General features: G+C 37.9%; 1 protein-coding gene and 1 long non-coding RNA gene across 6 annotated transcripts; one reads left to right on the forward strand and one right to left on the reverse strand.

The window, feature by feature from the left end:
* Window positions 1-1,401: 1,401 nt before the first annotated feature.
* LOC115336298 lies at window positions 1,402-20,392 on the reverse strand. The gene is made up of 3 exons (XR_003921687.1): window positions 20,248-20,392; window positions 17,350-17,417; window positions 1,402-2,842 (listed from the first exon to the last, which is right to left on the reverse strand). It is a non-coding gene; the product is annotated as an uncharacterized LOC115336298 (long non-coding RNA).
* A 197-nt stretch (window positions 20,393-20,589) lies between these two features.
* On the forward strand, window positions 20,590-59,256 carry SLC6A15 (solute carrier family 6 member 15). Of its 5 annotated transcripts, none has more exons than XM_030003037.2 (12): window positions 20,590-20,712; window positions 31,434-31,908; window positions 40,769-40,926; window positions 41,446-41,572; window positions 43,452-43,633; window positions 44,927-45,037; window positions 48,572-48,813; window positions 48,923-49,115; window positions 50,297-50,489; window positions 53,285-53,444; window positions 56,102-56,264; window positions 57,719-59,256. In XM_030003037.2, the coding sequence occupies exons 2-12, from the start codon at window positions 31,620-31,622 to the stop codon at window positions 58,088-58,090; spliced, it is 2,190 nt and encodes a 729-aa protein (XP_029858897.1). In that variant the 5' UTR covers window positions 20,590-20,712; window positions 31,434-31,619; the 3' UTR covers window positions 58,091-59,256. The 5 variants fall into 5 exon arrangements, with proteins under 5 accessions (XP_029858897.1, XP_029858898.1, XP_029858900.1 ...); XM_030003038.2 differs by having other exon boundaries at window positions 20,592-20,707; XM_030003040.2 differs by lacking the exon at window positions 20,590-20,712 and adding an exon at window positions 20,907-21,032.
* The last annotated feature ends 12,833 nt before the right edge of the window (window positions 59,257-72,089 follow it).

The following is a 72,089-nucleotide window of genomic DNA, read 5'->3' on the forward strand; positions in this document are numbered from 1 at the left end:
ATCCTTCTACCTCCAATGAAGACCTTTACAATTCATGACATTCTGCTAAGTAACAGCAATAATAACACCAAGGAGGAGGACAGCATATTCATAATTTGCTTTTGATTGCTCTTCAGTACTTGAAATAGTTTGAAGTAGATGTCTGAAGAATACATTTCTTGATCCTGAAATTCTGTTACTAATGGAAAAGTTTGTAGTACCCTATACCGATGTGTATGTAGTAACTGCATAGCTGGTTAGTATCTTTAGTATCTTAGTATGTTTCTCAAAAGGAAAAGTTAAAAAGCAGAATTGCTGTACTGTTAAACCAGTGTCAAAACTTCAGGATGACATGGTATTTTTTTTCTACACCTCAGATCTCTCCCTCTCTTTAACCCCCTTAAACCTACAAATTCAATTCTAGAAACATTTTGGGCATCGTTTCTCAACACACATTCAGTATCTTGCAGTTAGCAGTAAATGCTGTAAGTAACCATTTTTATTTGAACTTTTACTAAATTTCACAGACCAAGTTAGAGAAGAAGTTGAACATCAGGATAGGTCTTTGAAAAACAGATTGTGTAATTGGCAGAGAAAAGAGAATGAAAGAGAGGAGGATGATATAGGAGGAATAAGCATCCATCTGGTTTTCTGCTGGTGCTAATGGAGCTGTATCAGAAACCAGTTTACTCTTGCTACCAAAATGCACAGCATCAGCCAAACATAAACAAACCTTCAGTTATGGAAAGGAGGAGCAAATGGCTAAAGTGAATTAATCAGTTGGGAGGGAAAAAAAATGTAAAGACAAAAAGCTCTTTCAGCCAGGCTAAGACATGCAGAGCAACATGTGATGTTGCCCTGAACTTTGAACATAATGAAATATTCCTAACAAGATGTTAAAGCAGAAAAAGAAAATAATCCAAAGCTAAATGAAGGATTAATTTAGATGCACGCTGAGATTTTTCATGAAAGTTTAAAATTGCTGGACTTGATGTGAAGTATTTCACTAAATTATAGCTTTAATGAAATACATGTTTTAGCTGACAAATTTCAGTGAATAAGTATTGAGTCCACATTACTGCTTTTACCTTTTGCTGATGGTTCTTCTCCTCCCTCTTTAGAAGACACTTTCTCTCCATGCTCATTAATACCTGAAAATGTCTTGTATTTTGCCACCTCCATTATAGCAGTGATCGTTTGGTAATGGATTCAATTATCTCCACTTCTCATTGTTGTTATCTGCATGCACAGCCATGACATAGGGGCTTTTCTCTGCCTCTGCATGTGATTGACTATCAGTGGGGTTTGGAGGGAAAGAATATACATACTCCGACTTAGATTATGACTACCTTTTGGCCAACAAACACTTTCTGATTAATGTTCTTTATTCTGTTTTCAGGCTTAATTAGGCCTGATACAAACCAATTTGTAATTGCTAATGAAGTGTAAGCTTCCTTGATCCTACAACACACTTTGAAAGTGATGGATTTCACTTTTCTGCTTGTGGATTGATATTATTTAAAGAAAAATTGTTTTGTGAAAACTTCTGAGTAGCTAGAATTTTCAAACCAATTTTTTAGTGCATATCTTTTGCCTGCAGGTGTCCTTGTCATGAGGAAATACAGCTGTATGTTTGAAATCACCTAAGCCAAGAATCAGTTCCTTTCTGGAGTGCGCAGGAGAGAAATTCTTTTTCACAGTAATTTTCAAGGTTTCAAACTTTGTTTTTGTTCTGTATTAGCACAACCCAAATTTTCTCAACTTTTAGTATGAAAAAAGTTCCAGCATTCAAATTTATTTCCCATGTGTTACAATGCAAGAGCGTAAATCTAAAGCTAGGTTATATTAAAGCTAGGTTATATCTTGAAAGTCATTGTGTCACGTTTACATGCATTGGGAGCAGAAGTATAGAAGGTCCGCTATGTTCCACATTGCATAAGCAAATAGGTGCCCTTGTCCCAAATTATTTGCAGTCTAAAAAATTGAGTGAGGGATGAGTGATTGAGTTTTAGGCTCAATACTTGAATATATTACAATATTCACACATATATATTGGCTTTACAGCAATAAAAAGAATTGCAAAACTCAAATGTTTGCTAAATGGAAAGTTGATTTTCGCTGAAGACTAATTTTGTAATTTTTTTTTTTAGATAACATTTTACTTCTTTTTCTTTTGAGTGGGCTTATAACCATATCCAACCCAGAAGTACCAGACTATTTTTGGAAAAAGGAGGCAAAAGAAAGGAAGATCCTGAATAGCCGTCAGTCTGGTAATGACTTTGGGGTGCCAAAGATGTGAACTTTACAGAAACACAGGAACTGCTTAGTTAGCTAGGCTATGACCAAAGCACTTGTGAATTTGCCCACCCTACACTGATCACCGAACAACTGTTATGAGCCAGTGGTGAGCGGACTTCGGTGAGCAAGGTGACAACTACCTTCCTTGGACCTTGTACTTGTTGTCGTGGCACTGCAGAATGGGTGTACCCTGACAGAGCCCTTGTCCAGAACCTTGAACCCGGCAGCTGAAAATGAAATTCTGGACATCCCTTCTGGTTATCTTATGTCTGAAGAATGATGTATCCAATTTGTTGGTGCTTTTCTACTCCTCCAATATTGTCACTCAAAAAAGAGAATGACTGGGCTCTGAGTAGTATCTGGTTCATTGGAGAGTAAATGTGGAATCATCAGGGAGACAACCTCCTTTGCCCAGTGTCCATGCTTCCAAGGTCTGCCCATCCTGTTGTGGATTGTCTTGCTCCATCCCAGAGAGTTGTAGCCCTGAGACAGTCCCTCATGGTCCATTTTTTCAGCATAGACAGTAGTGGCAAGAGGGTTTTCCACTTCATAACTCAATGGTCAACTTACAAATAAGAGAGAAGAAAAAGATGACTGAATTACATATTAGGAAAATATAGTATATTCAAGTTGACATATAAATGTGTCCTACTCCCCACACCTTGAATGCTGAGTTTTTCATTGACATTAATCTTCATAATAAAAGCAAGTTCAGAAATTTCTGTGGTCAGAAACCTGTGCCTGTTTTAAATAATATATGCATCTGCTTTTCACTTATTGGACAATTCAGTCATTTAAACAAGCGGTTGAGTAATATTTCCATTTTACTGTCATCACTGTTTTATCTGAGATGTCACAAAAAGTATATTTTCCCCTATGGGATAAGAGTGGGAGTACTCTCTATGCTATCGTCCTCAAATGATATATCAGCCAAAAAATTTGTTTCTCAGATAATAAAGCAAGGAATGTGTAGTATCAAAAAAAGGGTATATTTTCTCATATGTAGAAATGGTTCAAAGATAAAAAGTAATCTGTGTTCATATATTAAAGAATCTGAGCGTACTACTAAAGTGAAAGGAAGGCAATTTTAAAGTATCTCCATAATTCAGAGGCATGGCTCCATTTCAAACTGATAAAAATCATGCTTTGAAGTAACTTATATGCTTTTGAAAATCATAGCCAGAAGCAAGTATGTATGGTCAGGAGAATAGGATTATATCCTAAGGGAAATGATTATAATCTATATACCAAAACATGCCAGAGGAATGTACAACTTCGCTGCTTGTTTTGGACTATTTTACTTCAGGTTTCATTTGGCACTGATCCTCATCCCCAACAGCTTTCAGGAAGACTTTCTTCTACTCCACAGGAAAAGAAATAAGTGAATAATAAAACAATAAATGGTGCAGTTTATACTTCGTCTATCAAGATGCAGAAAGTAAATAATTTCTGCATATTTGCAAGTTATGACAACGTTTTAAATTTGAGTTTTGTGTAGCCAGAGGACAACATTTATGGCTCATAACTGGGAAGCTGGCAGGATATCATTTTTCTGATTATATACAACAGACATAATGTCATCCAATATATGCCCGAGAAACTGGCATTAGCTGCTCAATTAAGCCAGGCAAATAAAAGAAGCAAATATATCAATTAAGTAGATTTTCCTCATGCTAATGTTTTACCATCACTCTACTTTGACCTGTTTTTAAGTTGTATGAGAATGCACTCACACAGACAGTGAAAGCGTATAGCATTTCTACCATGCAGAATGAGTGAGGCACGACTTTACTCTGATGCCCTTTTTAGGAGGCACAGTCTCTCCAGGATCCCTGTAGTTATGGCTAGAAAGACGCTGGTCCAGAAGAAGACACAGAGTTCCAAATTCGATGCCACCCTTGGACTACCTTTCTCCATTGACCACGCTATTAGCCCTGACCGATCTCCTGACCATCAAACGTCACCACGCGACTCCTACGGCAAATCCGTATTGAGCTTAGCGACAGCACCTTATCAGTCCTCGTCTTCACAGACAAGCAGTTCAAAGACCCGTGAGTGTTGGGGGATCTGACAAATGGATGCACATCTGTGGTGTGGTTTAACCCCAGGCAGCAACTAAGCACCACGCAGCCACTCCCCCTGCACCTCTGTAATATACGATTTATCTATAGGTGAGCGTACATACGTATGCACACACACATAGATATCCATGTGTATATATATACAAGTGTACATATACATGAACAGTTTATGTATGTATTTTTATATAGAGAGCATATGCGTCAGCTCCAGTAAAAATACACATAATTTTACAAGTAGTATCTGATAAGAACACGTGCCAGCCAACAAGAGTTAACTTTTGAAGCTGTTTTCAAGTTAGTCCATTGTTTGTAGGATGATTGATCTGATCACTGCCAGACTTGCAATTAACAATAAGAAGCAAGTGGTATGATGATGAGTAATATAATCACTATCCATGTAAGTAACCCAAATGTACAGTCATACTCATTCTTTTACCCATCATAAAACAAAGTCCGTTTGCTAAATTAAAACACTACATGCTAGATTGCTAACTCATTTGTTTTCAGTGAACTTGAATTTGAGCCACAGGTGTTTTAGTTTATACAGAAGCATTTCATAACAATACTTATTTATTCAAAGACTTAATTTCATCCCATACAGTTCATAAATTTCAGAGATACTACATTTCTAAATGCATTTGTAGAATTATAACCTTTCTTTTGTAGGTACTCTCAGAACTTTTTTACCAGCCTCTCGTTATGAATTCAGATCTATTAAGTTTCCTTTCATTTTTCCCTTTACCTGCTAATCTGCATAAAAACTATAGCTAAATCTTTCACATCAGGCATTCTGCACATAGTAACTATCACCCTTTGGCGGGTATGAGGGAGTAAGAGCTCCCTCTTTTTTCTTCTTGCAACACAAGCTGTTTGAGTCCAGGTTTCACAGTGGTGCATCCAAATTCATTTACACAAGTTTTCCAAGGGACTTAATAGATTCTGTTTGCAGGAATTCTGTGATTTATAATACTTCTATTTCTCACGTCAAAGGAGATGACATAGAAAAGATTACAGTGTTTTAGATCAGATGTAAGAGAGAAAATTCTGAAGAAGAAACCAAACATAAAATCTGCTAAACCACTGTAAAGAGAAAATAAGAACATGTGGCTTTGGGGTTTTTTTAATAAACTTTCTAAATAAACAAAGCTAAAATGGCTGAAATCACCCTTCCCTCCTCTAACTCCATTTTAGTTTTTAACTGAAAAGGCCAAGCCCTCAAGTATGTACTGTACTGTAACTCTAGCCAAATTCAAACTGCATGAACTAAGGAGCTGGCCTAGTGAATTTATACAACAGATAATTTGCTCTGTCAAATAGAAGGTTAAATTCTCAAAGACATAAATATTCTACTGGTGCAGAAAGTAATTAGGTTAAAATAATGAGAGAGATTCAAATTACCTAAGATTTTTAAAGCTTTGTCTTTAAATCTTTGTTTTCAACAATTGTCTTTTTTTATGTAGTAAATGTCTGTAATCTTGTTACTTAAAGCAGTGTTATCATTATCAAAGTAGCTTGAGATAAGGAAAATAATTAGAGAAATTCCAGTGACTGGAACATTCTCTCAGTTTGTGAAAATCCCCAAATAAGCACATAATTTCTGTCGATGAATAAAAACTGAAACACGGCACATTACACTTACACAAGAGTGTGAATATGTGTACATGTATATTCGGAGAACTAGACTTGCTAAACTAAATCACATTCTTCAGCGTAGTCCATTCTTGGCTCTCCCACTAAATGCTGAACTGAGCCCTGGGTGCTGCTGGGTATCTCCATACCCATCATTTGTGCTGATCCTCCAGTGCTATACTCGTTATACATGTATGAATCTGGCTGCCATAATGACACAACACTCAAGTTGCCATCATGAAGTATGTAGCAAACCTCATCCTCCCACCCTCTGGCATATTAATGAGCTTATTTGTTTAGCAAGAAGCTCTGTGCTCTATTCACTTCTTTCCAGCTTTTGAAAAATTTATGAAAAGCTTTTGGAAATACAAAATCCTCTGTAAAACAGCTGGAAAACCACTCAGTTAAATTTAGTAGCATTTATCAGTTCTATTGGATAAACATGGCTCTAACTCTCTACTCCCAATCTGAATAAGCATTTCCCCATAATTAAAGACTAAAGTTTGATTGTGTGTAATCTGTTTACTTTTACAGGTAAAAGAGAATAATATTGTTTGCATGCTTTTTCACTGGGATCCCTTAGGAAATCAATAATGTATTTTCATTTTTTATAACAAAATCCATCCCTTTCATTGATTAAACAATGGTATCAGCACTGCAAAGTAGACAAGGCTTGTTTTGCAGGGTCTTGTGGTCCCCATTTGTCATGTCCACATAAGACCATTGCATTTTAAAGATAAGAGACCTGGAAAATCAGCTTTCTAACTGGTGCTTTCATGTGAATCCAGCATTAATTGTCTCTTTGTACATATTCACAATAGATTCATTACTTTGGACATACTATTTTTGTGAGCAAAATGTGTATTTGTAAAGAAGCTTTCTGTCTTGTTTAATCATATACTTCACCTGAACAAAGATATCAAGCTTGCCAAACTTTCTCAACCTGTAACTGCAGCTTGAAATGTTGGTTCTGTGTACTGACTTCCTTAAGAGATTTTAGCTTAAAGCAAGTCTGATGCACAAAGCAGCAGCACTCACAGGTACCATGACTGTCTGCCCCGAGGCACACATCCACATCGCTGCGGTGCACATTCCTGCCTACTTCTCTTACTCTGGGGAGTTATTTCTTGCTAGTTCATACCTGCAGCAAAGTAAAGCTTTTGTTCACATGTACTTACATATTGTCAAGGACAGGGAGACTATAATTGTTACTTACCATGGAAATTTTTACCATTGACTTCACTAAGCACAGGATCAAGCCCTGCTGTCATAGCCCTGAACCGTGCAAGACAGGCAATATCATAAGAAAAGCACATTTACAGAGAATTAAACTCACAGTCTACTCATTAGTTAGTGATTTCAGTTCCACAGTATAACACCCCATAGTGCCCTCAGGTATACGGTAGCGTTCAGGCTAAATCAACAGCTCTAGGAAAAAAACCAGCCCCCCCCCCAACTCCAAACCCTGATCTTGCACACCAGCACCTACAAATTGCACTAGCATCTCTGGAAATTGCTTGCTTTTCAGTCACAAGCCCTGTAGAGCCGACTGTCTCTCATTTTGAAACTTTAAACTGCATTGTTAGCATGACTCTTCAAAGTCTAGGTATAATGTCATAGAAAAGTCTCACCAAAATAATACAAATTCCTTGATATATCATTTGTCTAGCAGTAAAGGGGAACCAAATTAGAGTGCTCTATAAAGAAATCATCCTACAAGAATATTAGCGTAAATGTTGCATATTTTGATTTCTGTATACTGAAAATAGTGTTTATTGTACTTTCAAGCAAATACTAGTTAATGATTTCTAGCATTTGTAAACATATATTCAGAAAAATATAATTTGAGGAATTTTTATGACCAGATTGAATCATAGTAGTCTTTATATAATATTCATATTAATATAATACATAGAATGCAAAATAATATGCAGAATCCAAAGTAGTCTACACAGCCAATTTTTCTAAAGCTTGTTATTTTTAAACTAGCATTTTTACATACTGTAGCAGTAAATGGTATTATTCTAACCTCACCATTTTTTTAATCCTTGCTCTTCATAAATTGTCATAAAACAGATTTAGTCAAAGTGTACAACTAGTTAGTTTGAACCTCAAGCTTATGTCAAAATATTTTTGTCATATTGAGACTAATTTAAGGACTTGGGATCTCAAAGCTGTACCTATGTAAGGTGCGTGGGTGAGGGATGGAATTTTTTCAGCTGCCTCAAAGTTAGGTGTCTGGATTAAGCTAAGCTTTTGTCTTCTTTTCAGCTGCTGGACAGAACAGGTATCCACAGGGCAATTTATCCCATCCCACCAGAGGAATGTAAGTAACAATAATGTTGGGATGGCTGTGTTAGATAAATTCTGCCTTTGAAGCAATTGTGATACACCCATATATGATGCATTTCCTGTAAAAACAAACAAACAAAAAAACCAAACAAAAACAAACCTGAAGAAAGCTTCTGATTTTCAAGCATAAGCTAGTGTTTGACAATTGAAAGAAGTATTGATTTTTCTAGTCCAAATTAGATCTTAAAGGCACCACTGCAAACTAGAATTTGGTTTAAAATTCACAAATTATAATGAACACTAAGCAAGAGACAGAATTAAAAAAAAAATACTGGCTATGATTCATTGTAATCACAAAACTGAAAAAATAACTACTAAAATCAGCATTTTTAAAAATATAACCTATTTTTCAATGTTATAACTTGTACTCACATGTTAGTAGTTAAAACAAATGCATCTATTTACTATGAAAAATAATTTTCCAATATGTTACCAATTCTGTTTTCCCTTCTGATGGCATGATGTTAACCTTTTCATTAAAGAAATAAAGTACAATCCCATAAAGGAATAAAGTACTAAAGCATAAAATAGGCCTTTAAAACTACATGCAAGCAGCCTTAGCTTGTGTGTAGCTGTAGCAACTACCTTTCTTTGTAGAAAAATGAGTGATTGGGTAGTTTTGTGGTTTTCCCCACTAAAAACTACTTCTAAATTAATCAGTGTTACCACTTAACAGTCTTTAGAGAGTAACTTCTTCCTAATCAAATAGTTAAAACAAATAGATAAAATGCAAAGTCCAGATCCTTTATGTGTGTATTTAACTCTAGTTGAAGTTTTCCAGTAGTTTAAAGAAAAATAGTGTTGTCTGAATCAAAGCTTTATTTTCAGTATTGTTCTTGTAGGGCAATGGAAATAATGAAATAAAAGTAAAATGATCAAAACCAACTTCTGGGTAAATAAACTGGTTTTGACATTATTTACCCCCAAACCTTTGATTAATCAGTATAATGTAAATTAGTACTTTATTAGTTGTGGTTTTACAACAGTCAGTGTGATCAACAGTATGTGAAACACAGGGAAACTGAAAAAGTTAAAATACTTGTTGAAAAGATACACAGAAAAGTGATTAAGCCAATAATAATACAGAAGGGGTGAAAGATTTATTTTTTTTCACATAGCACCATTCAGGAAGTTAGAAGGACTGGGAATTTGCTGGAAACTACAAAGTAGCTTTGCAGAGCAGTAGCAGTAATGTATCCTTATTTCTACCAAAATAAGAGAGGGTGGCATAGACCAGAGGAGGAAAGCTCGCCTCAGTAGTAAAATTTAAGGAAGAGGAGAGACAATCAGGAACCAGATGAAAAGCAAAGACAGGATGATACACAGGAAACATGAGAATGTCTACAAGGCAGAATGATCCTTAGACAGGAATAGAACAGATGGGAGAGAGTCCGATATTCACTACAACATCAAAAGAGTCGGGTATTTGTGGTTAGAAATTAAGAATAAAGAGGCCAGTCCATTGAGCAGATTCAGACACAATAAAGATTTAAGATACTGACTGTGCACTGAAAAGGATTCAAACACAGAAAAACCATTGACTGCTCTTCACGTCCAGCCAAACAACTTCCTGATTTCCACTGAAAACCATGAATAAATAGCAGACATGGGCAAAACTCATAAAAATGGGAAGTCACTGAACACAAGAGTGCTGCTAGTCCAGCAGTTCTCATAGCAGGAATCTGACCACAAATGGAGTTTTAGGACTTTTGAGTGAGACAGCAAAGACTTGCTTTGATTATTTAAATTGGTATTTGGGGTTATAAACGCACTTCAGAAGTGGAGCCTGCAGGCAGCAGTTTTTTGGAAATCCAGATCTAGATAACAAGGCTGAACAGAAGATTTAAGGGAGATGTCCAACTTCTGGGAGGTATTTGCAGGAAAAGGACTCTTCTCAACAGATGGAGTCGATTCTGAGCATGCAAGTAAGCCCAGGTATCTAAGATCAAAGCTGGTCCCGCAGCTTTTTTTTTTTTTTTAGATCTGAGAGTCTCAGATAATCAGTCTACTTAAATTTAGAAAATAAGAAGAGAAAAATTGATAAGTGGAGTGGTAAAGGATACAGAAAATGAAGAATAGTATTCTAGGAGAAAGAAAATACGAACAGGGATGAAAGTGACAAGAGCAGAAGTCAGGGATATAAGACAGAGGAAGATTGCCTAATTCAGCTAGGAAATTGGATGAACTCAAGAGAAAATAACTAATATATCTTTACATTAATGCAAAGACCTCTGAAAGTAAAATGAAAGACTTAGAACTGCTGGTGTAAGATATGGAAAAGTGACAAAGCTAATGGTGATGTGTAGTATTCTGGAAGCTGCTGCTGAAAGCTTTAATTAAATCAGATTTAAGCATTAATTAAATACATTTTAGTTAAATAATATTTTGGGGTGGTGGCGGAAGGTGGTTTTTTTTTTTGTAATAATGGCATAGGTCTACTATAAACCCTCAGAAAAGGACACTAATGTGAAGAAAATAATGTTACTGGCAAGATAAATACTACTGAAGCCTGTGTCATGCAAACAGAAACTACAGACACTTTGGAGAGGAAATATTGCTATCAACAGCAACTATTCCTGAGCAGGAAATATGATAGATTTCTTTTTTTTTTTACAAATAATTAATGAAGCAAAAATAGGTTAACATTAACTTGTTTTGGGGAACAGTGAAGTCATAAGGGAAAAAAAAACCCAATTAAAGGAAGAGTTGAGTGATCAGAAGCTAGTTCAACTGCATAAACGGAATGGTTAAATAATTCTGTGATTAACATTTTTGGTTTTAGAGGAGCCAATAGTAAGAAGTCAGGAAACTTACTAGGGCAGTTTGCGGACTTACACAATGAGGAAGTACAGAATCTCTTGAAGTAAAATATACCAAAATTAAGAGAGCTTGCTTGAGTCTTCAGGAAAATTGGTGGTGTAACTCTTGGTGGCAAAGGGAGCTTTTTTAATGAGAACGATTAAAATGGAGCAAACCTCAACAATAAAACTTCCATTTCTGTGTAGCTGGAGACAGTTGAGGGAGGAAAAAGCCACATTATTTCCATCCCAGAACACCAAAAGTACTATGCATGATATGTTTTAATACATGTTTTTAAGAATTTTCTTAGCAATTTTTTTAAATTAATAAATTAAAGTCAACGATTGCAAATATGTCTGGAAATAAATATATTTAAGGATAAACACTGAGACTACTCATTTGAATTCAATCATATACAGTTTTCTCAATCAAATTTGAAAGAAAAGGTAGTCAAAGAAAGAAATAAAAATCAGTAAGCTCTATATGGGTTTACTAAGGATAATTCATGCATATATGGGTTTACTAAGGATAATTCATGCATATTAGCTTCATGGTTTACTTTGATAAACCCGTACTTTCCTTTAACTATAGGAAATTGTCTGAAATTTATTAAGCATTTGATATAAAATGGGAAATCATACTTGCACTGTTCTTAATGCTCTTCTGTAAACATCTACCATTTACCGTTGCTGGAGACAGATACTGTTCAGGTGGACCTTTGTTCTGGTCCTATATATAACTGGAAACAACATGTGCTACATGGGCATTGTATTGTGCATGAGCTACTTAGTCTTTCACAGAGATGTAATAAATTACCTCAGGGATAACACTTCACTATTACAATATTGCAGTAAACCATCACATGCCTGCTCCTTCTAAGACTCAAGCTAGTATCTCTTCATGATGTGCATGACTAATATGCATGAGGATAGTTTTATATTATCTTTCATTGCTCTAAAAGACCTCAGTTTTATACACTTTTCTAAAACAGGAGAAAGGGACAGTGTTACTCTCCATAAATACATGGTGATACATAAAATACAAAGACAGAAAACAGTCTAAGAACTTTTTGGCACAAGAACAAATGATGATGAATAGGCTGTGACTGGATGCTTGAAGGTCTCTAACCATCACAGGAGAGAAGTTCTGGAGAAACTTTTCAACTAGATGCAGTGGTGAAATCTAAGTAGTTTTAAGACTGAACATGATAAATTTAGGAATGAGTTTATACAGGTACGTTGACTAGGATATCACAGAGCTGGATTTTCTAATACGAGTTGCCCCCTCCAGTCTCTTACTCCTGTGAATGAAACACACGTCTTGGTCCTCACTCCCTGACCTTAACTGATGGCCGACAACTAAATTCTCATTCTATGAACATCCTATAGGCTTACATTTCCTCAGATTTTCTTTATGATTTTAATGTATTAAAATGAAATTATTTCAAATGAATTGCTTGTGTCTTTTGACAGGAGGATCAAGTGGTGGTTCATTCATAGAATGTATTCAGCTTGTGGCATATGGAATATACCAGTCCGTTATACCACAGATTTTTAAGAAAATTCCATGCAGGAATAAAAAAGTAATTTCCACCCTTGCTCATCAATAACTAAGTATGAAACAGCATGTGTAAGAGATGGGCAAAATCTAACATGGATTTCATATTATTATGAAATAACCCAGTTATTACGCTGTAAGTAAGTAGAGAATGATAGCTTCTGTGGGCAGCGATACCGATAGGATTAGAGACACGAGTGGAGCCTTACGTTTGCCCTTGCCAGTCCCGAGATTAAGAAATGTGGATTTTCTCAGCCCAGAAGGCTGCAATCTGAGGTCGTATGTTAAAATATACTGTCAAACTGGTTTGCTTTGAAATCTCACTGAGACAACCAACACAGCCACAGACATTTTGCAACTTTTCTTTAAACCACAGTTTTTTTCATGCAATGTACAGATTAACATAGACTTAGCCCATATTATCCTAGATCCATGAATTTTAGAATACATTTTGGTGAGGCTAGGATTTCATTCTAAGACGATAAAAACCACCAAAGCATAGCAGAAGTATATATTTAAAATAGTTTACCTAGCTCAAACGTAAGGGGTGTGTGTGTGGCCTAAAAGATAATAATAATGGTTTATATTCAATTTAAAACTGCTATGACAAGGTGAAAGCATTGCACTTTTATTTAAACATTTAATTTTTTGAATGCTGTGTTGCAACACCAATCTACACAGACTTCTGGTGTAAAGAAAACAACTCAATAAACTGCTGGCATCTTCATTTTCAAAGTAATTATTGTCTTAGCCCAGCCCTAGCAATGACACCTGTAACTGTGACATCTTTCTTCTTCTGTTTTCTGGAGCAGAGGATTTGTTCTTTTCCCCATGTCCTGGATGGCCATGTAGAACACTCTGTACAAACGTGCATTTACTTGCCTAAATGCATTTAAAAATCTCTCATGGATGGCTTGCAATTGAACATCCTATGCTATTTATTCCTTGCTGTCTCAAAAATTAAATTATCATTGATTCAATCTGTAAAAGAGTCTTTTGGGGATTTCTGAAAATAAACCCTCTTCTTTCGTCTGAATATTAAATTCAGTTATTTACATGGTATTCTGAACTGCAGTAATTGAAATAATAGTCCCTACCTGTTGCATTCTATCATAGAAGTATTAATTTATTTAAAAAATACATCCCCAACAATTTTCTGGAAAATGTGTCATCTCAGATACAACAAACACATCATGAGAGGAAACTATTTTTAACACATGAACAGTTTCGAGCTGCTACAGTCTTTTTCTTCTAGTCTCAGTGAGTTTTGGGAATCACAAAGTACTTCCCCTGGGTATGATTTTATTGGTATGATTTTATGATTTTATGGTAAGTATATTGGTCTTCTGGACTTAAATGAAGAATATAATTTCTGAGATTCTCATAATGTCCTATATAGACGAACATAGCACATGGAATTATTCCTTAGTAAGCAGTACGTTCTGTATTATTTTCAAAAACAATATTTGTATGTTTATGGCTACACTTCCGCTTTTTGTGATACTTTGTATCTGAACAATATTTTCAATGTTATTTCTTTCTTTGAATAAAATAAGGTACTTAGTTAATTTATTCTGCTGAAGAAATGATGGTCAATGTACTGTTCCATTAATTACACCTAAACCTTCAATTTTCTGAAAATTACATTTAAAATACACATTTCAAAACCCAACTAGCCAAACCTTCAACTCACAGTGTTCCTGGAGCTGAGTATTTTAACCTCTGTATGCGCCCAAGTCTTGCAATGCACTTCGATTTGCCCTGGACTGGGGAGAATAAGATGCCTTCCTAAATGTCTCCAGAACACAAAAAAAGGTATGTAGTCAGCAAATCCATGCTCACTCTGTCCAAAGGGATAATTCATGTCCCAAGGGATAGAAAAAATCTCCTTCAGAATCCTTACCAGATGTCTTCTCCTAGAGAACTAAGAGAAGCTGGCACGATGCTGCAATAAGAAGTCATGGTGACTTGTCAGTAGTTCTGTGCCATTCAGCTGAAGTTTCTCAAGATGTTCATTATCACAAAATCAGTGAAAATAGGCAACTTACATAAAACGCTTTTACTCTTTTTTTTTTTTTTTAATTCTTCTGCCACTGTTGGAGACAAAGTATATTTTTAATTCCATGAATAAAGTTGTTAACCAAACCAGCTACATTTAAAATAAAAATTTTAAGTTGAAAATAGTCATAAGTGATTTAGAATTACCGGATCATGAGGCTTTTTGAAAAATATGGAAAAAACCAGGAATGATAGCTGCTTGAAAACTGTAGTTAAGACTCCAATGTATAATACGTTAAAGAGTTCACATTTTAGCTTTGTCCAGGATCTCTTTCAGTGTTTTGCAGTTGTGGCTAATGTTTACATAGCCTATTTTATTTTTCTAGTTGCTGTGCATTTGCTGGGGGACTTCTTAGCTCCTTAGCCTTAGCGTCATTCTCAACCCCCTCAACCATATTATTTTTAAAAGTTTGGTGTCTTGAAATTTGATTCGTATAGACATAAATTCTTGTAATTATTATATCTGTTGGTTTATATTAAAGGAAAGAAGATGTAGCTGGGTGGCGGCTAGCTTTCTTCATTGCTGTCATCAACCTTATTTTGGTGATTTCTAAATTGTTGAAGATACAGAGGATGGCTCCATTATCAGAACTATATCTTCATTTTCCACATTTTCACAAGTAGCACAATCATCTATGTTAAGATACTAACTGCTAAAATATGACTTTATATATGAGTCTTCTGCTTGGTTTGGATGCTAACTTAATGTATGTTTTACCTGAAGTGAACCATGTGATGCTCTGAGCATCTGTGATTTGCATACCCTTCCAATGTTCCGTTTTATCTGTTTATGATGTTTATTTATTTACAAATAAATTCATATTTATTAACAATGCAATGCCATTGTTTCACATTTGGAAGTATTTATGATCGTTTTTTTCTTCAATAGGTGACAGAAGGGCACATTTATTCTGGCCAGATTTCTACAATAGCTCACAACTTCCAGGACTTAATTTCTCATGTTATTCCCTACTAGGATGAGGTACGCTGCAACTTCCTACATTAGCTGCCAGAGTTGCCTAAATATATGTATTTAAAAGACAAAGCCTGAAGGCAAGATTTAACTTTTAGGACGTTCCTCTCTCAGCAGGATACACCCAGCAATGATGGCAGGAATCACATCAGCCACTGTCTCTCTCTCTTCTACTCATGTGGCAAGGCCACACAAGACCACAGCTGAGAGATTATTAACATACTGTAATTCTAAGCAACAGACAACTGCTATGACCACTTCTTCCTGCAGTGCCCTTGTAGAGTTATAGAAACCCCATGCACTGAAATCTTCACCTTCCATCCAAAACCAGTGAAAGTGAGGGTGAGAATATGAGTTTAGTAGCTAATCCTAGACACCCCCTTGCCCTGCCACTATGATTGAATGTGCCACTGGTATGCTCAGAGGATTTTTCAACCAATTTTTCATCTTATGTCACCTAGCTGTTAGTAATTTCTGTGTGCAATTGTAAAAATGTTTTGGTCACCTTCTCAACAGACTCTTAAATATTGCAATGAAGTTATACACAGAGTAACAGACAATCCACGTTTTTGACGACATGGAAACAGATGTGTCCTTTGAGAAAGCCAGCAAAAAGTAGCAAATCTCTTATATATGTTAAAATTTTAGAAAATATTTAGAGATGAAAATGTAAAAAGCTGAAGTAGAGACAGACTTTAAGGACTCTATCATTACTGCAACATGTAGGAGCAACTACTGTGGCTTGCAACTGCTCACAGTAGTTGGCAATATCTCAACAGATCACTTGCTATATAACCACTGCCTGGTATTTCTTAAGTCACAGTGGCGTCTCACCTGATCCAAGATATGCTGACATGTTGTTTGTATCTCATCATTCATGAAAGAACCACACCGAAGTCTACAGTATTTTTTGTAGATTTGGTAAGAACACTCAGGAATACAACTACTACACTTGTTTGCTTGTCCAAGGAAGTCTGCTTGTGTCATCAGGTTGTTCTACAGTGAGAAGCCTTGTAGGGTCAGACTTAAATGTCATCCTGCCTGAAATTTTCTCATTTTTGAAGAGTAAGTTAAGTTATATAAAAATCCAAGATTGTTCTCTCTCTTCTACGCTGCAGTTCCCATTAATGCACTCAGAAATGTGATCGCAATGATTTGGATGTATTTTAATAAGCTGAAAAGCTATTCAATTGTCCAGAACTGGAGTTTCAAAACTACTTGAAAGTTTCTGTTTGATGATAATTGCAAACCTGAAGCGCACATACACAGATAAAATTGTGAGCAGGTTTGAAAAGTGAGTGGAGGGGTGCTAAAAACTTAGGTTAGGAGTTAATTTGCACTAAGTTAAATGCTGACCCGAAAACCGTAAATGGCAACCCAAGGTGGAAAATCTAAAAATTTTCTATTTTGACAGCACACTATCAAGTGATGCTGTCTAAAACTGAGGTTGGCATTGACAATAGGCATTGACAAATTATGTTAACAAAGTCAAGCATATTTTCTTGTTCAACTTCTAACGGAGTTTGAAACTAACACAAGATCAAAATTCAGGCTGAACATGATCCTTAGAACAATCATCTTGCTGCGTAAGCACAAACTCTGGACTTGCTATTGACAACATACCTGACTTCTTGAGGGGTTTTGCGCGTAGCATCTGCATGCTTACTGTGCCTCAAATCATAGTTTAAAATCTGTAAAAATAAAGTATTTGTGTAAAGCATTCTTCCAGAGACTTAGGTCCTCATGGTACAGCTATAGCAGAATGGTCAAATAGCTAGTATAGTTGATAATTACTGATGTAGCTCAGCTTACGCTCCACAATATTCTGAATTGCAATAGCTTAAGCTAAAATTCAGTGCTGAGCTAATACCAAGACAAATAGAGAACATTAACAATAGCGAAAGACTCAAAAGGTGCAAGATGCAGTATTATCTAATTATTTCACATTTAGCCCACATATGAAAAAGTGACATTTACATGCACTGAGAATATTAATGATACTTGTATACAAAAGACCCATTTAACAAGAAACTGTCATTTTTTATTGAAGCACTATGCAACAGACTTTACAGAGAAGTCTGAAACACTCAATGGTTCTGTCCTGGAAGTTCAAGCCCTGGACTATGAAGCTGAGGTATGATTTTTAAACAGTATCAATGACAATCAGTTACCACTGTTTCCATTCAAATTTATTGCTGTATACTGACTCATATTTATTCCTATTTTGGTATGTGCTTGACTACTTCATTCTAGTTAAAGAATGTTATTCCTAACTTTCACCTATTACTGAATGGTACACCATTGATCTAAGGAATACAAATCGTTCAGTGCAGAAGAGATTTTTTGAAGAACTCAATATATTCTTCCTTAAGATAGTAGTTACTCAGTAGTCAGAAGAGGTGTAAAATTATTTTTTTATTAAGTGGCTTATTTCATACATGTTTACTTCCAACAAACCTATAAAATAATGTGTTATATTTAAAATCTCCATGCAAGTGACAAGTTAGTAATACCTAGCAGAAAAATAAAATTGGCGTAACTGCTACCTAAAACATTTTCTTCCAAACAGCGTACACTCATTTTCTCTGCTTGTGCATTTTTTTAGCTAAAGTTTGGACAAGGTAGAGGTTTTGTATCAGCAACTCAGCTTTGCTTTAGGATAATGTTTTTTCTCATGCTGGCACTTCTTGCTTTCCACTTAGATTGCTTCTCTCTGTCCTCAAACCTCCTGAGTCACAAGCACAGATGCACTGAGAGTCTGACCAGCAAATGAGGCTTTCTCTCTGTGTGTAGGCCCATTACTCAGAGAATGATAAGCTCCCCTCCACTGTAGCTCAATCTTACACCAGCTAGATTGCAAACCTTGTGTCCACCAGTGTTTTCTTGTGTGTAAAAAAAATGGCAAAAATTAGTAAGCTATTTTTGTATCATATTTTTGTCATTTGCACCCAAAAGCAAAAGTGGAAATCCTTCTACACTGGAAGTGGAATTGCTTCTACAGTTTTGAAGCTGGAAATACCTGCACTTTGAAGATTAAACCAATGTGGAATTTAAAGATGGTTAAGTTCCAATAAACCTAATAAAAAAGATTACAAAGGTGATTAACAGCACAGGAATAAAAAATACCCCGTTTACAAGAGCTGCAGTAAAAATACCCTAATCTGTCTATTCCAAATGTAGATTGCTAGCTTGCAGAAAGTCTGAAGAAGAGGAAAAGATTGCTACCGAATGGTTACCAGTGTGGTATTTTACATGGTATTTGAGGAACTGCAAATTCCTCAAGGAAGTGGAAAAGCTGCAAATATCTGATGATGCATCTGGTGGACATTAAAAGTTGAATGATACCTTTCCTATGGTAAAATTAAAGGCATCAAATAATTGGGAACATGATTACAGATCTAAGCTCATCATTAACTGTACCACAGAATTCAAAGGGATCCAGGAATGACCTCTTCCTGTGTCAATTAACTATGCAGTCATGTGATAACATTGTTAGTTAATTTAATAAATAAAAGCATCACTCATGATCTGGCAATAGAAAGCATAAATTCTTCCTCTTTTTAGTACCCAGTTTAGTTGGCACTTGGACACTTACTCAAGGTAAGTTAATTCTTACCGAGTTCCAAATAATATTCTAACACTAGGTGCAAAATCTGTTGTTTTCGATAGGACCGTTTTTACACATAACTGAAACAGTGTGGAAATTATTAGTGAAGTGTACTAGCAACAATAATGAGAAATGCACAATACTATGACTAATTGCTTTTGATAATGAAGTAGAAATATGAAAATAAGTGTGCAGCACAGCGTTCTTAGTAGAATATGAAGGAAATGCAAATCAGCTAGGCAGACCAACTTCACAACTCTGAAGAAAAATCTCTCCTTGATTCATCCGGTGTGAGAACGCTACGTATTTTTATCCAGCATGTGTTAAGACTGAAGCTGTTGCAATAATTACTCAGAGTGAACATTAAAACAGTTCACTCTCCACTCCATCGCGCCTATCTTCACCAAAGTCAACCCTCCTTTCCCGTCCCACTGCCGCACCGTGGATCAGCTTACTTTCTCGTCTCTACTGCAAGCCTTCCTTTCCAGCCAGAATCGATCTGGGTTTGGGGGTTTTTTTTGGTTGGTTTGTTTGTTTGTTTTTTTAAGAAAAACGTAAGCAAAGAAAAAGACTGACAGAAGGGCAGTGGGCAGACTTCGTGACAGAAAGTTTAGGGGGGGGGGGGGTGTTGAAGCCAAACACCATCTCCACGCCGCCGCGGCAGCAAGCCCCAGCCTGGGCTACAAGACCCGCGCACCACCATCGCCGCGGGCACCGGCCGGCGCCTTCCATCCTCCTCACGCCCTCCCTCCGTCCCTTCAGCCCCCAGGCTCGCCCCTGCCAGGTCCACCATCCCTCGTCCCCCCCCCCCCCCCCCCATTCTCGCCTCAGCTGCCTCCCGGCCCCCAGCGCGCAGGTGTACCCGCTGCGGCCGCCCGCCTGCTCCTCACCCCCCCACACACACTCCCACTCACCCCCTTCTTCTGGAAAACCTCGTTCTCCAGAGGAAGCTCGCACCCGTGCGCCTCCTTCCCGCCTCCAGGCCGCCCCGGCGGGCCTTCCCCCCCCCCCCCCCCCGGTCCTCGTCCTCCCGCTGCCGCCTCAGCCTCCTCCCCGCCCGCCTCCAGCGACGGCGATGCCGCTGCAGGCGTGGGGGGGGGGGGGGGGGGGGGCGGCGGCCGCTCCTCCCTGCGTCAGGAGGTGCGGCTCCCCCGGCCCGGCGCTGCCCTCCCCCTTCCTCTCCCCCCGCCGCTTTTATGTCTGTCTTTAAACACCGTCGCAGCGAGGGCTGGCCACATGTGCCTGCCGCCGCCGCCGCCGCCTGTCCGCCGCTGAGCCCCGCGCCCGCACGGCCCCGCTCGCCACCCCGCGCCCGCAGGGGCACCCGGCTCCCTCCATCCCGCAGCTGGCACCCGGCGAGCCCCGCCGGCTGAGGTGAGGTAAGGCGAGGCGAGGCGAGGCCAGGCGCCGCGACCCGCGCTTTCCCAGCCCTGCCGTGCGGCTGGGGCCGCGGGGGGAGCATGGCCGGCTCCGCCGCCTGCGCTTGTGTCGCCGGGCGGGAAGGAGCAGGATGCGTGTGGGGCCGGGGGGGGGTCCCTTTTCCTCCCGGTGTCCGCTTTCCTGAGTGAGGGGGGGGGGTCCCCCAGCCCCGTCCCCGGGGGGGCTGCCTTCGCCCCGGCGCCTGGCGGGGGGAGAGCCGGCCCCTCGGGAGACAATAGCGAGCGCCCGCTGGAAGCCGCCCGTGTGTTTGAACTCGGCGGTAGGTTGGAAGGATGTGCGGGGCTTGGTTTTATTATTGTGACTACTGTTATTGTTGGGGGGGGGGGGGGGAGGGCGGGGAATTTACATCCCTTTCCTGCCATGAGCGATGATAGAAATTTCATTCATCTCCTGCGTGTTGCGTAAAACACCTTAGATGTATGTGTAGCGCGTGTTGCCGTGGGGGGGTGTGTGTGTGGGAGAGGGGGCGAGGGCCGTCTCCATGGCGGGCGGTGCGGATGGCCGCGGGCCGGCGGGTGTCCGTCCCCGCCTTGTGCCGGCGGCAGCGGGGCGAGGGGCTGCGGCGGCCGGGTGGTGAGGGCTGGGCTGGGCTGGGCCGGGCTGAGGAGAGAGGGAGGAAGGTGAGGAAGACCGGCGGCCGCCCGGGCGCTGCATTGTTGCGGCGGAGCCTGGGCGTCGCCCGGCGGGGACCGGCGAGGCTTCCCCTTCCCGCCTCCGCTGCCGCCCCCCGCATCCCTCGCCCCGCGCAGGCTGGAGCGGCCCCGGCGGGCTGGTGCACCCCGGTGTCAGCCATGTTTGGGTGGGTATGGTAATGAGGACCTTTTTCTCAACCTTTGTGCGTCTCGGGTTGGTTTTCTCTTCAGGGTTTTGGGGGGGGGGGGTTGCGGTGCTCTGCGTACGACGGCGTATCCGCTGGCAAGCTTCATACCTAACAGTTTTCTCCCAGTGCTTTTCTTACTAATTCTTCCTGTTTCCCATGCCCATATTGGCTGGTTTTGTTCCGATTTTGCTAGTATCGGAGCGAACTGGAATTTCTTCTTAAGGCTTTGCTTTTGTAGTGGAAGTAAATGGGATGATTGAAATGGGTCTGCACAGTCACACTGACCTGCCACAGGAGAGGGTGCGGTGGGACTCGTTCCATTTAAGTAAATGGCACTTTGTTTTATTTGTAAGAGATGTAGTCGAGACCTCGTCCTCATCAGCCATTTTATTTTCTGTCTGGTATTGCTACATAAGCAGCTCACTGCTGTCGTATTGATTTCTAAGAGAAGCCTAATTATTTTTTAATAGTATGTCGCCATCGATATGTCACTGTGGCATACTCTAGGACAGGGATCCAAATCTCTGTTTCCCCCTCCGAAGAAAAGTATAAATGGAGTAAAGATTCTGTTACCCAATGTCATGTACATGTGCGCTGGGTGTCTTATGCAGGCAGCTTACTCCCTTTGATTAAAAAATGATGACAACATCCTCAGTTTTCTTCTATTTAGCGGTGTGTTTCCCGTTATCAACATCTCATTAAAAAGGAAACTTTAAAAAATACTTAGGAAAGATTGCTTAATTTTGTCCTGGCTAATATACAAGATTTTAGTTTACACATAGACCATATTAAGATAACGGTAGAATTACAGCCTGCATTCGGTGCATGTCAAACACTCCCTCTGGGCTCAGCTCTGTACTTCAGATTCAAGAACAAAAAATCCCATTGGTTTTGATCTGTGAGTGAAAAACCAAACCATTTCATAGGTGGTCAGATGTGCCACCAATAGTGAAACTGAGTGAGTGAAACTGCTAAGGCGTCTTGAAACTAGTTTTGCAGCATAAGCTGATTCCTGTTGACCTTTAGTGTCTTGTCATTCTTACCATTTTCTTTTTTCTTACAGGCAAGCAAGCGAAAAAGTAGTGCAGATGGGAACCATGTAGATTGAACAACTCTGTCAACTCTCTTTTCTCTGCTGTATATTGCAAAAGTCTGTATGCACAAAACTTTTAAAGTGTTGAATTTATCAGAAACGAAGAAAAATCACAGGTTATTCAGAAACATCATCTAATAATTACAGCTATTCCTTTTGGTATAAATTGCATTGCTAAGATATATTGGAGTAGTTGCTGCTCAAGTGGTATGGAATTACATCACTTGGGAAGTATTTGTGGTAGGAATCTTTTTGGGAAGACAGATTTTTTTTTTTTTTTTTTTTTTTTCCCTGAAATTCTCTAGTGTACAACCAGAAGTGTCCACAACATAAAGGACGCATTCACCTGTGTCCCCAGCTACTTTCCATTGCGCTGATTGTTTCACCAATACCAAGGAATAATGTTCTTGCTCAAAAGACAAAATATCCGTTGATTTTGGAAGGACGGTTTTGGGTCCTTTGCTCATAAAGTTTATGGATCGGAATGGCAATGGATTGTCAAAAATGGTAATACCAGTAGCAGCTTTTCCATGTGACTTTAAAGATCTCTGAACTCTCAGTTGGTTGCAGAATAACTTGGACAGATCAGCAGGTGGCATCTCAAAACTTAAGCAGCTCCCTTCTTCCTTGAAATTTGATTTAAAGTAGCCTTGCCATTACTCAGGAAATGTTCTTAAATAATTTAGGAAAAAAGTGTCATTGACAAACTGAACACTATTCTACTGAAGAGCTGGATGCACAAAACCTGACAAGCCCATACAAAGTAGTGTGAAAGAGCAATGGTAACTGCCAGAACAGTTGCTCTGGGCAATGGCAATGACTGGGCTGAGCTTCCCAGAAGCCTACCCTGAAATAGAGCTCTTCATTCTTATCCTTTGCTTTTAAGACTAGGGCTTCCTTAATTTCTGTATGGGAGAAAGAAAGGAAAAAGGTTGTGTAATGGTGTGTACGGCAATGCCTTGAATCTAACTCACAGTGCCAGTAGTTTTTTGCTGCTGGCAAATGATATTATTTTTGCATTTCAAGTGTCAGAAATGTGTACTGCAGTGCTAATGATTCAGCATGCTCTTCTTAAGCCAAAATGGGGAAGGGATGCAAAACCGGAACAGGACATTTACAGTGTTGCATTTTCTATACTGGAATTAGTATTAATCATTTTCTTTTTAAAGACATAGGGATTTACTGTAATGTAACTTGAAAGCCTGATTTATATTGTGAAATTAAATAATCAGATTTGAGGAGAAGCAAGATTTCTGCTAACCTTTTTATGAATAGTTCAGCTTCTTTGCTTATGTATAAAAAACAGACAAAGAAGTAATCACATAAATTCTTCCCGAGGACAACTTGATTTACTTATTGATCCATTCCAAAGCACAGAGGGCAGAGAAGTAAGGTCTCAGGCCGGTTATGTATCTGGTAATGTCTAACTTTCAGTACTTGATTTTGCAACTTAGATAACTTCAGTACTTTAATGAAATACTTAATATACTTTTATATACTCTCACTTCTCAGAAGTGTGATAAGATTTTGTAATAAAGTTGTGGTCCTTTTGTAGCTTATATGGTGAACTTGGAAAAATGGAGATTTTGTTTCAAGTTGCCAGCAGTAATGCCTTCTGAGCTTGACCAGTCAAGGGTGGAGTATTGTCAGAATTGGTGAGATTACTTCACTCAGCTTCAGCTGGAGGGGTGGTAACTACTGAATTTGTTCCTTCAATATAAGAAAGGACTGCAGAATAAGTGATGCATTTTCTTAATCTGAATAGGAAATTACAGTTAACGCATCATGTAAGTCTGTGAAGTATTTCAGTGAAGTTGATTTGTGAGAAGAAAATACTGAGAAATCTGTGAAAGCAGGTGAGAAACTACAGTAAGGCCAATAAAGTCTTTAGAGGTTAAATGCAATGAAAAGAAAAAATTGACACTCAAGAGCTCTAGGTTGTAACGTTCTCTCTCTCTTAGACCTTTCTGTTGGGCCAGTGATTTGGAAGAAGTCATACAAGCTGTTAAGATCCAATCTATTGACAGTGAACAAGTCCAAGAAAGAAATCTTGGTGTTTTTGTCAAATCATTGTGTTAGTCTTATAATAGTAGAAAGTATTCTCCTGTAACTAAAATTTTAAGGAGACTAATCTGGGAGAGAAATTGTCTGCATTTGAGACTCTGCAGGGTCTTGATGTAAGCTAAAGCCAGGAAGAACATTTGGTAGGAACTGAGAATGCATCTTTTTCGTATTGCTGGGAAGTTCAGTGTCACTGAAGACTGTGTAATTACCTGTATTTGCAGCAGGTGTGAATTTAGTCTTGTGTCTTTAAATAGTTTTGCTATAGTCTAAATGGTTTGATTGTATAGAGACACCAGAATAAAAACCATTCACTTTTTCTAATGCTTTCAAGTCTCCCGTAGCCCAAAGAGCTCTTATTTTTTTTACAGTGTAATGTAGTATGTGTAACATGCATTAGCATGTGTCACATAACATCACTGAAGAATGCAGAGAAATGTAAGTGTCATTGTATGTAATATAATTATCTTTTATTATGATGAGTTAAGTACCTAATGAATCTGTATCTGTTACTGACAGTCTGTATTAAACTAGCTAGGGCAAAATGCTAGATCATGTAGTTCACGCTGAAGAGCAGCATAATGGCTGCTTCCGTAGATAGATAAAAATGGGCTTGACTAGGCAAAAAGGCTATGGTGCATATTCTTATTACCACCAAAGAACACAATGCTGCATTGCAGCAGTAATTCAGTCTGTGCAATGAGTGCTGTAACATAGTCTAACTCTTCGTGAAATAATTATCTGTACACAGATTCCCCCAGCGATAGCCATTCTTCACAATCGCAGTACTCCCACAAAACGTGGTTTGCTCCTGCAGTCTTCTTTCTTTCTTTCTCACTCAGATATGATGGTCATTAGCTATTCCCCCCATCCTGTCTGCACCAGTGGCCTGATTGCTTTTTGCAGACTCACAGCAGTCCTTTGCTCCTAAAACTTTGGTTTTCCTTTTTCTGTATTGGTTGTTCCCATCATGCTTTCTTCTGCCTAGCTCATAGACTTGTATTTCAGATGCATTTTATAGGTTTCCTTCAAGGTGCAAAAGCTCCTCTTGTTCACTTTTGCATATAACTCTTGTCCAGTGATTTCATACAGACTGAAACCTTTGGCATGAGTATCAGTCAAGATCTTTTGTGAACATCTGCCAAGGTGAGAATCCTGACTTTTAGTTCTGTGTCCTCTGCTGAATCATACTGGTTTCTTCACTGGGAGTCAAGGTGGAGATTTTGTGAACAGGAGCATAAGACGTAAGTTTGTGGGACTGGACTGGTATGCTGTGCTATCACAGTCTACCTTCAAAGCAGAGACTGTAGTAATGTGAACTGGCTGCAGCTTTATATTGCGTTTTGCTACCCCCACAGCAGCATGTTGGTATGTTAACTGCTTCATTGGAGAAGAACGCAAAGCTCTGAAGAACAGAATGTTAATCTTTTTCTCCCTTTAATGGCAAACATTGAACTTAAAAAGGTATCCATTCTTTCCTTTTTCTATTTTTTTATGATGTTACAGTAGCCTTCTGGAAAGTTATTTTCTGTCTGGACTTTCTTGATAGTCTTCTGTGAAGTACAAACACATTATTTTAATTTTTTTTCCCCTTCTTTCCTTTCCTTCCCACTCACATTGAAGATTGAAACCATTTTTAATCAAAGAAGATTTGAGTTTTATTTGTAATGCATTAAAATTTGAATGTGGATAGTTTTGCTGAATTGCTGTGTTTTCATCAGATGTAAAAATAAGATAACAGAAGTAATAAAGTACACTGTGTTAGAAAAGAATGGAGGTTTTATTGGGCTTTCCCTTGCAGAGAGGAATGCTGGTTTTAAAAAGGAGCGCAATGTAAAAATAATCGTGTTTTAATTTATGTCAGAAAAGCATTGCTAAAAGTTCTTTAGTTATATCAGTTGTTGCAGTAGTATTGTGGGATGTTTTAAACATGAAATTGCTTTACAAATGGCTTTTTATAGAGACTTGTGCTGTAATTGCAAGAACATGGGGCAGTTGTACTCATTATACTTTCAAATTTGTAAGCAAGTGGGATTTTTTTGTGCCTATTTTTCTGTACACGTTGTGAAAATCTCCAGCCTCATAACTTTTAATTGTTTATTGGTACTACACAGTTGAGAGAACTAGATGTTCGTCTAGTAAGTGTCTGTATATCGGCAGGCAGATCTCTCTAATAGAGATGCGTCGAAAGGGAGCCCGACGTAAGATTCATTACCAGTGTAAGGGTGAAGAGGAGCAGGCAGTGTTGGACAGAACTAGTACAACTGCCTTACTAGGCACTATGTGTGAGAGAGATTGGGAGAAAAGGGCATGCAGCAAAATTTTTCAATGTGTCTTTTGGTGCTTTGACTAATGAAGTTCCTTTGAGTCTTACTGCAAACGCTTGCAGTTTGGTCAGCGGAGGCTTTACAGGTCTTATCTCCCTGCGCCAGCGTTTCTGAATGCGGGCCTGAAGCTGAAGTAAAAGTTCTATAGGGAGCCCAGATCTCCCAGGGAGCTAATTTGGGTCTGAATTCCCTGTCACAAGGGATTATTATTGCTTAATCTGCTAATAATGTGGCAGTCTAATCAGGTTACTTTACTTCTGCATGCTGATGCATTAAGGCTTGATTCTTCTTCTGCAGAAGAAAATAACAAAATTCCCACTGTGTTCTGAGAAAGTAAGTTTGCGACTGCAGTTTGCTTGATGTGTCAAAAAAGATTCAATGTTTTACTTTTCAGTATGAGAAAAAAACGGAGATTTGAACATGCCAAGGACAGTGCTAATAAGACATCATAAAAATCTAGCTGATTTGTTTGATTTAGTAAGTCATTTCCAAAAGTTTGTTTATGCTAACTCAGATTAGTGATTACTGTTAATTCAGTAATAATTTTCTAAATGTTCTTCTAACTGAACCATGTACTGTTCAGCAATTTCCATGCTGTTAAATTCCCTCAAACAATACAGACACTTGTCAGGTCAGTTTAAGATGAATTTTAGATTTTTTTTTTTTTTTTTTTAAAGGGGATTTTACATAAGAAAAGGGATACCATCTTTATTTGTTCATTTCAGTTGTGGAAAAGTCCAGAGAAGTATCATATTCTCCAGTAAATGTGATAATAAAAATTTCCCTTCAGTGTTTTCATCTGACACATGACATCATTTAAGCTAGGAAAAGGATGAGTGAAACTGCCTGGAAACCAGAATTAAATCAATTGATCAAATTCCATGATCTAGATCTTAAGAGGAAAAAAACCCCCAACAAACCAGCCCCCAAACAAACAGCTTTAATAAGGCTAAGTTATATTTTAGACATTTTACTTTTAATCCAAGGTGCTCATAATAGTATAGTATAGTAGTGTTTTAAAATACATGACAAGATTTAGGACTTGGAGTTTAAAATGATCCCAGTAGTGTCTGAGTCTACGATACTGAATTCTGTAGTTCATTAGTAAATATGATGGTTTCTTACGTAGGGTTTTTTTAATGATACTTAGGAGAAATGGTCCTATCACATAATGCTGTATTACTGCACAAGGCTGTGTAGAAGGTAGCTAGTAGTGGAACTAACTGAGAGAGCAGTTTAACGGAATTTGGCATACTTCCTAATTATTATTTGATGCTAATGAAGAAGTTCAATATTGGACTAGATCCAAGTGATGTGGGAACCTAAAATAGCATTTTACAGGTGAAAGTGCTGAAATTCAATACCTTGACATTAAAAAAAAAAAAAAAAAGAGCTTGTTCAGTGGTTCGTGTTTAGCCGAACTGTGCTGGTGAGTGACTCTGCTAGGTATCTCCTTATTCAGTCTTCGCTTAGGAGCATTCGTACCTAGACCTAGCTTGGGCTGAGTAGTTCAGTATCGGCCTTCCATGCGGGTTTGATTTGGATTCAAAGGGAGAGGCTTCTGTGCATGTCTCAGAGTGTGTTCTTGGAGCGGCGAGCACAGAACGGCAGACTCCTTGCGCAGAGCAGCTGGGACCACGCTCTGAACATTTGTACCTGGTGGTAGAGTCTGCTGAGGTAGGACTCCTCCGTTGGTTTGGTACTGCCTCCTTTAGCACAGAGAACAAGTTGTTAAATCTGACAGTCGGAGACCATCTGTGGATTTGTGATGTACCCTGATGGGCTATCCTGCGTCCTTGATGCAGTCTGGCCAATGATACATACTCAGTTAGAAAACCAGTACTGTTACAACCAAGCACCAGCCTGCTGAGCATGCCTCCCACATTTTCTCAAGCCCTGCAAGTATTGCAGGTCTGTGCAGTGATAGTGCTATGGATAACGTCCTGCTTAATGGAAGGTGAATGAAAGGGAAATTAATATGATACTGTGCTAGGAATAAAAGTATCAAGCCCGGTTTATTGTGAAGTGTAGTAATGCAATGTTTAATGCATGACAGGACAGAATGATGCAATTTCTGTTGGAATTGACTCATCTGTGAGAGCTCCAGATAATCATATTGCTGCCCTGCAAGTTACTATATCTAAAATAATTAATACAGGTATGACCTTTAAAAACATTTTAATAAACACTAATGGATGGCTTGTGCCTTTTCGACTGAAAATATCTTTTGCTAATTACAGTTAGAGAAGGATTTCAGTCCTACAGACAAATACTGATGTAGTTTCACTTGTGCAGCTGCTACATTAAATACAGAGACAAAATTGTTTCATTTTAATGTACTCCCTGAACTTACTACTAATTACTGGAACTGAGAAGCTGCTCTAATTTACATCAGGGGAACAAAAGGAAAAGAAAAGTTTGAAACATGACTAAAAGTAGCGGTTGGAGTACCAGATGCTGAGGCTTATAGTCCCAAAGCTCCATTAGGACTGCTTAAATGCTTCAACTTAATGTATTATTGGTGTTTGCATTCTGGTTCTACCTAGATATCTCCGTCAGAGCTAAGAACTACTGAACCATACATAGACTAGAAGAGGGTGTAGTCCTTTGAAGAGTTTACAACTGAAAAGACAAAACAGATAAAAAGAGGCCTGAACAGACATTCGTTTAGCCCAGATATACAGGATAGACTATTAGGATTTCTCTATTGCCTTAACAATTCTCTTTCCCTGTTATACTGTTCTGTGTATAGCTCATACACTTAATTTTTTTTAAGAACTGGTATCGGTCAAAACAAGGCCTGATACTAGTTCCACCGCATGTCAGAAGGAAGGTTTATAGGACCTGAACCCTTCCAGCGACAGTGGTGAGCGTGAAGCAGATCACAAGCTGGTAGGCTCTACTGTGCTTAAAAAATGTGGGCTGACTGCCAGAGCTGGAGTTGCTGAGAGGAGGCAGTAACAGGAGGGGAAGTGAGAAGGCAGTGACGGGAGTCTAGGGAATGAATGAAAAGAGGTTACGGTGGAGTTTAGTAGGCAACTGGAGTGAAGTTCAACTTCCAAATCCTTGGAAACTACTGAAAAAGAAAATTGTCCTGTCTTGTCGGCCACGAGGCTGGCGATGGCACTTGTGGTGACAGAGGTTTTAGTTCTGCTGGTGTGAAGTCTCATCTTGATAAGCTGTGGGCAGGGTTCCAGTGGCTTAACGTCTTTCCTTCTGGTCTGTCACTGAAGCAGCCGTGAGGTGCTTGATCTCTCAGTTATTGTGCTAACAGTCCAGTAACACCTTGCAGTTCTCAGCTATGGGCAAGTTCATCACCAGATGTTGCAGCAAGTCCATAGGCAAAAGCTGAAAGGTCTCATATTCCGGAGTAATTTCTGATTCTCATCAGCAGTTCTTGATTAGACTCCTTGTGTATTCCCTCTTTAGGGTTTTCATGAAGCTTAACACATAATCTAAATCCCTTTTAAGACTCTTAATTGTGCAGATGGCTTTGCACATACTAGTTTTATCCCATGTGATTAGTGAAGAATTTCTCAAAAAACATTCCTCCCCAAAATCTTACGCTTACCTTCAGTATGGCAGCTGCAAGCAAGTGTGTCTGTCTTTTTAAGTGATTCATTGTGTTAAAGAAAAACATATTCAAACGCAGGCATTTTCATGTCTGTACATACACGTTTGAAACAGCAGACTTTTTAAATGGATTTGGTGCTGGCTTTTCAGATGTTTCAGATATGTTTAATTATTTCCTATTTACAAGAAACTATCTAAAGCATCAAAGCTTATAGGAGATGAGCATCTCTCCTTTGAAAATATGATTGTGATTATATATTCCTTGATGAAGAATACAGGAAAATAAGTCACCCTTGCTTTTGAAACACTAGGTGTGTCCTGTATATCAAAGTTTTAATTGCTGCATGACTCTCTGAAATGGTCTGAAAAACTTACTCTACTTTGAATTTATTAAAAATATATTTTAAACAAGTACAGCTATTAAGTTGGGAAGTAATGGAATTGGGCTCCTAAATTTTATGTGAAGTGCATACCCCATTGTGCCTGATAAGAAGAATCTTGTTATGCTGTCAAAATATGAGCAATTAACCTATCAGTCTTTAGGAAATAAAAAAAAACAAAACAAAAAAACCCCCTCAGCAAGTGAATGAAATATATTCTACATAAATATTTAAGATCAAACAGTGGACTTAATACCTACAATTTGGAACTGGTTTAACATCCCTTTCTTTTTCTTCTCTTGTCAAATCATTGAGAAAAGCAGAAATGGATAAACGAAAGCATATGATTTCTCATTTAAGTTTCTTCTGCATAATAGTGCAATATCCTTTTTTATTTTTTTCACAGATACTTTCAGTAGAACAAACATTCAGAAACAGAAGTCCTTGCTCTTGATTCCCTGGTATCAAGGACTCATCAGGCACCATCTTCAGTCTATCTCTTCAATATTTTTGACCAAGGAGAGCTTTCTTCAGTGCTTGTGCATCTGTCTCAGCTGAACTCTACTTCTTTACCGTTTTTCTTGTATTACAAATGCCTAAGAACAGCAAGGTAGTGAAAAGAGAACTGGATGATGAAGTCATTGAGTCAGTTAAGGACCTTCTCTCTAATGAAGACTCGTCAGATGATGCCTTTAAGAAGAGTGAACTTATGGTCGATGACCAGGAAGAAAAAGATGCAGATGTTGAAGAAGGCTCAGATGTAGAAGATGAAAGACCTGCTTGGAACAGCAAACTCCAGTATATTCTGGCACAAGTTGGATTTTCTGTGGGATTGGGGAATGTGTGGCGATTCCCGTATCTGTGTCAGAAAAATGGTGGAGGTAAGTCTTGTGATAGCTAGTCATAGCTAAATGATGAAGCTAACCTTTCAGATTTCAGGGTTAGCAGAGATGTCCACAGTAAAATCTGCTCCAGCATGTCATGTTTTTCTTTTAATTTCTGCCAGAGCCTATGAGGAAAAACTCATATTCTTTTTGTGTAGAGAGACACATCTGTTAAAGTAAGCAGCAGATTCTGCTTCTAAGAGTCCCATTTCCTCTTTTTAGGGAAGAAAGTTCTTGATATGACCTTAACTAGTGGTTGAACTAGCGGCTAAGCAAAACACATATTTATGGAGAGGTTGCATTATTTAGGACCTGGCTATTGTTGTGCTAAAGTGTTCTTTATAGTACTTGGACAATAAATCAAGGCATTAAATCTGCATCCACTTTAAAGACCAAAGCTGTGTTTGGAATAAACCCGCTAAGCTTCACACCTTTACTTCTTAATTGCTTTTAGCTTCTAGGCCATTTACTTTCTGCAAGAACAACAAAATACTGTAGGAGTAAAAAGGATTTTTTTAGTGATAATGGATAACTTAAATCATTACATTAAGGGAATACATCTGTTTTGTGCTGTTATGTAGTTAACTATTTTCCTAAAGAACAAGTTACCTTTCACTTAGAACAATAACATCAAGCTGTTTATTTGTTAGCTGTCCATCTATGGTCTTGAATGTAGTATGAAGTATGAGGCTGGAGACCTTCCTTCCTCTAAGAATGCAGGATCAGTGTTTTATCCTATGCTATACTGTACCCTACTATACTACATTAATGTACATCCTATTGTAGCTAATTACTTAGCTGAATTCAAAACAAACCTGTCAACTTTTTATGATACAAAAAGTGAATCTGTACTACAGAATAGAAGATAAAGAATCACATTTTCTTCATGCTGGATTTTAAAAGTTGAGTGACAAAACTGATGTAATTGAGGAGTATAGAAATGAGCCTAGAATATAGTCAGAGTATAATTCTGTACTTTTATTTGTTTTCTCTTAGTCAGTTGAAGCAGTAAAAATGGAGTTTATACTTTCAAATATTCCTTCTCCAGGATAAAGTCTAAATTCTTTTATATCTAGTTATTGTAAGATTTTTTTTTTCACTATCATTTAACTCTTTTTTTTTTTTTTCTCCTTTATTCTGGAGAGAAAGTCATTAAATGGTTGCTGTAATGATTTGTGTGGAATCTAAAATTTTCTACATCTGTAACTGTAATATTAACTGAAAAAACCACATTGAATGTAGTTTCTGAAAAAAACATAGCTTTTCAGTGGATGGCAGACTTACCTAGTCTACGAGAGACAGTATAGAATTGATCATGTACCACTGCTAGTTGAAAAAATTAATACATTTTTTAATTAACAATTTTTGAAACAGATTCATAGTTAAAGGTGTAGCTATTTAAATGTTTATATTCTGTATCATTTCATTCTAAGTATGGTGTCAAGATGTCTCAAGGATAGTGCATTACAGCAGTTTGTTTTGTGTAGTTGTGTCCCTTTTGAAAGTCTGTGTTTAATGTAGTTAGTTACTAATTTTGCAAGCCCATTGGATTCTCCTTTGAACCAACAGAAAAGATCTGTTCGTATGCTCCTTAGGCTGTTGGTTTCATACCGTCAGGCGCTTTTAAAGTTAGCCTGCCAGTGAGTATAAATTTAATTCAGATTAAATATAAAGGTATTAAATTAATTAATAATTTCTCATTTTAGAAAAAAACCCCAACAAACAAAAAACAACCTTCAGGTATTATGGCACTTCATTAATCAAACTCGAAAAAATAAACATGTAGTCATTTCAGGTTGAAATTCAATGTTTTCCCCTGCGCTGTGATTGCAGGAACTTGGATATATAACATAGTCTATGAAGACATGTTTTCTGCACGTGGCTGAGACAAGTTTGTATTTGGCTTTTAACAATAATTTTGCACCATTTTAGCGAATTGCAACTTTCAGAACAACAGAGAAAAGCAAGTGTTCATGACAGCTAAAGCTTTCTTGGTTTTCAAGTTAACCAAAATGCAAGATGGAGAAGGTGACACAAAACATTGAAATGTGTAAAGCACATTGGTGCCTGTATATGTGTGTGCAGATGGACAGATAATTCTCACAAATGTGTAAAAGAATAGTGGGGGGGAGGGAGGGAAAAGTTCAAACACATGACAAGAAAACCCACACGCATTTTATATGATGTTGCAGTTTTCTGCTATACATATTATTTCATACATGTTTCATTCTCGGTAAAATTAGAGTGGTTTTATGCAACCCATTCTAAATATCAGTGTCAGAACTGTTCTGTAGTCTTATGATGAGAAAGCTTTACTATAAATACCTGTTGAAGTCTCTGAGTATAAGGTTAATGGCCTTTCTGTGGATTTTCATTAGAATTGTTTCAATGAAGCATATGGCTACGTCTCCACCTTCAGTTTTGTCCAAACATTTTTCATTTTCTTCCCCATGTTTAAGGAACTTATATCTGGCAAATACCATCAGGTGAGGGGAGTATATTAAAAAGTGGTAAACCAATAAATATACTTCAAATTTAAACCAAAAATAAGTAAAAACCCCATAGTTACTCATTAGTGTCCTTCACAGGTTTCTTCCAAGATTAAGTGTTCCAAGGCAACCAGTAAAAGAGAGGGCAAGTCATAACCATGTAGTAATCTTCAATTTTGTTTTTTTTTTTCAAATATCTGTGACAAGAACAACAAAACTGATGAAATAAAAATAGAAAAGGCACAGACAAGTTAGCCCAAATAGATGAATATTATTAGAGGATTTTGTAGAGAAGAAATTGGGTGTTTACTGCCCTGTTTTCTAGAGAGATTGGGTTTGTTTATGGCTACGGCCTGTGGTACGCCAACACTTCAGAGCTCTGTACTGCTTCAGTGAGGTATCTGTGATACCATCTTTAAAGGTAACTCGTGTATCGGTACACTGCACTGATACTTGGATGTCCATAGGTAGCCTTCCAATCTCTGTTTCTGGGTCTGGTCTGTACCACCAGAACAACTTTCTTCGCTTTATTTCTCGTGATCCTTTAACAGTTTTTCCTGTTGCTTTAATTCATATAAACTCATAAGTATTTAGAGTAATATCTGGTATTTTTTTATGCTCAACTAAGTTACAGCTAGGCTGGGTAGCTCTTTGCTGGCTTTCACACTTGGCTCTTTCCCAGAAAAAAGTTTGTCATGAGAGAAGAGGCTGGTGTGCAGGTGGGACGAACTTCGATCCCCATTGGGGATAAAGCTGCAATGCAGGAAGTATCAAGAGAAAAAAAGAGGTTGGGAGGAGACTGAGAGCACTCCAGGGTGCTCATTTTCATGACTTGGGATGAGAGGTTGGGCCCAAAGGAGTTTTAGGCTCTGTGAATGAGGGGCTGAATGTGTTCAGTAAAGTTTTGAGGAACTGGCTATAGATCTCTGCCTCCTTCACCTCTGTGCTCGCCACAGGTCTTCCTTACCCTGGTAGTCAATGCACAGTCCCCACCTGGCACTTAAGGCACCTCTTCCACTCTTTGCAGCCTAACAGATAAAAAAACTTTCTTCCTTGATGCCTGACAAAGGTGATTTGCACTGGAGCTGTGTATGCTCTAACTTAGTTTTAAATGTTTTTTATATTTATCATTTTTACACTATACAGTTTATTTATTACTCCTTTACTATATCAAGACAAATCTGTGTGTTTGTTCAGGTAGGCACAGTTCCTATATAACAATTTCATAACCTATGTTAGCGTGCAGTAGGTTCAGAGCTGCCTCGGCTTCCTATGAATGATAGTGAGCCTTAAAGATAAACCACTCAGGTCTAGCCAGTCTTGCCATGAGGCTAATAAACAGTGACAAATTAGACTATTTTTTCCTGCTGCTTGTTGCTATCATCTGGTGAATAGCTTGCACACCTTTCACTTTTTTCAAACAAAGGAAATATTTAAAGTTTATTCTGTTTGGTTGTTGGTTTCCTTTAGGATTAGCAGAAATAAAATGGTACTTTCACATATTAGAAGTAACAAAAGCAAACTAAATTAGCTGTTCTGCTAGAATAAGTGATACTTGAGTGAGTGTTATTATGAAGACAAGTGAACATAGTTATCTAAGAGGTGCTTCGAGTGTTGCAGTTGTTACTGGGAGTCTACAAAGTACTGCACACCCAAAGATTTTGTGTTGCATTTTCATGAGCATTAACTAAATTTTTCTGATTTTTTTTTTTTTTTTTTTAGGTCAGTCTTTTTAATATCTCTGTGACGTAAAAAGTCAAAAGAACTGGTAAACAGTGATAGATAAAAGCTGTGAGCAGCATAAGGAAATCTGTAGCAGATTATGTTGCCATTATGTTTTGAAGATTGACGTGGGTAGAGTCACATCATGAGTTTTTACAGTTAAGTAATCCGGCTTTCATACTAAAGTACCAGCAGATTGAACAGTTAAGTTCTGTGGTCTTATAAAAAGCACAGCAGCTATTGCTGAGAACTGCTGAGGAAATAATATGTAAACTGTTAAAGACTGAGTAGTCATTAGAAGCTACAGTCCGATTGTCTAATAGAAGTAGAATGGGAGCAAAGCAAGTGGCTTCATTATTTAGCTTTTGATCAATAATTTATATCAGTGCCTTGAATTCATTGATGACTTCAATATTTTTTGTGAGTTCTGATTTAAACTATTATTAGACTCAAAATTTAGTTTTACTTCAGTGTGCTGAAAATGTCTTATTTTTATTTTGCAAGTGTAGTTTTTCTTAAAGCTTATTGACTAAGGGGATTTTCATCCTTTAAGCACAGTTTTGTAAATAGGCACACCTGAACATATTTAAACTGTGAAAGACTAGTGACAGGAAGACTATCCTATCAGTATAATAGACTACAAACCTACAGGTAAAACATAAAACCTCTCATCAGAGTTTTCCTGGTAAAAGCAGTTTGTATTTTGTAATGGTAAATAATTTCACTTGTAGGAGCTTAATAGACTGTAAACCTATAGTGTTTTGTTGCCCACTTGTCATAACTTTGAAAATTTTAACATTCAACATTGAAAATAAGTTGATCTTCATCTGAATATCAGGTTCTTGCTAGCTTTCTATTAGTAAGTGTCCAGTAAGCTGTAAGAACTGGGATGTCTCTTCAAAACAGTGGTAAAACTCACCTTCATTGAGTAAGAATTAAATCAGACCCTAGACACCTAACTAAAAACTAGCACAGCAGCAGTTGAAACAAATCTGGAAAGTTATATTTTTCAGGTTACATCAAGAACGGCTAGGAGAAGAAAAGTTCTTCTGTAGTATCAAGATGGTAATGGTTATATTGTCTTCCATTATTGCTTCTGAAATTATTTTCCAACTCTTTAATCACTATGAATCATGTCATTTATGTTATTTTTAACCCCCTGAGCATTTATAAGAAATTAAAACCAATATTAATATTCCACTTCTATCAATAATGTTGCCCAACATAGTACATATTGTAGTACAAGAGAGGCAATTTACCAGTTATCCCATTATGGTGCTTGGTTAAATAAAAAAATTAAGAAATCAAAATAGTGCTGTGCACAGCTGAAAATCTTTTGTATCTTTGTCATTCATTCTAGAAGAAGGATGAAGGGTGGGGTTTTTCTAGTTTGGTTTTTTTTTTTTTCCCTTATGAAGTTGAGATGAGTTTTGTAATACAAAAGCCAATGTTTAAGGCCAAAATATGCAAAAAAGTGTCTTTACAGTAGAAAAATTTTGAAAATGTAGAAAGGGGACCTGGGGATCCTGAACTACGCAGAATTGTAATATTCAAAAGGCTGCTTAGCTGTTAGACAACACAACTAACTGTAGGCTGTTCAAGGCCAGCATGTATAGTTTATTGTTCTAATTCAAATGAAAATGATCCTTATTCAATATTGTAATTCCAAGGAGCTGTGTTTTCCTGCATTAACAAATAAGAGAGATGCTGAGCTGTTTCCATAGTGATTCTGTTTTATGATGAAGTGAAGATGTCTTACAGTTCTTTGAAGTATGTCTAGCTTCAAGGGAAGGCTGAAACAAAATACTTGTCCAGAGATGCTGTGGTTTCATGTTGACTATAGGGCACAGAAGCCCTCTGCAGCTGTGATACGCAGTTGTATAATCCAACTATGTCCAAACTGTATTGCACTGAAGCTTGCACGTGCACTATTTGCCATTATATCCTTCTTTTGGGGAGGGGCACAAGATCAGAAGGGAGCTCAGCAGGTTCGAATGATCAGAAGACCAGCGCTTCAGGTGCTCTGCACAAGCCCTGCAGTATAGAGGTGAACTGCCAGCTACCCATGTTGAATTACAGGGTTATGTCATGTATAATGTAATGTGGATTTAACACCACATTTATTTAACTCATTTAGTTGAATCTAACTGATAAATCTTGCAACTTGCATTGATACTGCACCGTAAAACACCCGTGTCAGCCCAGTCTTTAAACATGTGCTTAACTTTGCAGCCTTGTGATTAAGGTTGTGGACTGGGACACTGAAGAGCTGGGTTCAGTTCCTGCTCTAGTACAGTCATCCAGTGGGATACAGGGTAAGTCACTTAGGCCCCAATTTTTTTGAGCTTGTCTCTGCTCAGCTATGCAACACCTGTCTAATTAAGACCTCAGGTATCATTTACAATAGTGTTATATGATTTAAAAACACTATGTACTGTTGGCTTTCAATTAATTGTGTGACCAAATTTTTAAAGATTGTGATGCCAAAGCTTCTCATTTACAGTGTGAATTAACAGTATACTTCTGTCTTGCAGAAATTTTGAGAGAATGTTGATGATAAATCAAGGGTATTTAACAGTATTATTCGTCTCACATATTCTTAAGACAGATAGTCACACTCATTTTGGAATGTGGTTGTTACTCTATTCCTCAGTTTTCCTCGTATTTATTTCCTTCTGTCTCTGTTTCTCTTTTCATAGTAGAAAGTAAGTCCTTTGCGTTCTTTCCGTTATGTGCACGTACAAGATGAACCATAAGAGACACCAAAGTACTGAACGGGAATGTAGCTGCTGCCTCAGTAGAAATAATACTTAAGTAGATCCTCTGTAGTGTGCTGAAATGGGTAGATAGGCCATGATGTTTGGCTCTGTGAAGGGAGTATTGTAACGTCAAAACCAGTATGTTGTTCAGAGCCTGGCATACGTTTTGACCAAATGTTGCTCAAACAATATCATTGCATATCGTATTATCATGTCATGAAAATAAAACACAAGGAGCTATTTTATTGCTAACAATAGCCTGTAGACTGTGAGGTAAGCAAGATCAATATTCTTTGTCTGGTCCACTAGTAGGTTTTCTCAGATTTTATTTCTTCTGTCTTTTTTGCTACTATTCTTAGGCTCAAGACTGTAGTTACTCCATGCTTAGTATCTTTGTAAGGTCTTTATAATGGACGATGATGTCCAATTTGTGCGTATTTCATGAAGAGCAAAATAGCAAGTGGACCTAAGTAGGAAAGGATGGTACCAGAAAATCTGAAGCCTCCTGCATAGTTTAGGAAAGTTTAACTTTTCTAAAATAAACTGTGTTGCATGAGATAAGCTGCCTACTAAGGATAGGCAAATGACAATGTATTTTGATAGACTCCTAAGAACGCCCTAGAAATTTGACGCTGGATGAAGAAACTTAAAATAGGTCTTAGCTGGAGTTGAGGATAAATCCCAAATTGGTTTCTGAACTTTGCATGGCTTCTCTCTCATCACAGAGATGAATAGACTGATTATACGACTTAATAGCTCTGAGTCTAAGCTTCTGAGGTCTTTAGATCTTTGCTTTGTAGCTTGCTCCGACATGCTGCAGTCTGCATCTCTCAAGTGCTTTTTTTTAGCCTTACAATGGTTGCAATCAAAAGTCCTAAGCCCTTTGAGTTAGTTGGCCAGCACAGTACTCTATATTGCAGCATAAGGGCCATGCATTTGAAAATTAGGTGCCACGTTGCTAATTGCTGATGCCTAAATGTTTTGTTAGCTCTAGTACTAAATACTCTACAACATCAAGGAGGAAGTTAGGCTCTGAACTTGTCAGTGTGCTTAGTGTGTGATATATTTGCTTGCCATTAGTTTTACTGAAGTAAATGGAGATACATCCTTAAGTTAGAATTGTCTATGACCACTTCCTGGCAATAAGACCTTGAAAAAAGGAATTGTGTTTTATATATATATATGTATGTATGTATAAAGGTGAAGTAACAGTTGCGTTTTCAAATATGTCTTTACGGGCAGTTTGTGAGTACTGCAAGATCTAGATCTACAACACTCCATTTCATTTCCACCTCAAGTCTGTAGTCTCTGTCTGGAGCCTGGTAGAAGTGGGCTGATACAGTTTTCTTGCTTAGCTGGATAGAATCATTATTCTGTATATTGTGAAATCCCTTTTCTGAGTATCTGAGGTGCACATGGAGAACTCAACAGACGATCTTCTGAAACTGCGTAAGATTGGATGAAATTCGGAATGTTGTATGCACAGTATTTTCTATATTTCCTTTATAAATTCAGTCTTGCTGCTCTGTTACAAGTCAAGGTGTAGAGTTTTTTAAGAAATGTTGATTCAGTTCCTGATTGCCTCACTGTATTTCTAAAAAGTTTGATCAAATGCCTGAAATTTCACACAAGTGAACAACTAGTTTAGATAAAAACTGACTTCAGTAATGTTTGTTAGAGTGCTTTAGAAATTCACTGTCTCTGGGTGTTTCGTATCTTACAAGAAGTGTGGCCAAGATTCAGGTAAAATTACTCTTCGCATGCGATCAAAAAAACTTTGCAGTGAATGACACTAATTCAAATTTGAAGCTATTAGGTTTTGCATTTGATGTGTCGAGTTCGACTCTTCTTCCACTCACTCTGATTTATACTTTTTTCCTTGCACAGGTGCCTATCTTGTGCCATACTTAATCTTGCTACTGATAATAGGGATTCCACTCTTTTTCTTGGAGCTTGCTGTGGGGCAGAGAATCCGCCGAGGGAGTATTGGTGTGTGGAATTATATCAGTCCCAAACTTGGAGGAATTGGATTTGCAAGCTGCGTAGTAAGTTTTTAACATTAATTGTGTGGTTTGCTTTCAGTCTGTATGATTTAGTCTTTCTGTTTTGCTGCAGGGAAAGGCCACTGATTTGTAGCTGGGCATCAAGGTCAGTTTACAATGTTCTGGAAGATCTTAAAAGTTAAATTGGTACATTGAAAAATGTTGATATAGATGTGTCTGTAAAACCGGTCAACTTGCATTTGTGATTCTTTTGAAACTAGGAACTAGGGAACAGAGTAGTCTTCTGGAGAAAAAAATGACTACAAAAGTATAGGTGTTACACATGATAAAATACAGAGAAAAGTGAAAATTTAGAAACTGTCAGGTACTCTAATGGGGCAAGCCATTCAGTTCTTGTTCTGACATATTTTAGTTAAAATTACATTCAGTGGCTGATGTGCAGAAATATGCAGAAGTTCAGTAGGGATTTTTTTTTTTTTTTTTTAAATTTACAAATGTTGTTAATAAATGTAACTTTTTGATCTGTGTTTTCTTTCTTTATTTGTTTGTTTTTTTTAACAGGTGTGTTTCTTTGTGGCCCTGTACTACAATGTCATTATTGGATGGAGTCTGTTTTACTTTTCCCAGTCTTTTCAGCATCCATTACCATGGGACCAGTGTCCTTTGGTTAAAAATACATCTCATACGTGTAAGTCTATATTAATGTTCTTAAAAATCAAATAAAATATGTAAAATTTGAGATTTTCAAACAAAAAGGAGAAAAAATACAATTCAAAGAGATAATTGTGGGAAAAAGTGTTGTATGCAAAGCTGGTTTTCAATCTTAATAACATGTCATATTATAATACTTGGAAAAAATACAACAGAAACCTAATATAAGATAAATACACTGTATTTGGAAAGGATCATCACTGTCAACAGCATTTTCAAGAGTAATGGAACTAGGAGAGTACTATTTCGTGTGTTTCAGAAAAAAAAAATCTGATTTTTTTCTGATATTGATACTGCTTTTTATGCTTACTTGGTCAAAAACAAAGGTGGAACAAGGATATTTCTACATTTCAATTAGTAGGATACTTCCTGGCGAAAATCAAAAAGTGTTGCATTACTAACAAAGCAGAAAATGAAAACTGTAAACATTAATGAAATGCATGTGATAAAAGCATTGTTTGCTTTGTAAACCAATAGAAATGAGATACTTGGTCATTGGTTTGTTGCTATAATGAGATGGTCTCACATGGACATATTATACAACAGCATTAGAAGTTCCTTATCCCTTGGTTTTGGTTATGTTGTAATAGTTACACACTTTGCATTATCCTTGCTGCTGAAATATGAAATATTTCTTTTATTTTCTTTTTATTTCAAATCCTAAATTTTTTTTAATTACATTTTGTGGGGTTTTTTTACCCCTTTAATAAAGAACATAACCAGGGACATTTGAAAAGTCGTATGACGTTTTTATAGTGTCTTTGCCAGAGTTGCTTGCTTCAGTTGTTTGAAATAATCAGTATTTGTGAATGCTGGCACACAGTCAAATTGACTGTATTCCACAAGCTATTGTGCATTAATCGAGTCACAGTGGTTGTTTACATACCCTTATCCTGCCTAAATACTAAGATATAGTGTGTCAGCCTAACTTCAGCAGAGGTCACCTGAACTAAGTTTAAACAAAGAAAGTTATTATATTTGGTAACAGTCAAATTGACGGTTTATTTCAGTGAAGGTCTGACACCTGTGTTGGGTTTCTTAAAATTAGTATATTTTTCCCTTCTTTTCATTAATTACCTCAACTCAGGACCTAGCTTAGAGATATGATTGATTGTCAGATATAAATAATTTATTAAAAAGTTAAGTAAATTTTTTTCTTCGAAGGATTCTTTCTATTTATATGTGCTGTATGTCTGGATGCACGCAGTTTCTGAAACTGTTTGGTAACGTGAGTAAAGCAGAATTACAGTATAATAAATCACTTATGGAATACATCCAGCAACTTCCATTTAACATAGCTGTGTAGGAGCCTTTTTTTCCTTTTCTCATCACTTTGGTATCATTATGTTATTATTTTATCGTTTATAATAGTAATAAAGTGCCTGTTGATTTGAGTGTCATATCAAAGCCGATATAGTTGAGAATTTGTTTTCCGTGTATTTTCAAAATTGCGTTCAATTTCAGAGAGATACTTTCCATAGTATGTAAATCACAGTATCATATGTAGGTAATCTAATCTTACATGTGATAAATGGAATGTATGTCTTCATCTAGGCCTGCCTACTATTTAGTACTTAAGTGAAAAAAAAAAATTCTGCCTAGGACTCGGATTGACCATATGCAGAGGAATACAATATCCCAAAAGGGTGTTTTAAAAAGATATGTCCAGAACCTTTCACTGATAGCAGTCACTTTTTCTTTTAGACAATGTCTTAAGGCTCTTTGTGAGTTTAGTTTCTCAGTAAATGATGGTGGCACAACTGCAAATATTAAGAATTGGTAGAACATTGTTATGAAATGTTGGGAAAATACTTCTGTCCTGAACTGATTCTTTACTTGCTAATATCTCTTGACAGTTGTGGAGCCAGAGTGTGAAAAAAGTTCTGCAACCACTTATTACTGGTACAGAGAAGCACTGAATATTTCCAGCTCTTTGTCAGAGAGTGGGGGTTTAAATTGGAAGATGACTATCTGCTTGCTGGCTGCCTGGGTCATGGTATGCCTAGCCATGATCAAAGGCATTCAGTCTTCAGGCAAAGTGAGTATACTGTTTCCCTAAATGACAGTGTTTTGCTTCGAAACATTTCATGACATTTTTGTTCACCACACCTCTGCTTACTCTCTCATGAAGTCTGTAGGAGCAGGTTAGAAGCTGTGACTCACCCCGTTATTTGTATAATCTCAAGTAGAGGAATGTTAGTAGTTAAGCATTAAAACTGTGGTAATTTTAGTGGGAATTGTAGTAATTTAGTGGGAATTGAGATCTGAAGAAGAATAATTTCTGTTCTCATCAACGTAACTGTTGCAAGTAACTGTACCTCAGCTTTATTGTGCAGCATAAGTCTGTGTGTTCTGAATGCCTAAGGAATTAGGTTTCCATGTATACTCACAGTATGTTTGCAGTGCACCCAGGCCCTCAAAATGCCTTGCCATTTTTCTTTTTATTGTTACTGTCATTGGTATCCATGCTTCTGGCATGAACACAGCTGCTTTTCAGGATTTTGGATTGTTTCTTTTGACTAATGACTAACCATCCCTTTGCATCTGAGTGCGTCACCTTATCTTCTTTCCTTTCCATGCAGCCAGCTGGATTGGCTAGTGAATGATTTGCTAGATCTGTTCATCTCGGTGGGATTTTCAGATGAAAAGTAATCTAATAGCAAAATTCATTGCTATTAAAAAGTTTGGCACTGAGGCGGAAATTTCTGTGACCTCTTTAGTGTAGTTCAGTTAAAGAAACAACTAGCAAGTTTAGTGAGAGAATCATTTTACTAAACTTTGAAGTACAGAATAGATTTGCTTTTCAATGATGAAGCATGAAAGATCGTATTTGATTACTAATTTTTTTTTGTTGTTTTGGCAGTAAGCATTACTTAGTGATTTGAATCCATTGGTTATGTACTTTCCATTGACTCTTGTCTTCCCTCCTTCTGAAGACAGAATGAGTTTCTTTTCATGCTGCATATCTTTACCGTACTATGTACTTTAATTAAAGTGCATTTGTAAAATGAAGCATTTCTAAAACAGTCTGCTTCTGTCCTTGTCATCTCATTGAATTCACACTGAATTTCCCTGGGAGCACAGCAGTGTGTTAACAGTTAGTGAACACAATGGCAACCGTATTGTTTTAATACAATACAGAATTTATTTGAGAGTCATGTGATTTTGCTTTCTTCTGCAGAGACAAGAGGAATGGGAAGAGTGCTGCATATTTCTTAGAGCATATGATTATCAATTCAGATATATATCCAAAAGATACCGAGTAGTGAATGAAGCTATTGAAAATAAAGTCCCTGGATGTCATGTTAAATTTCTTCTTAATGTTTTCCAGATCATGTATTTTAGTTCCCTTTTTCCTTATGTGGTACTTCTATGCTTTCTGATCAGAGGACTGCTCCTTAATGGGTCAGTGGATGGAATTCGTCACATGTTCACACCAAAGGTACGTGCTTAATTTCTGTTTGCAGTGTATTAAAGTTTCAGTGGCAATTTGACCATTTATGAATGCTCTCATTTAAGCTTATTGTCTTCATAGAACATTTGGCCATATTTCTGTTTGGTTAAACTTCAGAATTGTCGTTGACCTCAGTGGCACAATATCAAGCCCTAAGGTCCAAAGGTGCTAAGTGTTCCAAGGGTCTGTGTAGAGTTACCTCCCTTAGGTGAAGCGTTCCCAGAGTTAGATGCCTTTACAAAGCTAAGCAACTGAAAGTGCTATTTACAGGATTCAGGATATTTAGAGAGCTTCAGATACTAAAAAGAGAAGTGAATCTTAACTCTTACCATTCTCCAGGATTGAAATGCCTAGTTCTGGGATGTCACAGTGAAATGCCTTACCTTGAATGCTGTCATGGCTTTACATAACTTGTCCCTTTTGAAAGAGGACAAATTTATTCCTTTTTAGAAATAAATTAATGCTGTTTACATAGTAGCCCGAAGTACAGGAGACCTGTTTTTAATACTAAAGTAGTGTAAGTACTCACCAGGCTTTCCTTACTGTGTTTCTTATGGTTGTCATGCCAAGATAGCAGCAGGGCTAAGCATACATTTTTTACTGTTAACATTTTTACTGGGAATGTGTCTCACAGAACTTCAGATTTTCTAACTATGGAGGCGAGAAGGGATGTTGCGAAACATTGTTTAGCCTGAAGATCTAAATTCTACGCACACCCATCTCAGATGCTTGTAACTGTTTCTGAATTGCAGGAACAGCATGTTTGAGTAGTCAGAGCCATACTCAGGAATGCATAATGCTGGGCTTCCTATTGTATTCTGAAATGGACTTTCCAACAAGTCCATTTCAGAATACAGTTGAGCAGAACAGGACTGATGTTTCGAAAATGAAAGCCAAATAATAAGACGATTAAAATCAATGCACATAGTGGCTAATGCCAGATGACAGGGTGTTGTCAGTTGTTTTGATTCCAGGTGTTTTGAGCCTGTGGAGAACTGTCATCCTATAAAAATGACCTTTGTTAGCTATCACATTCTTATTTCTTGCATTGTGATACGCAGTTGTGCTCTGCTTCACTTGCTGTCACTGCTTTAGAGAGCCGACGCTCTGCAGGACCTTGTAGGCTGCTCAGGCAAATTTGGGAAATCTGAGGAACAAAGTAATGTAATGCTTACTGATGAAGAGGAAGTCTATAGCAGAGATGGAATACAGACCTCTTGAAGTTATAATTTGGTTTCTCAACCACAGTGTTAATCCTTTCTTTACTAGAGAAGTACCACTAGATACTGAGGGAAAGTAAACACTGAAACTCCCCTTGAATAGCAACACCTGTGTGCACTGTTCACTACTTCATCTTTCATGAGTTAGACCTAAAATAAGTTGCAGCTGATGCTTGCTTTATAGTTATGTTACAACTTAATTATACAGTTGTTTCAAGTGTTCAGATAAATGATCTTGAAAGAAAAAACTTTTTTAATTTCTTCTACTGGTTTCCAGTTCTGTAGCTCAAAATTTAAGTCGTCATTTAAATTTGAGATTAGGAGGCCTGTATCTCACACACAGTATATGTGCATATAAACCTTCAAAAGTATTTTCATTATGATCTCTGATTGTTTCTGTACTTGAGCACTGATTTGGACTGTAGGTTCGTATGAAACTACCTGAAGGAATTCAGACTCCCCACCTGTTGTTGTTTCCATTTGCTCCATTGTGCTAACAGTTTATTTGGGTAGGCAGACTGTAAAAAGGATTGCTGAACTGATCTAGGTTGAAAATTATCCAGGTACATGGACATGAGAGGAGAGGGGGAAACATCTTTTCAGCCTCGATAAGTTCAGCAAACGACCATATTTTGACCAGGGATGATCACAACACATTCCCACAGAAGAGCTGTGTCAGCACAGCAGAGAACTGGCACACATCAGTGCAGGTGTGAGAGCACAGGGCTAGTGAAGAAGGGGAGAATTTCTCTGTTTGGCATGGTTGATGAACAAAGCAGAAATTCTAAATAATAATCTTAATGAAAAACCTAAAGAAAGGTATATGAAAAGCCTGCTCAAGTCAACTACTGCAATGAAACTGTAGGACTGTATGAAGGTTAAATACAGAGGCCCCAAAATTTTACAGAAAATATGTTACAATAGCAAATCAATTACAAGTTTATTTTGAAATTCTAGGCAAGGTGTATCTGAGAACGTACTACCTTTGATGATACCAAACTTGCAGAAAGCGAGAAGTGTTTCGATACTTGAAGCATTTACAGATTTGGTCAAATTAAGACTGTTCCTCGAGCTCACTCTAGTGGAGAAGCTCTAGCATGACCGTGTGATACAGGCAATAGCTACTTGTGCATTGTAATTACAACAAAAATTATAAGTCAGGAACGAGTTTATTGTCATAAACACCCCCCTCCCCCCAATATATTGTATTTTAGCTATATATAAATGAATAAAGAAGGTATCTGCTACCTATCTATAACAAATATACCTTTATGGGGAACTGGAAAATTTTTCAAAATTTTTTCATAACAATAGCAAATTTTTTTCCTCAGAGTGAGACAGTCAGTCTAATGATGCTGGCATCTATGCTGATGCTTGTTAGTTTTACTGTTTTCGATAAGCCTAGGGTTTAAAAAAAAAAAAAAAATCACATCCACAGGTGTAAGGTCTTTTCACTGTCAAAAATGAATGGAGGCCCTGAATCAACTTGAGAAAATCTAATGTTTAAATTACACATGTACTTCTTTTATGATTCAGTATCTAGAAAAATCTGCGGTAGACAGATGATGACTTATAACTTTGTAACAAAGATATTTCTTGAAATATGGTCATCTGAATGAACAATACAGTTCAATTTTTTGATAAAAGGCTTAGTTGTCCCTCAGATATATGACCCATTTAACTTAGGGTAAGTTCAAGGCACCTGGCTTAAGGGAGATTTGACTCGTGGACTATACAGACTGTGGTGGCCAGTGTTTATTTCATGTGTTGCATTTTGCTTTACATATTTGCACGTAATAGAATTCCATATAAGCATATGTATCTCATGTTCACTTTTTATTTTGAAGAGTAACAGCAAAGCAACTTTTAACATACTTATTGCATTTACAAGAGGATTGATCATCCCAAAATACATCTGAATTCTAACAACTGTCAATACATACACTGTAAAAAAAAAGACAGTAAATACTGTAAAAAAAAAAAAAAAAAAAAAAAAAAAAAGGATGTCCTCTCTTATTTCTCATTATCATATAGCTCTGGTACACTCTCATTGTTGGGAACATACTGTATAGCATGTTTCTCTTTAAGGATTATATCGTAAAATAAGTAGAAATTCTGGCCATAAGTTTGCTCAACTTTAGGTGTCACACTCAGCTTTCATTTTATCATGATGAAAATAAATTTGTAGTGGAGAATTAGCATTTTATGATGTAGGTTGTATTCCTGTTTTTTTTTCTGTTGTCTTTTCATATAATAGAAATGCATTTTATAGCTGACATATATTATATCTAATTTCAAACAGCTTGAAATTATGCTGGAGCCCAAGGTCTGGAGAGAAGCTGCTACTCAGGTGTTCTTTGCCTTAGGGCTTGGATTTGGTGGAGTCATTGCCTTTTCAAGCTACAACAAGAGAGACAACAACTGCCATTTTGATGCTGTACTGGTGTCCTTCATCAATTTTTTCACTTCTGTGCTGGCAACTTTGGTGGTGTTTGCAGTTCTGGGCTTCAAAGCAAATATCATAAATGAAAAATGTGTTATCCAGTATGAATATCCATTTCTTTTTTTATTACTATTATTTTTATGGTATATTTCATTTATGAATTAACACAGATCACTGAGTTTGATTTCTCTGTTTTATTGTGTTTTACAGAAATTCAGAGAAGATTTTAAAACTTTTGAAAATAGGCAATCTGAGCCAGGATATGATCCCACATCATATCAATTTCTCAAGCATTACAGCAGAAGATTACAATTTAGTTTATGACATTATTCAGAAAGTTAAAGAAGAAGAGTTTGATTCTCTTGGTCTGAAATCTTGTCAAATTGAAGATGAACTTAACAAGGTGAGAGTAATAAGTCTTAAATATAAAGGTTATGAACAGATGAATATTCGTAAGCCTGAAATAAACTGTGAAGTATACTTACACAGAGTATCAGTACAGTCTACCTATGAGCAGTGCACCTATAGAGATCCATATGAAAACATGGTTCTGTGCAGGGTTGCTATTCCAGCTCACCTGAGGACTTTTGGGTCTGATGTCTTCATACAGTCTTCACTGATCTATAATACATTTTGATCATTATATTGCTCTCCTCAGGAGGTGGTAAGTTTTTAAAGTTCTGGTTTTTAGAAGAGTTGAGCATGAGGATTTTTCCAAATACTAAACAGAGGTGTACCTATTCAACGTCTCAAACTATGATGTCTTCCAATGTTAAGATACAATTATTAAATATAAATACTACTTCACTAGAAAGTAAGAAAGTTATTCTTTACTTACTAGATAATTATTTGATGAATATCATCCTGTTTTGAAATCTTTACAGTAAGCCAGATCTGTAAAAGAAAAGACATTTTTCTAGCTATTTCACAGGGACTCCCAGTTTTAAACACTGACCTTTATATAGTTGCACCAGCATCTGAAACTAAAATGTCAAATCAGTAACTTAGACATTAAAAGTTTCTGTACTATTCCTGCCATTTAAATTTGAAACAGTAGGTATAGAAATGGAAGTCCTTTGTATACTTACTGGAGAAAACAGAGTGTATTTTGTAGCAGTCCTGTATAATAGATCTCATGCAAAATTATCAATGAAGGGGAGAAAGAAGTTCTGACTGGGCACAAGAGGAAAATTTTTCACAATGAGAACAATCGGCCATTGGAATAATCTCTGCAGGGAAGTGGTGGATTCCCCAACATTGGACCCTTTTAAGATTTGGATTGCCAAAAAAGGTTGGACCAGATGATCCTTGAGGTACCTTCCAACCTGGTATTCTATGATTCTATGAAAGAAGTGTGTTGTTAATATCAATCAACTTACAGATTCTCAGCCAAATCCAATATTTCAGTAAATAGTATTAATTAAGTTTGCAGGCTCGGAAGAATCACATATTAGATAGCAGCTTCCCACTCTACTCTGCCTTCAAGATGTAATCAATGACATTGCATGAACACAAAGTCAGACTGTCACACTACAAAAAAATACTGTCCATGAATAATAATGTGAATTTTTTTCTCACTGACAGACGGTTCAAGGAACTGGTTTAGCTTTTATCGCCTTTACAGAAGCAATGACCCACTTTCCTGCTTCTCCCTTCTGGTCAGTCATGTTCTTCCTCATGTTGGTAAATTTGGGACTTGGAAGTATGTTTGGAACCATTGAAGGCATCATCACACCCATTGTTGATACCTTCAAAGTCAGGAAAGAAATTCTTACTGGTGAGTGGCACAAACTTTATTTCCTCACTAGAGCAGTAAGCTAATTTTTTTTTTTTTTTTTTGGAGAGCATGAAGTCTTGTTTTTTGACATGAAAGTTTTCAGTGCTGACATTTTACAGAGCAGTAAATCACTGTATTTCAGACTGTACTTCCATGCACAGGCATATTAACATCTGAAAGTAAAACCTTTTCCTGTATGTTACAAGAGCAGGAACATCCTAGAACTTAAATTTTAATGGAGGATTTTTGTTACAGGTTACTGTATGGTCAGTCCTTCTGAGTTCTTCCAGAATACTTTCCTTTCCAGCCTGTGTCACACATCAGGGAAACAAAGGAAAATGAAGGAAAGAAAATACATTGCAAATTACTACAAATTATTCCTAAGTAGGGCAAATTAAATCTTAATTTACAATTAAACGTTTATTATGTTAAAAATCAGTAAGTTACTCTCTGGAAGAACATATTTTCCCAGTTGAATGTGGAAAGGGTGTAAAACAAGATGTCTTTTTTATTTTGTTTAAATGCCCAAACCTATTTAAAGTGTAGCCTGTTCATGTAGGTGTGATGATCTTGTAGCAATTTCTCTTTTTGAGATAGAACATCAGTACAAAGTGTGAAAGTTAGGTTTCCGAAAATCCTCAGGACAGCTTCAAGGGACTTGATGTGTTATGCACAAATTCAGATTTTGTATCAATACCTGTGACAGGAGGGATAGAAAATAAAAAATATAGTAAGCTGCTTTAGCATTATCTAACTCTATGAAGGAAATAAAAATATATTTTATAAGAGTTTACCCTGTGATGCAGCAGAGCACTGCATTTTCCTGACTGCTTTTCTTGACGTACTTAGGTAATAAGTAGTATTTAACAGAAAACATGTATTTTTTTGCTTTCCTAGCTCTAAGAATAAAATTCTTCGTAAAGATAAATCAACTGATTTTTCAGAAGTCCTAACCCATTGGGCACTTGTTTGGGTTTTTTGAGGTTTTTTTAATCAGCTCTTAAATTCTTACTGAATAACCACTTTAGAAATTAGCTGTTCTTCCTAAGTATATATGCAAATACTATGATATATCGTCATTACTTCTGTAGTAATGGAGCATTTTACAGTAATTCCTTGTTACTGCATTTGACAAAAAAACCTATTAAGATAAAGGAATATTCAGGAACTGCCTTTCTCTTGTAATTTTTTTGAGTGGTATGCATGCATGATTTTTGCTAAACTCAGTTGTACTCAAAGGATTACAACTTGATGTGGTGTTTTTATAATTAACTTATAAAATTGAAATGCCTGGGTTATACTTCATGCAGTATCAGTGGGATTTAACAAGGATTATGCCTGCACTGGAGTTTGTGCTTAAAACCCACAAATCTTCAATTTTTACAGAAGTGATGAGCATGTTTGCAACTTTTTGCACTATGGTTCCGGTTCAGTCTGTCTTGAGTTCAGGGAAACCAACTCATATGCTTAAAGTTATTTTGCGTTCCAGTATTTCCAAGTAGGAGTCTGCATGTGTATGTGCTGAGTTATGGGCATACCTGCCAGAGCGTTAGTTTACAACTAAAGATACATGTTTTTGGGGTGTAATGGGAAGATACAATGAGAGAACATAAGAATAGCAAGGATTTCTAAATTCACATACACACCGTTCTGGTGGTCTAATTCTTTTCTCAGCGTTAGTAATAAAACTCTGTGAAAAATGAGACTTGGGTCGAGGAGTTTTTATCTGTGTTCTTTTGGTTTTGTTATCTTGCATTAGGAATTCACATCGATTTGTAATGATCTCTTTAATTCTATGGATTTCTATTCTCTGAAAGTCATTGTAACAATAGTTCCTACAAGGTTGAAAAAAGTGATTGGTCTTCTACCACAGTATTTTTAAAAGTGTCATTGTCTTCCTTTCACTACTGTAATCAATACTAATTGATTATCTGGGATTTATGCAATGGGTATATTCTGTAAGGATATTTTATATTTTTGGCTCAGATTCATTTCGCCTAATTTTAGACTGCTTAGGTATATCATTAGCCTAAGTTCCCAGGGTGGGGGGGATGGGGGGGGCACTTTAAGTGGGAGAATCAGTCTTACTGGTGCTCAACATACAATTGATTTAACAATTTATTGACATTTTACTTATTTTATGGCTACTTAGGCATTCAGTCCTATTCTCGATGAATTTAGTAGGAAAAAAATTGTTTTGAGAATCATTGTGCAGGATCAAGCATTCAAGAAATATATTTCAGGTTGTCCCTAAACAAAAGAAGGGGTAGAAATGTTGTTGCTTAGTGCACTAATACATTTAGACAGATCTTAATGGAACTGCATGCTGTGAATGATCTTTTAGGGGAAGTCTAGTCAGCCTTTATATTTTTAGACTCTTAGTCTGAAACTTTGCTTCTTTTCACATCTAAATTCCAAAAAGTGATCTAGTGACCAAGTAACATGATGTATGACGTTTAGGTTACCAGTTCTGTTTATTTTAGCCTTGCATTCACATCAAGTTAAAAGTTTAATGAGAAATAGTCACTTGATTAATCTCTGCTGCTTAATCACGACTGCTGTAATATGGCAATTCCAGTAATTATAATTTTATAACTTTTCTGTTATGTAGGGAATAGGTGGGATTTCTAGTATTCTTAAAATTGAGACCCCCCTAAAAAGTAAAATGTTATCAACTTTGTTTATATGAAATAATGTGCTAAAGCAGATCTTTGCTATTTTGAACTCTCTTTATTTCCTCTTTGTCTATGGAACTTTGTTAGAATTACAGCTCACATTTCTGTCCTTTATTCCAGTCATCTGCTGCTTGGTAGCATTTTTTATTGGCCTGATCTTTGTGCAGCGCTCTGGAAATTATTTCGTGACGATGTTTGATGACTACTCAGCTACTCTGCCCCTGCTTATTGTGGTCATTTTGGAGAATATTGCAGTCACCCGAATTTATGGAATAGACAAGTAAGTGAAGGAAATGTATCTCCCTGTCCATATTAACAGTATTCATTCCAATAATTATTACTATATTAGTTATATTGCCCTAAGTATTTGCAATGTACACATAAATACAAGTAAGTAGAAAGTGAGTCAATCTGGACATGAATCTTGTCTGTTTTTAAGAACAGGTTTGGAGCAAGATATACTGCATCAGGACAGTGTAGTGAAACCCAAGCAGCGATTGCAACAGATCCAAAGAGAGGAGTATGCAGTAAAAGATGTGAAATTAGAGAGTTAGAAAGGAGGCTGGATATGCAAGTATGAGAAATTTTTATATTGAAATAGGACAGCAAGAGGAAGATTTCAAGAAGTAATAACCATCTAAGCATCAGTTGAGGATGAGTATTCTGAACGGATCTGCAGTATTCCAGGCAGCCTGAGAAAGGAACAAAGCAAACTAATGGCAGTAACAATAAGAAAGTTTTGGTTTATGAACTAGATTTAGTTTGGGGTGTTGTAGCAATTAATTGTTCTTTGCATTAGTTGTGAGAGAGGAAATAGAGGAAATGATAGCAAAGAACAGGGTCAAAATTTACCTGGAAGCAGCACAGTTGACAGTGAAGTTAAGTGACCTTCTATCAGTGATGGCTGAAGAGAAAAGACAATCAAGTCCCTCTAATTTTTTTACATCTTATGAATGAAATTACCAGAATGTGTTCACTAAGCGAGATCAATGTGTGCCACACTTAAGGAATAGGAGAGTTTGTACAAAAAAAAATAACATTTTTGCATCCACAGATAAAACAGAGTATGCTATACCGGCATGTTGAAGTAATTTAAACATCTGTGATTCCTTTGCATGTACAAAGGGTGACATAGAATGGGTGTTTTTTCATTTGACTTTACACTTGTTCAATCCGAGTAATCAGCCAGTCCCTTGCCATAATGAAATAAAACTATAATAAGAAAATTTAATTTTATTGTTTCCAGACATTGTTTCTGGTCTACGCAAGTAGTGCCTGGTCTACTTATTAAGGGAGAATTCCCACTCGGGCCACATGTCTATGTGATCAATTATAGGATTATACATGAAAACACCACCATGTAGATGTTTTTACACATGCAAACAAAAAATAAAACAGATGACCTGGTTATCAGGTTGATAACGTCCAGTCAGGTAGAGTTCCACTGTGAAGGGAGGTAGACATGCCAAAAGTCAGCAACTTACTTGTGAGGAAGCTGGCGTTTAGGCGTAGCTAAAATATGGTAATACTTTCCTTCTGAATTGGAGTGCGGTTGATTCATGTTTTCAGAAGAGGTTCTGACAGGTTATGGGGAGAAGTTAACAGCCCAATTTCTCATTCATAATGGTCACCTGAACCTCCTTCTGGAGTATTCCTAATATTTCTTCTGATATATATTTCTCCAGAATATCCTTCTTCAGGACCCTAGCATTCTTGCTTGCAAAAAATGCCAGAATCAACAACTTCAGGTTGTCACTGGCTGTGATAGCACCAAGGGGTCCTCCTCATAGATGAAGATCAGTATATATGTCCTAAATATTGTCTTTGATCAGATGGGGGGGGGTGGGGTGGAAATTGCATCTGAAGGGATTACAGCCAAAGGATAGAAAAAAGACAACACGTGAATCCCTGTAGCCAAGAAGGAAAATCTGCTACGCTGGAATCAGTGCTAAAGGAGCTTTGATAGCTTTTAAAAGAGGATAAATAGGATGGAGATGATGAGAGACTTTTAAAGTGAAGATAATAGTTTTATGTTCAACTGGAGATCCCAGAAAGGAAAGGCTATCTATAGAGGGCACAATCCATTTGTAGATTCAGCTTCTTTTTAACGATGTGTTTCATTGCAGTGTAAACAAAGGATAAAATACCCCGAACTATGCATTTAAAAAAACTTCTTGAGACTTTATATGACAGTAGCTTCACATGTGTAACTGCTTTGAAAACATATTTATTGCTGTAAGAGCTTTTTTGAGATGCACATTTCAAAAGGGAGTGGGACCACAAGGGCGTTAAAACAGAATCAGTGCTTGTGCATCACTCCAAAAGAATTAATTCTAAAAATATTCTCTCTTTTCCTACTGGCTCTGGAACCATGTACTCCTCCGTCAAGAGTACAAAAATAGGAGTTACGTTCATATCATAACTTGCAATTTTGAGGCACAAGGAGGCAGATTTAAAACTTCACAAAGCTTTATTTCAGCAACTTATATGATGCAAAACATAGCTTATGCATAAAGTTATTTTTTACACTGCAGCACACATGTGGGTTCAAAATTAATTTTGCAGAATCTGTAAGATGTGCTGGTTGTTTATGTCCTCAAAAGGAATGACACATGCCTTAGTAAACAACCCAGCAGACAATATAAGATGTAAAAAAGAATCTTATAAGAAGAAAGGTGAGTTTAAGTCTCTTTCCAGCATGGTCCAGCAAGCAGTTTACTAAGTAACTGCACTGTGTAGTGATTCCTTTTGTTCATCTGTTCCGAACTAGTAATACAAGCTCTAGTTTTCAGCCTATCAAGTAATCTTAAATCGCAGCCATTTCTATACGTGCATTTTTTCAGTGTGTCTGTTCTCTCAAATTAGGTGCTATGTATCAATTATAGTACTTGAAATCTCAGTGTATGCACTAACAATAACCTTTTATTCCCTTCACAGATTTATGGAGGATCTGAAAGATATGCTTGGGTTTTCTCCAAGCCAGTATTATTACTACATGTGGAAGTATGTTTCACCTTTAGTATTGTTATGTTTGCTGGTAGCTAGCATTGTCCAAATGGGATTAAGACCTCCTGGCTACAATGCTTGGATTGAAGATACGGTATGTATATAACAGATGCCATCACCACCATAATGATCATATCTGAAGTATTTCAGAAATACATGAAAAGACAAAAAATTTGCAATTACAAACTCAAAATCAGTATAAATAATGATGTGGTTGTTTTTATTTCAAGTAACATTAATGTAAAACCAACCACTTTTTAATTTTAGAGTAGTTCTGCTCTAAAATACAACTGTTTGACATGAACCTTCATGCTCTTTGTGACTTTTAGTTTTTTGATATAAGTTGAAGAAATTCTTAAGGTTGGGAGAGGTGGTTCACTTCCATTAAATCTTATTTTACTGCAGAAAATAGTTGGGTGATAACACTGAATAAATCATTTCAGATTTCACATCAACTTTTTATGTGAAATTAAATACTGAGATTTAGCCATGTCATGAATTTTCCCCTTTGGGAACACATATCACATGTAGGTAACAGCTGCATTAAAACCTGTCTCTGATAAGAATGTTTGATTTGTAAAAAACTTGTCTGTGTGAACAGCAGAGTCAGTGCTGCGCATTGGCTCAAAAAAGACATTCAGTCAAGGTAGATCCTAAGAGTTGTGCTAGTTTGTAGGCTCCTCAGCCCTCAGCTGTTTCTACAGGCTTGTCATACAAAATATAGGGAGAGTAAAATGTCAGAGAAATGGATCTCGGGGACCCTTCTGAATGGACAGTTGTCTGAATTAGCCGGGAGGGGAAATTGCAGCAAAGATGGGTGAAGTGTAAATACAAGAGGTTGGCTTTACTATAGGTAGATGCCTGCCTCTAACCAGACAATCACTACTACTTTCCCGGGATTCTCAGAAAAATGCTCTTGTTATGTTTGATTCTTGCCCTCAAAAATTAGGAAGAGAAATACCTTAGAATACCAAACATACCATTCCTTTCCATGTGTAAAATCAGGCAAACTGAGTCTGTTGGCCAGTGATTCATGGAAGCAGTAGAGGTGTGGGGTGCAGTCACTGCCCCAGTAAATATGTTATAGTTTACATGAAGTTTATACAAAGTGGAACAATTCCACAGGATGATCTGAGGCAGTCCCTCCAGACCGGCTGTTAGCCTACAGAACAAGGACTTTTTTCCAGGCACAGTTAGATACTACTGCACACTTGTCTGTTCTGAACATCCTTTAAAGGATCAGGGAACAACTACAGTCAAATGTAGCAGAAAGCCTAATGTGAAAATCTTGATTTGGGTTCTGATAGAGTGTTCTGAGCATCTCAGAAAATGTGTGACAGTGTTTTGGTCCTACTCGCTGGCAGACGGATAGCAATCCTACATCTCCATGACTGTTCAAATTTGAGATCTGTAGTGGTGCCCACATTGTGGGTGCAAGGTGACAGAAAGATGAGTATGTGTTTGAAAACTGCAGGCCTTGGTGAAGACTGCAGGTTTGCTCTTTTTGAAGTAAAGATGTATTAATAGTTTTTCTCTTGGGTTGCTCAGGCTATGGAAGAGTTCCACAGCTATCCAACATGGGGAATGATTGTCTGTATATCTCTGATGGTGTTGGCCATACTGCCAGTCCCAATAGTCTTCATGGTGCGCCGTTGCAACCTTATCGATGACAGCTCTGGGAGTTTGGCATCTGTATCCTACAAAAGAGGCCGGATAATAAAGGAACCTGTTAATCTGGAGGGAGATAATACAAGTCTGATTCATGGGAAGAGTCCAAGTGAAGTGCCGTCTCCAAATTTTGGCAAAAACATATATCGAAAACAGACTGGATCACCAACTCTGGACACTGCTCCAAATGGACGTTATGGTATTGGGTACCTGATGGCAGATATGCCTGATATGCCGGAGTCTGATTTGTAACTGCAGAAAAAATACAGTGTTTGTTCCTCTGCTCTCACTGATCATGCCTCTCCTACGAGAAGTGGTCAGCTTCACTTACTAGGGTGCAATCTCAGGTGCTCCATAGTGACAGTCATTAAAATGTCATGACTGCACGTACAGGTTGAAAAAACTCCCTTTGGATTAATTTTCTGGATTTTCATTTGCACTGAAGGGAACACATTCAAAATCAATGGCAGCCTACATCTGCCAGCACAGCCAAGAGTTTGATTTTTTTAATTAATTTCTAAATTTAAAAATTTCTCTCTCTGAAGTCCGGGTCTCACTCTAATGATAAAGTATTTCTGAGGTAATATAACTGAAAATCCTTTTTTTCCTGCTTTCAAGTTAACTCCCCAGTATTAAAAGTGAGCTTGGAAGTAGTTCACCAAACCCGTGTTTGTGTAAACACTTGTATATACCTTATGTAGATATGCTGTACTTATTTTGTTAGCACTGATAATTACTTAGGCTATTAGCTGAGTAAAAAACAAACCTGCAAACTATTTTCTTATGTAATAGCTGTATAGAGCAATAGTACTAGAAAATCAAGGAGTAGACTTACAGAAAGGTGAGGAAAGATTCCCTGTTCACTGGGGACTGCATAAACTGTGGCTGTATATTTTGTGTAAAATATTTGCTTTTTCAGTGTGAAAACAATGTTAGAGTGAGTCACTCCAAGAATCTTAAGGATTGTGCAGATTCTGCATTTTTTTCTATGCTGTGTGCCTAAAAAAGACCTTCTTGATATTTATTGTGGTTACAAGATTACATATATATTATATTTATATAATATACTTGTAATGTAAATATGTATATTATTCTGTATGTAATCGTTTCAAAAGTTGAAGCAAGATGGCTTTTTTAATTAGTCTCCTTCAGTTTTGCTTCTGTTTTATGCAGATAATTTTTTTCAGTCAGTAATTGTTAAGAACTGTATGGCATTACATTTTAACCTATGAATAAAGAGATTGACAAGGTATTTCTCTGTGATTTCCAAATACACTTACTATAACACAGCCTCCTTTTCCCTCAGCTGGTCTATCTGAAAGAATAACATTTACCAGCTGAATAGAGATGCTAAAAGAACTTGAACACAAAAAATGCTGTATCAGTCATCTTAATAAACTACTGGACAAGGACTTTCACTGTGAATACAGTAGTTGATGTAGCACTGTAAACTGGTGTAATACTCTGGAAGCTAGTACATGATTTATTCCTTACCGTAAAGAGCTTTAAAGTTAGGCGTAAACTCTGACTTCACTACCTGTCACAAAGGGCAGAACCTAGTTACATTGTCCCAGCATCAGACAAAGAACCAGATTAATTTGAGGTAAAGGCAAGTCTCAGAAGCTGTGTGCTTCAAGAGCACGGTTTTGAGTGTGTCAGTGTGGAAAAGCTATGCCAAACAAATGAAAAGGAGCAAAGTCTTAAACAAATCAAAACACCTTAGCAGCTTGATAAAATTCCTTAGGGATAAATCTTTTGTCTCTGGAGGATAATCCCAGATAATTTTCCATTTCTAACCTGGGAACTTTTGAAGTAATTTCCAATCATCAGAAAGTTGAACTAGCAGCATTACTTGAGAAAAAGCTATATTTAATTATTGGGCGTATCTTACATTTGTTAGAAGTTCTGCACATAAAATAGGGTTTGAAGTAGTCCTCATCTCGTTCCAACCCGCTGCCATGGGCAGGGACACCTTCCACTAGACCAGGTTGCTCAAAGCCCCATCCAACCTGGCCTTGAACACTGCCAGGGATGGGGGGCAGCCACAGCCTCTCTGGGCAACCTCTTCCAGTGCCTCACAGTACAGAATTTTTTCCTAACATCTCATCTAAATCTACCCTCTTTGTTTAAAACTGTTACACCTCATCCTGTCTCTACACTCCCTCTTAAAAGAGTCCCTCCCAATCTTTCCTGTAGGCCCCCTTTAGAAGAAGGGTGCTATAAGGTCTCCCCGGAGCCTTCTCTTCTCCAGGCAGGACAACCCCAACTCTCTCAGCCTGTCCTCATAGGAGAGGTGCTCCAGCCCTCTGATCATCTTCGTGGCCCTCCTCTGGACTCGCTCCAACAGTCCCTGTCCTTATGTTGGGGTCCCCAGAGCTGAACACAGTACTGCAGGTGGGGTCTCACGAGAGCGGAGAGGCAGAATCGCCTCCCTCGACCTGCTGGTCACGCTTCTTTTGATGCAGCCCAGGATACAGTTGGCTTTCTGGGCTGCAAATGCACATTGCTGGCTGATACTCAGTTTTTCATCCACCAGTACTCCTTCTCCTCAGGGCTGCTCTCAATCCACTCATTGCCCAGCCTGTATCTGTGCTTGGGGTTGCCCCGACCCATGTGCAGGACCTTGCACTTGGCCTTGCTGAACTTCACAAGGTTCACACGGGCCCACCTCTCAAGCCTGTCCAGGTCCCTCTGGGTGGCATCCCTTCCCTCCAGCGTGTCGACCCCACCACACAGCTTGGTGTCATTGGCGAACTTGCCGAGGGTGCACTCAATCCCACTGTCCAAGTCACCGACAAAGATGTTAAGCAGCGCCGGTCCCAATACCGACCGACCCCTGAGGAGCACCACTCGTCACTGGTCTCCACTCAGACATCGAGCTGTTGACTGCAGCTCTTTGAGTGCGACCATCCAGCCAATTCCTTATCCACCAAGTGGTCCATCCATCAAATCCATGTCTCACCAATTTAGAGACAAAGATGTCATGCAGGACAGTGTCAAATGCTTTGCACAAGTCCAGGTAGATGACACCAGTTGCTCTTCCTTTATCCACCAACACTGTAACCCCATCGTAAAAGGCCACCAAATCTGTCAGGCACGATTTGCCCTTAGTGAAGCCATGTTGGCTGTCACCAATCACCTCCTTGTTTTCCATGTGCCCTAGCACAGTTTCCAGGAGGATCTGCTCCATGATCTTGCCGGGCACAGAGATGAGACTGACTGGCCTGTAGTTCCCCAGGTCTTCCTTTTTTCCCTTTTCAAAATGGGGGTTATGTTTCCCCTTTTCCAGTCAGTGGGAACTTCCTCTGACTGCCACAACTTCTCAAATGTGATGGATAGTGGTTTAGCAGCTTCATCCACTGGTTCCCTCAGGACCCATGGAGGCATCTCATCAGGTCCCACGGACTTGTGCACCTTCATGTTCCTTAGATGATCTTGAACTTGCTCTTCTCCTACAGTGGGCAGTTCTTCATTCTCCGTGTCCCTGCCTTTGCCTTCTGTGACGTGGGTGGTGTGGCTGGAGCACCTGCTGGTGAAGACTGAGGCAAAAAAGTCGTGGAGTACCTCAGCCTTCTCCATAACCTGGGTAACCAGGTCTCCCGTTTGCTTCTGGGGAGGGCCCACATTTTCCCTGTCTTCCTTTTATCACCAGCGTACCTATAGAAGTTTTTCTTGTTGCCCTTGACGCCCCTGGTGAGATTTAATTCTATCAGGGCTTTAACTTTCCTAACCTGATCCCTGGCTGCTCGGACAATTTCTCTGTATTCCTCCCAGGCTACCTGTCCTTGCTTCCACCCTCTGTAGGCTTCATGTATTAGAATGTATTGTATTAGAATGCATGTATTAGAACATATGGGAGAGAGCAGGCATAATTTAAGCAGGTTGCTCATTCATAACTGATCAATTGGCAATACTAGTATGTGTGTAGTGGATTGCCATTAGAGACAGAGACCAAGTATTTACAAAATATTCCTGCTGTGGCAGAGTAGCAGCAGATTTCCACCATCAAATCACATCAGGCTTCTAAAATAAGTGACTGCTCAGGGTAGTTGTCATGCATCCCCTCTGTGCCCAGCCCACAGAGTGCAGAAGTCTGTTGTTACAAGCTACTTACCTGTAGTGACACATGCTTTTAGTTATATAGACCCTAGTTTTAAATGTGAAGTGATGGCCAAATGTCTGCTGCTACACAAGACCTGTTAAAAAGAATGTGAGCAAGATCTTACTATCGAAGTGCAATAGCTACTTCTGTTTAAAGCATCACAAAGGGGAGTAATGCTACTTAAGCAGACTGCTGAAGATTATTCTGCAAGGGGAATATATGTCTTGTTTCTGCCCTTTTGCCTGTCTCCTTGAACACTTTTAATGAGTATTTAGATTTTCCACTCATTTAAACCACTGCTTCTCAATTGGTTGCTTCCTAATAACTCCAATTAGCATGTCTCACCTCAGCTTTATGAAATTTTTCAGGCTTGAGAAAGCCCAGAATGTATGTCCTGTCTACTGCCAGATGTTCAATTCATAATTTGATCTTAATCATGACTGAACACCCTGAAGTGCAGAAGTTCCTTTAACCTGGCTTAGTCTGATGGGATAAAAATAAAGGAACTGTCTGTCCTGCCTAAAGAAGCAGGACTGGTCCAAAAAAATAGCTAGATGTAGAGGTTTAAAAACATTAAAAATAATTTATCCAAGCCCTTGGATATTAATGAAAGAACTGCTGAAGCAAAGTATGAAATTGTATGTACAGTTGCTGTTAAAACCAAGGGAGTTCACACCGCTTTCATACTTCAACTTTGGGAGCATATTGCTACTTGCTGTCCTTACGGATAAAAAGAAGTAAAAGAGTAGAGGGCAGGAGAGAGAGGTTTCAGATATTTATCTACTTAAAAGCCAGAATGTCTGTGTGTCATGTCAGTCATAACCACGATTAATTTGCCTCTTTTTTACAGAAAAGATCATTGCAAAAGGCAGTCATGCTTAAAATTAAAGAAAATCCTATTTGTGTCTTACACAATCAGAAATAGCCTAAGAGCAAAATCATCTATGTGGAAAGTGCAAATAGATTTCCAATATAATTTATTGTAGAAGGCCTAAGGTTTCTGAAACCAATATGCTTTGTGAGATCTGATTTTCCCAAAGAAAGAGAACAGAATCAGTCAGCATCAGTATGGCACAAACGAAGGCCATGTCATTACCTCCATACTCTTCAACAGAGGTTCTCAAATTCAGTGAAGTGCAGGACAGAGATTATACAGTCCTGTTGCCTGTTTTTAGTCTTTTCTGATGTATCAAAAATTTATCCATACTTTACAGAGTATCACGCAGAGAAGAATAAAAGAAGTAAGAATGAAAAAGAAAAAAAAAAAAGAACAAAAAAGTTGAACAATCATAACCCTATTCTGAGAGACCAGCAGGTACATCCTAGCTGATGAAACCTCATGCTGACATAAGGCGAACAGTGATCTTGTCGCACTAGGGAGGAATCAGTTATATTTGTGATAGCAGCAGCAGAGAAAAGAAGAATGTGTTTGCAAAAGGGTTTTAGATACTCTGAAAATACTGAACTGTATTGACCACCATGACAGACTAACATGCACTGTTCAGCTGAGATGTAGTGTACTCAAAAAAAGCTTCCTACTGCTACAACATCTTTGATAAATTAGCAGAAATGTAGTTATGCCAGTTAAAAAATGCAGGAAATTTAGTATAAACGTTTAAATGCCTAGTTAGATTCTGTGGTTTGAAGAAAAGAGGAGGAAAGCGGGAACACAAGATGTTATTTGCTTCCTTTACCACTGGATGGTGCTCATATATCATGTGTGTTGGTAAAACGGCCGCCTCAGGAGTTTTAAGAAAGGGAGAATGCTGTATTTTCATTCTCTACCAAGACAGAAAAATCTTCAGAATGGTCATGGTCTCCTTAAAACTCAGAACTTTACTAATCTGTACCTTCAGCTGCTTTCATGGATATTTGAATTTTTTATATCCAAGAGAGAGAGACACAACAAATCTTTAATGCTAGTTAAAAGCAACAACACACTGTCAGTATCCCAGCGCCAAGCAGTACACTTTTGGGCCTTGAGAGCAAGCAGCATCTTCCTGAGTCAATATTTTGAAATCAGTAATTTTCTAACATGCCTTTTTAAAAATATCCTATTACTTGCTATTCTCATTTCTTAAATTAGCTAATTAATTAGTGAGCAAATTAATTATTGGAATAAGAGAATCTCAGACCATAATATTACTACTAACACTAATAATAATATTCAAGACTTCAGTGCTTCTCGCTGCCATCATCAGTAAATGCTGAAAGTTGCAATGAGGTAGCTGGGAGCTGAGGGGGCAGAAAGGAGCAGCCGGAGGGACAGCAGCTGAAGCAGAGACCCAAACCTGCGACTTTGCTTCTGAGAAAAGCAACTACCGTGATATCTGGTAGTGTTTTAGAAGTAGTACGGCTACTAAAACATGCCTTGGGCAGCTGTTTAACCCTCGTGGTAAAGAGGGTGGAAAGCATTTCTCACTAGCTCTGACAGAACCACCATGACTTTCATCCATACTGTATTCATCGTTACTTAGTACTAAAGGAGTGAAAAATATTAACTGACACTCTTGTCTCAAATCAGCATCAATACATGTCTTTGTTGTTGATTTTTTCCCAACAAAGTACACAGAATGGCAATGAGAGCTCCCATGCCATAGTCTTTAAATTATGGTGTTAAGATAAAGAATTTATTCAGTGAACAAACACATGTAGACATTCTCCCTTTTTATTCAGTCCCATCCATATCTTTTTCTGCTTTTGAGAGATCCTCTGGATGTCTCATGTCCAATCCAAACTCAGCAGGTGAAAAAAGAAGAATGTGTCTTCCATCACTAGTAGTTAAAAGGATAAGAGATACTCTCTTAACTAAAAGAAGTAGAACTGATTAGCAAAAATAAAAATGGTATGGAAAGAAAAAAGAAATTTGTTTCAAAGCAAGTCTAGTTGATTTTCAGATTTTTTTTATTCAAGCAAAAAGGAAATACATGCAAAAGAAGAGTCAGCTTTGCAATCCAAAGAATAAGGAATTAAGAAAAATGTTAAAAGAGTCGTGAAAGGGGGTGGAACTGAAATGGAGCTCATTAAAAGAAGGAAGAAGGAAAAAGATACTGCAGAAACAAGGCTCACTCAATGAATGACAAAGTGTAAATTGAATAGGTAGTAGGTGACCAGGAAATTAAAGAGGTATGGAAAAAAAAAAAAGGACTTCAGAAAGAAAACAGGTTTTGATGGCTATGTGAAGTATAGTATAATCAAGCCTTTAGAAGAAATAGTCTACAGTTAGATATAGCTGTTAAAGAGAGATATGAATCAAAGGTGGTTGAAGTTTTGTTAGCATAGGAGGAGAGGGAGAGAGGAGGAATGAATCAGGACAAGAGAATGCTGGGCTGGGAAGAAAGTCTTGGGCTGTGTCAGAATCAATTTCCCTTTAACTACTCAAGTGCCTTTGACATACTGAAAAACTTGGTTATTCTTCATAAAGCATTTTGAGATGTTCTGGGGAAAGATGTTAAAAAATTGCAGCCTTCCAAAATTATTTCATTTTAGCTGTCTGATTTGAAGAAAAACTATCAGGGTAAAATAACAGGTAAGTTGTGCCATGAATTTAAGTTTTAAGGAGAAAAATAATTACTCAAAACCACAGAAAAGTCAATGAATGAGGATATGAGGTAAAGAAAAATGAGAGTTTGTGACTAAAAGCTCTGAGTCGGAGACCACTGTGTTACTGTGATTTAACATTGTAGTAAATCTCCTGAGCATTTGCCTAGTGTCAAGGATATGAATAGTCCCAGCCATTACTCACAGACTTGAAATTAGCCAAAAACTCAAAGCACCTAAATGATATGCGTTTTACTGCCTTGTCCCTGGAATGGAAACCAGATACCCAGCCTCCCATATGCAGTGCATCTGGACAGTGAAGTGTTCCAAAATTATAGATCTATAAATGGGCAACATTTGGTGTGGGACTTATGTGTGACAGAACTCCTTGTTCTCTAAAGAGGAGAAACTGAGGCACTCTGGAGGAACTGCCAAATCAGACAGGTGAGACATTAATGTCTGTGGGTCTTTACGGAAATTGAGTGTTCAGCTCTGTTCAAGTATAATATATTTTGAATAAAAAAGTGTTTAATAACAGGGATGTTGTATTTAATGAAGATGTCATGAATGTTGTGCTCTACCCTAGGCAGCAAAAACATAAAAAGACAAACTGCTTACCTGACATAAAAAATAGAGCGGCTTGCAAAAATGTTGTAAGCAATATATGTACATATTACCTATACATATACGTATACATATATATAAACATACATCTAGCTACAATTCAGCTGGCTTCCTGAGGGAAGAGCAAAAGAGGGATGGAACAGTTGGCACTTAAGGCTCTATCTTTACTCCTCAAGAAGATTTATTTTCAATAAGTTTAAGATTATAGCATAAACAGTCTTGGCTAAATGGCTAAAAGTAAGGTCACTAGATAAAGAAAGAGCTTTTGAATTAGAGAAATAAGAGGGTTCTTGAGACACATTTTGAAATGTCGTAAGAAGCTGTAAAATCTTCCCCAGACCTCAGATCCTCTCGGGTCAGCTTAACAAGGCCTCCGTATACCTCGTAGATGTCCCAGTGCAAGGTCAGTCTCTCATACATCTTAATTCACACGTTGTTATAAGCTTCCTTTTGATTTTGAGTCCTCTCTGCTGCCCCAGGATTTCTCAGCTGGTTCCCATTTTCACCCCAAGCTGCACAAACAGCTGTGCTGGCACCATGGATGTGGTGGTGTGGAGACGGGAAGGAAGGGCTGAGAGCGGAAATTACTTAAACCTGCACTGCCACTGAAGAAAGAAACATGGAATTTCGCTTTCAGCCTTAGAAATACTCAGTTCTCTCCGTGAAAACTGTGTTATGAACAACTAAACAATAGCAAAAATATCCACAGTCTCTTAAGGGTTTTACATAATTTACTGTTGGCAGGTAGCTGAAAATTAGCCAACACATGGTGTACAGTTATATGGCCATATAGCCGTATAAAAAGCGCTGGTGACACTAAATCATGAGTTTATCACAATCATTAAAAAACAACAGAACAAAATGAATTGCAATTCTTAAACTTCTTTCCACAGCCTTTTCCTTCTGTTTTCAGGGATAACTTTTTCTAGCCTTCCATATCTGTCTTTTCCCCATTACACAATCACCAACCTTCAGGACTCACTTAACAGTTTGGTGAAGCACCTGGAATTTGCAGAAGCAGCCTAGCAGCATTTATCACACACATACAAATTACATTCTAACTGTCTGCATTGGATTTCTTAATTGCCTTTGCAGTTTGAATGCAGAGAAGCTGAGTCCGTATTGCTACGCTGGACCGAAAACACTTACGCCAATACTGCACAGGCCAGAAGAGTCTGGTCCGCATCACGCTCTGACTGTGTACACATGCTGCATCAATCTGTATTGGCTGTGTAAAGGACCCAGGGATCTAATTCTCCTTCTCTGAAACACTTCAAACCATTCTTAGGTGAAGCACCTGTTGTCGGATGTTGTGCTCTCAAAAAGCAACTGAACAACTCTAGCAATTTGGTGAGGAAGATGAGGAGGGTGTTTTTGTCTTCCTGCTCTCACTCCTGCCCACTTTGGCATTCATCAGACCTTCACAGACAGATCCAATTCATTAGCCCAGCAAAATACTTCAAATTTTATTCTGGTTTATTTTTTGTTAGGTTGTGAATTAAACTGATTCGTCACAGGATGAAATGTGTGCAAGCACAGATGCAGGAGGGAGGAGGTGACTGTACAGTCGGAAAGGAACAGACATTTGGAGCGGGACGGCGGATGAACCTCTCTCTTTTGGTAGCACTGAAATTATTATATCTGCTCAATCATGTAACATTAGCCCAAGATGGAGACGCGTGACTGGATAATCTGAATTTTGGCCTAGTAAGAACAATTCTCAGATCCAATATCATTTAAAAAGCCTATCTTATGTGTACATGAACTTTCACGGTATGTATTACTAATTGAATTTATAAAGCACATTCTTATTAAAGCAGGTTAATAATCTTCTAGAACAAATTGTGAGGGAAATGTTAGTGCCTTATCATGTCTTTAATGTGAATTTGCCACTCCTTCAGTTCTTAACTCCATTTGCTTGCAGCTGCTGAATTGACTCAGTAGGTTTCCCTGTCTTGATGTGTGCCTGAGTGTGCTGTTGACCTCTCATCATCACAGTCTTAATACCGAATGGCTAATTTTATTTTACAGAATATCATTGCTTAGCTATGGGAACCCATTTCTTCAAAGACAACGCAAATGTCTCTGAGTCAGATCTGAGATTTGACTCCTAGCACATTTACACACATATATGAAGTTTTGAGTGCTGCCCAGGCAAAATACTCCAGAAACTCAGCATGTGGTGTAACAGATTTTAAGACTGTGTCTAGAAATGAAGAAAAATGCATAGTGAAAATGTAACACTTCAGTGTCCTTGCTGGCTCTATGCATAATTATTTATATGCCATACAACATGTAGAAGATCTCACTTGAAAACATAACATCAGGAATAAAAACAGAAGGGTTTGCAGCTATGTTAGACAGTTCAGTTTCTTCAGATGGAAGATTTGAAGAAAAATGGCAACGAGCATCACATTGCTCTCAGAGGCATAAGCATACCATGTCTCAGCAGCTTCAGGAGCAGATATTAGGCAGAAGGTTAACCCTTTATTATCATAGAGTGAATCAGCTCCTCGGGAATACGTTATATGTGGAAAGTATATGATGTCCAAACATTAATATCTCAATGATATAGACCTGAAAATAATTTGCTTTAATTTGATTAATAAAGAGAAAAAAAAAATTCCAATGTTTCTAACTTTTGTGAGCATCAGGAATGAAAGGTATTTTATAAGCATTGCTTGCTTGGAACAAGAAAACAGCAACAGAGAGGGCAAAAATTTTCTTTGTGCTCTGCCTTTGTACACCCTCACATATACTACTACATGCATGAGGCACAGTGCATGCTTCTGGACCCTCCTTCATCAAAATGCAGCCTCGCAGGGGACAAACAGGTCCAGAGAGCTATTTATTTATTCTGCTAGCACATCCCAGGAGCCTGGCGAGGGTATGAACTCCACTGTGGAAAGCAGCATAAAGCCAGAAATACCCCCTACCACACCCACCCACAAAGAGATCAGTCCCTTCTCTCAAACAGTCTACTCTACTAATAAAGAATTTAGTTTACAGTTCACAATCTGTATAGGTAAACAGATACAGTGGAAGACACCTACTGTTCCCTCAAGGTAGTGTTTTACTGAGCAAGGAGAAATGAGTACTCAGCTTTAGTGAGACTTGGATGTAATTCTTGGAGGTGAATCTACCAAAAGCCAAGGAAACTTCATCCTGTCTCAGAGATTTTGAATAGTCTTACAATTGCCTTTTATGACAGAAGTAACTCGTGGGGTAGCATCACTCTGTCGCCACAGCCTGCATCTCCCTAACCCCAGGAGATTTATGACAATTGTTGAAAAAGGGAGAGAAACGCAACAGCAACAAAATGAGATAATAAATGGGATGCTCAGTTATATTCCTCTCCACTTTCCTTTTTTAACAGAGAAAGTACAGGAGTAAACCCCTCCAAAACTACAGAAAGTAAGTCCTCTTTTTTTTACTTGCTTTTATGGTGTTAAGAAGGTGAGTCAGGTGGTGCATAATAAACCAAATGAATTAACCCCTCATTTTGTTAACTGCAGGTCTTAAGGGGAAAATGTGATATTGCATGCTCTGTATATGCTACAATGAAGAAAGTCTTGAAAGTGGGACAGAAGATTTAAGCTTTAAACTTCTGTTTACTTTAATGGGTGTCATGCAGCTTAACCCTGTGAAGACGTGTCTCTATGCAACCATTAAGGATGAAGATTTTCATTTTTGAATCTTTCATGTACTACGTATCCTGGCTCTCATGTCACATATTTGAGCCAAACTGTGCAGTATGTGCCAGTATCTTTTTCATTTTCAGTGCTCTGGCCCCTAATTTAGGTTGACAGTCTGGTCTTGAACTAATAAAGCTGCATCATCAACAGCATTAGAAAGAATTCATCTGTGCTGGCAAGTGCTTCCTTTTCACATGGAGGAGGCAGTTCAACTCATTGGTAGGTGCTATTAAAACTAAATTATTCTATTTGTAAAAAAAAACTTTTGCCAAGACTGTATGTTATATGGGAGGGAAGAAGAGTATGACTTGCAGGTGACTGTATATGTGGTATTTCACCACCTTTAACTTTTCTCTATCCTTTTTAAAAAAATGTAGGAATGAAAACAGGTTTAGGAATTGATTCCAATGAGGCCAGATTTGTTACCAAAGCTGTGAGATTGTCATCTTTGTTTTGAGTAATGCCTGGTAATGTAAAAACCTCCAAACCAGCATGGGTGAGGATTCTTCTAGAGCAGATCGAGCTGTCCAATTTCCATGAGGTACACCTCCTTCCCAGCAAGTACCCGAGCCCTGCAAAGGGTCAGGTACCAGCCTGGAGGAGGCAGGGCACTGTCAACAATTGGGAAGGAAGGAATAAGGGTTCTGAGAGCTGCTGGAAACAACAATGCAGTGCAAAGGGGGTCGCACAACCTACACAGGACTTCCCTGTTTGCTGGAGTTATGACAATACTGACTCTCCAACAATTTAAGCCTGGGAGAATGCAAGAATAGTGTAGATCATTTTAGCCCCTTCCCAGAACTCTGAGGCCCATGATGCACTTTTTTTTTTCTTATTTCTGACTTTAAATCTGTACTTGCACAAAGCTCCAATGAAATAGGACGTGTGATCTCCATTTTGCAGGGAAGACAAAGACTAGAAAGATCACAAATGAAGTTCATGACAGATCCTGATACAAAGCTCAGATCACATTCCTTGGAAAGGAGCTGACACTTTCCTCATGAAGCCAAAGAAAGAAATGTGTCCTTACATTAAAATATATTTTGCTGGGATTAGGAGATGCTGGATACAGGTGCAATTTCACATGGCTAGTGCAGAGCAGGCTAGCACTATAGCCCTTGGCCAATGTGTTTACCTTAGGTTTTTTTCTGTGCTTATTTTATAGCTTTTTTGAACTAACAGCAAGAGCAGGCAGTAACCTAGTTTAACTGAGGATTTTAACTATCCTTTTTCCCATTGCTTTTGCTTTTAAGGTAGAAAAAAAATAATTGGGGCTTTTTGCTTTAAAAGTAGAAAATTCAACTGCTTGTTGACATTTCCTGACGATGTGTAGTTATGTATAGCACCTGACTGTCCTTTGGGAGAATGAGATCATGTGGCAGCAGATGCTGTGCGGACAATGTACATGTGGAGCTCTGACATAAGGTGAATGAAAGTCCAAACAGCTGAGCACCAAGAATGTCATGACAGGCATACAATGCAAGTTTGAAGCCTGTTTCACATATGCAATGAATGTCTACAAACAATTGCTATAAATAACTGACAGGAGAGAATTTCTTAAGGTTCAAGTACAGAATTATGCATCAGGGAATACCAATGCTAAACCTAACTTTGACACAGATTTCTTGTGTGACATCATTTAATTCACCTCTCTTCATACCTGTTATTTTCTCCATAAAGTATGAATATGTTGCAACCCATATGTTAACATTCCCATAACAATAAATTTTTTCACTGATTCATTGAAGACAGTCAAAATGGGATAGTGAGTATTCTTTTTCTAGTTAATAAAAGTTTTCTATTTTTAGTATTAAGTTTCTTCTCAAGAAGGCATAAGGGACTCTAGCTGCACTCAGGTGAAGGAAAGTTATGTCGGATCAGCAGTGATCAAGTGCTAGGTCTCTTACAGTCTGTATTAGACTCAGGCAGCTCTGCAGGCAGTAGAGATTCCCTTGATTTTGCCTTTCCACAGAAAACATTCACCACTATCTAACTTAGCCTAAACAGATCTTTTGTAGCCTGGGATCTCAGGTAATGCTCAGGTTGCTTATATCTGAAGCCAGATATGCTGGGGGGCCACTTGGAGAGATAAATACATGCTCTTTCTTTCTCTGAAGGAAACTGGTTTTGTACTTTTGTAATTAGCTCTGTAATTCATTTCACTTTCCTTTTTAATTAGGCTGTGGCTGGTAAGGACAGAAATCCTCTTTGTAAGGGCAGGAGTCATTGATATACTGTTCCAATTTTCTACCAGTATTACTACACTGGGAGTGGAATAATACCACCATGA

The sequence above is a fragment of the Aquila chrysaetos genome, chromosome 26 (genome assembly GCF_900496995.4).
Source record: "Aquila chrysaetos chrysaetos chromosome 26, bAquChr1.4, whole genome shotgun sequence".
In the NCBI taxonomy this organism is placed as follows: Eukaryota; Metazoa; Chordata; class Aves; order Accipitriformes; family Accipitridae; genus Aquila; species Aquila chrysaetos.

Excerpts from the sequence above, each read along its gene's own strand:
- SLC6A15 (XM_030003037.2), top strand. The coding sequence starts at position 31,620 with ATGCCTAAGAACAGCAAGGTAGTGAAAAGAGAACTGGATGATGAAGTC. Across the intron at positions 31,909-40,768 it reads GTGTCAGAAAAATGGTGGAG|GTGCCTATCTTGTGCCATAC; the intron begins GTAAGTCTTGTG and ends TTCCTTGCACAG. Across the intron at positions 56,265-57,718 it reads ATGCTTGGATTGAAGATACG|GCTATGGAAGAGTTCCACAG; the intron begins GTATGTATATAA and ends TGGGTTGCTCAG.